This window comes from Melitaea cinxia, chromosome 5 (assembly GCF_905220565.1).
Source record: "Melitaea cinxia chromosome 5, ilMelCinx1.1, whole genome shotgun sequence".
Classification (NCBI taxonomy): Eukaryota; Metazoa; Arthropoda; class Insecta; order Lepidoptera; family Nymphalidae; genus Melitaea; species Melitaea cinxia.
In genome coordinates, this window is record NC_059398.1 from 15,339,224 (window position 1) to 15,390,653 (window position 51,430).

A 51,430-nucleotide genomic window follows, 5' to 3' on the forward strand; every position below is an offset into this window, starting at 1 on the left:
ACAACATAACGTATACCAATTATCAAACTTATTGTAAAGATTCAAAATTATTATTATTGGATATGTTTTTAAATTGTTAAAGAGTAATTTTAATCCATTTTTGCTGCTCTAGTTTTAATAAAATTGATAGACATTTTGATAACATTTACGATTTTTTTATAATTTACTAATTTTTGAGAAACTTGACAAAAGATCAATAAAACAGATCATATAAAAATTATTTATTTACGTCAATGCTTATAATTACAACAATCGTAATAACTTTTCGAACTACCCTCGTATTGTAAGTGTTCATATCAACCTTCATTTTCGGTATAATTTACAGTGAATTTCATATTTTATTACAAATCTGTCAAAATTATTCTAGTAATTCTGTTTCAACGTGGAAGCTTCTAGAGCTCACTTGCCGCGGCGCGCGCGCCATAACAACGCGAAGTAGGCGAGCAAGCGGAATCCGATGAACAGAAGCACCATGTTCACCACGTCCATTGTGAAGTCGTCCTGGAACAATCACACATAATACATTATAAGAATTATCAATACAGATGACTCATACGTTCATTCAACTATATAGTGACTACCAATAGTACCAAACTTTTGAAAATTAAAATGGCCTGAGTCACTGACTCATAGAATACGCTACTGGGTTGCAGCCTCACCTCGGAGAAGCTGAGCGTGGTGAGCACGACCTCGCCGCTGGCGGGGCAGGTGAAGTTCTCGCGCGTGCACGCGATGCTGGCGACGCCGGACCACTGGTTAACCAGCAGCGCCTCGTTGCCGTAGCGGAACCACGAAAGGTACGAGATCCAGCCCAGGTACGGCGGGACCGAGCTGGAGTGGTGATGAAAGATAACATATTTTATTTAATTAAGACTAAGATTTTAGTAGATAGCTATTTAATTTCTAGAACTGCAGATAGATCTTCAGTATAAACATTTTTTCCATGACAGGAACGGGTTTCAATGATCCCAAGTCTCACACCAAGACGCAAAATAACCTCAAATTGATTTGAATGAGGAAAATTACAGTCAAATTGAGAATGAGACTGGTGTATATAGATATATAAAATATTTGAATAATATATAGGAAATACTTAAGAAAGTCTTAAAATTTGAATGTTATTTCTTTTCTTGCAACAAAATGCCGTGAAAAAATTATAGATTTACAGATCTCGATATTTACTGTCGGATATTATTATTCAAATATTAACAATTATTATTATAGGTGCTTTAAACATAACACCACGTTATTCAATTTTTATTTCCTGTGCGAGGAAGCTGAACTAAGTAAAATGTATTTATGTTATTATTTTTTAAATGTTACCCGGAATTAAGGAAGAAACCACCAAACAGCATGAACGGAATAATGATTGGTGGTCCAACAGACGCGGCCATACTGACGCTGCTACTTGCGCAAGATATCAGGTAACCTGGAAAAAATATTTCAATTATAGCATCAGGAAATAACCCAAATACCTATTAAGGGGGTCACTTTGATTTAATAATCAATTTATTTAAAATCAATTCTACCTCAATAAAACAAGAAGGAAGCACATTGGGTAAGGCTTTAAGATTAAGAACCGTCGAATTATCTAACCTTAAAGTTTGACCGTTTATCGGCATAATTTCGTTACAAAAAAAAACAAACAATAATCCTAACCTATCTAACTTCCAATTTAAACCGTTTATCGACATAATTTCGTTACAAAAAAAAAAACAACCTTAACCTCTCTAACTTCAAAATGACGATTCTTAATCTAAAGCCTAGCCGCACATTGAGGTAGGACACAGTACGAAATAACCTGCTCAGCAGCCTGATTGGGGAATTACCTTAAAATGACAAAATATTACAACCAAATAACACTGCTTTCAAGTAGTATTGTGTATCTGTGTTGAGTAAGGTAGCCAGAGCTTCTGAAGTCGTTCGGGGGGAGGGTTGGCAACACGTTTGCAAAGCTCGTGGTGTTGTGGCATTTACAAGCTACCATCAGGCGGGCTTAGATTTATTTGCCGACCTAGCCTTATAAAAAAAGTGTTACCATATATGACACACTGCGTTAATTTGACAAAATCATAAAAAGTATTGCTATTGTAGTTTTTTTGTCTTGTTTAGATATCCCTTACATCTGTAATTTATATTACCAAACACGGTTCATTGCTGTCATTCTAAAAAAATTGTAATACTATTTTAAAAATTTTCAAGGGCTTGGTAAAGTATTACTTTAATTTGTAATCAATATTACCAAACATAAACACCATTCGAATGTTTTGTTTGGAAATCATTTACGAAATTGGATCTCTAAAGAATATATTATAATTACCTTATCGAATTGACCAATGAATACTTTAGTTTAACATATACAATAACACTAGCAAAGAAATTTATAGTGGTCTCCATATAAAGAAATAGTATAGTTTTAGTAGTAGTAATAAGTATATTTCACCCTGTCTCGAGATAAGAATCGAAGTCACAGCTCTACAGCAAAAAGCAGGGTAACTGCCAACTGCTATGAATAATTGGAAAACAATATTGTTTTTATAATTTACATATTTAAATACGCCATAAGAATTAAAATGTTCCAAACATTTCCATTATTTTCCGTATCTCAAGGTCATCTTAGCCATCTTATTAGGAGAACAAGAGCAAGAAAAATATTGAAAAAATATTGTCTATTTTCAATTCAATGCGTTTAAACTTTTTTTTAATCTTTATTAAAATGCGTTTAAACCTGAATTAATTGAATATTCATTACATTTTTTTATTTATTTAAACGATTCATATTAAGGTCGATTGATTTACTTTTTTAAACGACTTCAAAAAAAGAGGAGGTTACTTAATTTGACCGTATATAAATATACATTTTTTTTTTAATGTATGGTCGGGGATAACATCGTCGTTTAATAACCGATTTTGATAATTCTTTTTTTCATGGAAAGGAGATATCTTAAATGTGGTACCATGATAAGGAAACTAGGATCTGATGATGAGATACTAGAGAAATCGAGGGAAATCCTCGAAAATCGTAGTGATTCAGACTATAGTGCGTTTGCTAATTTTTTTCGTCCACTTTTCGATTTAATTGAAGTCGGTTTTTTTCGTTTGCCAGCAAACACAATTATTTCAATAATAACGAGCTATCGCAGATATAACAGATTTTAGAATTGAACTTAATCCAATGCTGTAAACTAAGAAATTCCTTTAATTTATTGTATTACACTATATTTCACAATATCGTTGACTTTTGCCATTAAACTATCATCCGTAAGTCATAACGAGTTTTGTAATTAATAATACTTGTTTGTTTTTCTATTAAAACTGTAAATGAGTTGTAAAATTATTTTTTTTACGAACAATGTCGTTTCTAATAAGTTTTTAATGATTCAGTATAAAAACACGAGCACCTATGCAATAATTTGTACATTTTTTAGAGTGATTTTTGTTTTTTTTTTTTTTTGTTATGCAATATGTGTAACAATGCCTGTTATTTCGAACTATATTTTATTGTAGATGGAACGATACAATACGTGTTGTAGAAAGAACAATAATAAAAATATTAACTTATTAATAGACAACAGATAAACGTACATAGAACAGTATGTAAATAATTATTATGTTATTAATCCTTACATCCCACAGCTGGGCATTGGCCTCTTTCTCCATGTAGAAGAAGCTTTACATGGAGAAGAGAATGGAGGAGAAGAAGATATATTCCCAACAATGAATGATGATCGTTGTCAGATATTTATGATAACAACCGGGACCGACCGCTTAATGTGCTCACGTGATCGAACCCGCAAACTGCCATTGCGTCAGGCGCCTGCCTACACCACTACACTAGAACGGTTGATTATTTAAAAAAAAAAAATAGATTTTGAGCTATTAATAAGTATGTATTAAATAAGTTAAAGTTGTTAAATGTCTCAGGGGTTACTAATTAAAAAATCATTAAGACCTACAGGAATCCAAACAAGCCGGAACTTTTCAACGAATGACAAATCACTGGCTTAATGCAATATGAAAATAATTCTTTTTTTTTATTATTAAATCTTTTTTTTTATTATTAATTAAAATTTCTTATAAAAGGCAAAAAAGGAGACAGATCAACTGATTTTGAATACGACCCACCACACCATTGTTTTTTTACAGCGCAAAAGGAACCACAAATGCTTTACAGGAGGATTTTTAGTAAAATTCTCTCTATTTTATCTCTAACTAGTATTTTTAGTTTTTTATTTGGAAAAATATTATATGTAATTATTATTGCATCATATAAATAATCATATATTTTTTAACTTCTCTATCGTCGATTTTCATTAACAAAATCAACAATATCAAGATATTTATTAATCTATGAATTTTTAAAAAAAGTATAAGACATTCAATCCTATTTTTTGTTTAAAATGTAATCTATAATTGTTTTTTTTTTTTTCTACATCAACTGCCCACGATTCTCTTCGAGACACGCTATATTTGATAGCGTTTTTATAACACTTAAAATAGTTGACGTACAAATTAAATAATATTTCGATGCCCATTAATTTTAAAACCGGTCTTACTTCACTAGAATCTTGAAGGCCGTAGGTTTTGTGTTTCGTAACGCTAGCCGTAAAACTTTCAACATGAGTTAAAAACAAGTAAACAACAATATCTTAACAAAATATTTGTCACAGAAAAATAGCTCGATAATTCTATTTTTATAATTATAAATTCAATGCCATTTTCTTTGTTCATTAAATCTATGTATGACATTTATTCCTTATAAGAGATAACTTCATAAATACTAAGGATATCACGTCAAAAAAAATTTAAGTAATAGTAACTTGCATGCAGTCTATTGACATGTTTTGATTACATGTGTATTTCGGGTTTAAATAATTGCACAAAACTACTTTTTAGCAAAGACCGCCTGTTATTCATATTTCATTCATTGTATAATTTAACTGTATCTTCTTGTTTCTTCTTGTGTTGTCAGTTAAAACCTTATTAAATAAATCTATATAAGTAAAATGAATCACCAACATTAGCATACGGAACGAACGAGCGACTGCATCAAATCGGATATTGGTTTTTTTTTTGTGTTCGTTATTGTCGTGAGAATCTATACTAATATTATAAAGCTGAAGAGTTTGTTTGTTTGTTTGTTTGAACGCGCTAATCTCAGGAACTACTGATTCGAATTGAAAAATTATTTTTGTAGTGAATAGTCTATTATCGACGACTTTAGCCTTATAAAGAGATGATAATTCGACCAATAGGAGCGAATAATCAGTGGAAAATATTGCAAAAACGGGGAAAAATATTCATATTTGAAGGCTTCCGTTGCGTTCGCTGTGTGAACGGTTAAAGTTACCCAAAAAATATGTATGAAAGAATTATTCCTCTTTAAATAATCTAAAAAAATGTCCGCGACAGTATATCTATCTTTTAAGATTGACTCACTATAACCTTTTTATGGTAATCAATTTGGTTGAAATTAATGCATTAATGCAAAATTATTTGCCAAAGAATTTTATCAACATATTATTAATTCTTCCAATCCAAATAAATGTATTGTCAATTAAGAATATGATATTGATAGTAAAAGTAAGGTCTCAGGTAAAACTAGCTTTGGCAGTAGCGTCGTCAGGAATCGCTGCAACTTTATTAGCAGGTGGACGAACAGCTCATTCCTAAAATGGCCCATTGGGAAAAGTTTTGCAAGACGTCACTTTGATAATCTGGGACGAATGTACCATGATCCATGGAACTCATGTAGCGGCTCTAGATAGGACTCTTAGAGATATTAGAAGCTGTGATAAAATCATGGGTGGAATTACTGTTATGTTTGCAGGTGATTTTCGACAAACTTTATCGGTAATAGCAAGGGGAACTAGAGCAGGCATTGCAAAGTCTTGCCTTAAAAGTTCCCCATTATGGAAGTTTGATCATACCTTAAAACTATCAACGAATATGAGAGCACATTTGAGGCAGGTAGTACAAATTTTCCCTCAAAGTTACTTTTAATAGGAGACGGGAAAGTACCTCATTTTGAAAATAAAATTGAAATTGATCGCGATCTAGGAGAAAGAGTGACGTGAGGATTTAATATCGAAAGTTTAGCCTGATGTCGTCGATATAGAAAATAAAGATTATCAATGGATGTGTCAAAGGGCAATATTAGCGGCGAGAAACAGTAGCGTTGACGAAATTAACGACCTCATTTTAACTAAACTTCCAGGAGATATAGTTACCTACACATCTATTGATAATGTAATGGATCAAGAAGATGCGGTCCATAACCCACAGGAGTTTCTTAATTATTTGAACCCGAGTGGCCTCACCCACATTCCCTCAAGTTAAAAATAGGTGCCCCAATAATTTTACTTAGAAATCTTAAACCACCAAATTTATGCAACGGTGCCCGACTTCAAGTCAAATTTCTACGCAACAACATGACCGTAGCAATAGTTTTGACTGATCCAGCAGTTGGTCAAACAGTGCTTGTACCTCGCATCCCAATGATTCCAAATGATTTACCTTTTAATTTTAAAAGAATCCAATTTCCTGTTAAGTTAACTTTTGCTGTAACAATTAATAAATCACAGGGACAAACGTTTAAATATGCGGCGGTCAAGATCGGTTTGCGGGGAAAATCAGTATTTCTTCTGCCACAAGAAAATAAAACAAAAAATATCATTCACGCAGAAGTACTTTAAAATATATTCTTTTAAATACTTCTTAATTGCGATCATAATAACAGAAATTGACGCAGACGAAGTCGCGGGCATGTTTTTATAAAAGAAAATTAAATTCATTACATGTATTATCTCTCGCCGATTTTAATTGCAGTTTTCATATTTAAGAAATACTATAAAACTTTCCTAGACGAACAATATGATTGTTTTATCCAGCCTGTTTGTCCCAAGACTGCGCAAAGGTCTCTTTCTTTATATAAGAAAAAGATCAAAGCTTCACCCTCCAGCAAACAAAATAAGCAGCAGTAACAACTCGACTATTTTTGTTCCATACTGACTAAATTATCATTTTTGATTAAAAGCTGTTCGCCTGGAATTTAACAAAAGAGTTATTGTTCAGTTCGCAGATTTATAAAATAAATAAATTTCTAAAATAAAAGTAGCCTAAGTTACTCCTCACTACATCAGCTCCATCTATCTATCAGTGAATGTCCCGTCAAAATCGATCCAACCGTTTCAGATATTACCCGGGACAAACAGACAGACAAACTAACAAAAATTGTAAAATAAATATTTTCGTATGTGTAAGTTACGTGTATGCTGTTTACACATACATACATGCATATAATCACGCCTCTTTCCCGTAGGGGTAGGCAGAGACCACTTCTTTCCACTTGCTACGATCCTTACATACTTCTTTCGCTTTGTCAACTTTCATTATTCCCTTCATACATGCTCTTCGGTTTAGAGTACTCTTGACTTGACCTTTTTTCAAGACGTCCCTTATTTGGTCACGGAACGTCCGCTTAGGTCTACCCCTTACAACCCTTCCATTCACACTCGCCTTATACACATTTTTCGTTAATCGTTCTTCACTCATTCTCTCGACATGACCAAACCATCTGAGCATACCTTTCTCAATTTTTGTCACTACATCTTCTTTCAGACCACAACGTTTCCTTATCTCACTATTTCTTATCCTGTCACTCAGTTTAACTCCTATCATAGTTCTTAACGCTCTCATCTCAACTGCATTTATTCTGCTTTCATGTTTCTTCTGCCATACCCAACTTTCACTTCCGTACATGAGTGTCGGAACCAATACCCCCTATAAAGGAGTGCAAAGCCCCATTCACCCTGTTTCCTGCATTCACTCTTCTTCCAATATCACTCTCACACTTTCCATCTCTTGTAAACTTTAATCCCAGATACACAAACTCATTCGCCTGTTCAATTTGTTCATCTTCTATCACGATATTGCAGTCTGCCTCATCTCTTTCAAACACCATCACTTTCGTCTTCTTTACATTCATCTTCATTCCCTTTCTTACAAAAGCTCCACTCATAGCAGTTACCATCTCCTGCAACTCCTCGGCCGAAGACGCAAGTAATACTTGGTCATCAGCATAGAGATCAGAGCTTAATCCACCACGCTGCTCCAATGCGGGTTGGCGGATATATTCCCTACTATGAGTAACGATCGCTATCAGGTGTACATGATAACAACCGGGACCGACGGCTTAACGTGCTCTCCAAGGTACGGTCGGGAGACCCACAAGGACTGCACAGACACCCAGACTACGGCAAACACCTGTATGGCCAAAACAAATGTTTGTCGTGTGCGGGGATCGAGCCCGCAACCGCCAGCGCAACAGGTACAATCCATGGCTGTGACCGTTGCGCCAACGCGGCGTCAATTTGACGAGTAAAACTCAACTCTTTAACTCAGTCATTCTCAACCCACTTTCATTGTCTTTTAAATCTGTCAAACAATTGTCCATGAATAGATTAAACAGCCACGGTGACGCTACTCATCCCTGTCTAACACCTTTTTCGATATTAAACCATTCTGTGTATGCCCCGTTTATCCTCACACAAGCACTAGAACCCCTATAAAGAGATTGTAATGCTCGTATGAGGACACTGCTCACACCATTCACGGACAATGCTGACCACAATTCATTCCTATGTTGTTATTGTATGTTGTTTGTTATTTTAATATTACAATGAGTCACTCTAATTTTATTTTTTTGTATAGATTACTTGATTTAATAATTAAGTCTAAAATCTTCTTGACTATGATAATTGTGTTTGCTCGCAAACGAAAAAAAAACCGACTTCAATTACATCGACGAGTAAATACAACGTAGATCGACGCAAAAATAGTCAAGTAACAACGCATTATCAAAGATTACTCAAAAAGTAGTTATCAGATTTCGATGAAATTTAAATGTGACCACATGATAAACATCGGCTTTCGATTAAATTAAAAATCATTAAAATCGGTACACCCAATAAAAAGTTATTGCGGATTTTCAAGAAGTTCCCTCGATTTCTCTGGGATCCCATCATCAGATCCTGGTTTCCTTATCATGGTACTAAACTAGGGATATCTTCTTTCCAACAATAAAAGAATTATCAAAATCGGTACACCTAGTAAAAAGTTATTGCGGATTTTCAAGAGTTTTTCTCGATTTATCTAGGATCCCATCATCAGATCCTGGTTTCCTTATCATGGTACTAAGCTTGGGATATTTCCTTTCCAACAAAAAAAGAATTATCAAAATCGGTACATCCAGTAGAAAGTTATGCGGTATAATACAACGTAGGTCGACGAAAAAAGCGTCAAGTAAAAACGCATTATTAGATATAGCTCGAAAAGTAGTTGTTAGATCTCAAATAAATTTAAATGGGACCAATTGGCACACACCACCTTTCGATCAAAAGAAAATTTGTCGAAATCGGTCCACACGGGCAAAAGTTCTGATGTAACATACATAAAAAAAAAAAAAAAAAAAAAAAAAATACAGTCGAATTGAGAACCTCCTCCTTTTTTGGAAGTCGGTTAAAAAGTAAAGGCAAGAAAGGTCTTAACTTGACTTAACTAACTATACTTACCAAACGAAGTAGCAACGTTGGTGATGAGCGCGGCCAGTCCGGAAGCGATGAAGAATCTTTCCGGTGCAGGATTAAGGCCTATCATATAGTATGCTATAGTAGTGAACACAAGTGGTATTGTGGCGAAGACGGGAGCTTCTGCGAGTGTCTTCGAGAGGAAATAGACGTCCGCCCGATACATGCCTGAATGGTGTTCTCGGATGAATATTGGTAATTCAGAACAGAATACCTGCAAATAAAAATAGTTTTTAAATTGATTGATTGATTGGTATAGTTTATAACCTCCCACTGCTGGGACTGGCTTCTCTCCATGTAGGAGAAGGATCGGAGCTTAATTTCCCACGCTACTGCATTGCGGGTTGGCGAATATATTCTCTACTGTAAGTAACGATTACTATCAGGCGTCTATAATAAGAACCGGAAATGACGCCAGTTTGAATCATTCTCAAGTTATTGTAATGACTCGCATAGTCTCTTTAAAAATTAATAGATTACAAAAGCATAGGCAACAGATTATGCATACTCACATTTATTACAGCGAAAATGTTCTGGAAGGTCATATTGGTAAGGAACATGAAAATCGCTCCGTTGATGTTCATCACACCGTCTTGGTCCAAGTTCTGTCCGAAGTATATTACGCCGATGAGTATTGATACCATCTGAAAATCATACCGTGATAAGTTTCTTAACGCCCAAAATTTTTCGTTTCAGCAAATAAATTAGAGGAGAAATTTTGTAAAATAGTTTATTATTTTATTGAAACACTAAAAGGGTTTAAAAAGCAGCATATATATATTCTTAATCAATAAGAAAACCTAAGCCAGTGTGCGTTTAGCATTAGAAAGAATAGATTTCTTAGTAATTTAGAGTACATGAAGGACAACGTCCTAATATACATCTCGTATGCTATATGCTCTAAATTGGTAAAAGTTAAGTCTACGATAAACTGTGATTTATCAAACTAATCTGATTTATTATTTTCTGAATAATCCAATGTACAAAAATTCAAAGAAATCATCTGCTAAAATCGAATAGCGAGACTTTTTAAACCATCATTATTAACCGACTTCAAAAAAGGAGGAGGTTACTCAATTCGACCAATATATATATATATATATATATATATATATTATGTATGTTCGGGGATAACTTCGTCGTTTATGAACCGATTTTGATAACTCTTTTTTTGTTGGAAAGGAGATATATCCGCATAACTACTGGGTGTACCGATTTTTATAATTTTTAATTTAATAGAAAGCCGATATTTATTATGTGGTCACATTTAAATTTCATCGAGATTTGATTACAACTTTTGGAGTAATCTTTGATAATGCATATTTACTTGACTAATTTTTTGTCTACCTACGTTGTATTACTTGTCGATATAATTGAAGTCGGTTTATTTCGTTTGCCTGCAAACACAATTATAGCAATATAATTTTTAATCGAAAGACAGTTGTCAGTAGTAAACGATGTTTTATACCTCCTCATCCCTGTAATAAGAGTGATTAACTACCGAAAAGTAATATCTAAAGTCTTAATCATACATAAGATGTGAAATAACAGATGGGAACTTCACAAAAGGAACTCCAAGAACTCATAAGCAATGTAAGATTCGAAAGTATCCTCACAATGGTCTGTAGGAAGCGCACTTTGATGAGCATGGGCTCCTTGGTGACGGAGAGCCAGGAGCGCCACAGCACGGCGCGGAACTGCGCGCACCACGACGCCTTGTACGGCGAGCGCTGGGTGCGCTTCGACGCCGCGTTCGACCACGCCGTCTCCGCCCAGCCCGACGATATCTTACGCTGTATATTGTAACACGGTATTCGATATAATATTATATTATTACTAGCTGACCCCGCAAATGTCTCTGTAATTCTTTGCCATATATGTTATTAACCCGCTTAATCCCCCCCCCCCTTATAACTTAGGGGTATGAAAAATAGATGTTGGCCGATTCTCAGACCTACCTGATATGCCCACAAAATTTTATTAAAATCGGTCGAGCCGTTTCGGAGGAGTTCAATGTTTAACACCATGACACGAGAATTTTATATATTAGATATTAATATTTGAGGATGCGTTTTCATACTTCCGTATTGGCCATTCAAATGTTTGCCAGACTCTGGATGTTTGTGTCGTATCGTGTGTTTCTTGATTCCAAACAAGAGCTAATCCTAATGGGGGCCGTTGAATTGCGTTTATTTGCTTATTATTTATTTAATATATGTAAAATTAGGAAGTACCTGCAGAAAAACTTAGCAGAACCAGCCGTATTTTGGAAATCAAGTATAAAAGAAATAATAAATAATATCATGCTCAAAATTTAAAGCAGTTTGCCTGAGGAAGCACCCCTTTTACAGAAGATCACGGCTAAATAATACTTTCAAGCAGAGTTGTGTTCCTGTGGTGAGTAAGGTGACCAGGGCTCCTTTCATAAATAAATAAAAAATACATAAAATAGAACATACATACACAGCTGTCTCTAAAGTGGACAACATTGTTTAGGTAACAGGCAACTCACACATACAAGCATGTATATGAATATGACGCATAGACTAGAAGAGTCGAAAATTGGACCTACTGCCGTACAAAGCAGGTTTACTGCCAACATCGCCTACGGAACATTAAAAGATTTTTATGGAGTCAAACACTTTACTACCTAACCCACCTCCTCAACCCTACGAGTATATAAAATGACTTGCACATATAAAATTTAATAAATTCAATTATATAAGTATAACATAAATGTCTGCACAATATAAAAGTAAATGAATTTTTTTCACCTCAAGGTATAAAGCATTTTCAGCTTCAGCAGCAATTTTGCAGCCCTGTTCCGACTTCGCGAAGGAAGTGCACACGGTGTCAATTGTATGTCGCGTGGTCTCCTCGCGGCCGGGAACCCCGGCGAGCAGTTGGATGTAGTGATCTGCGGGGTTGTAGTTCGCCGGACATGCTGCTCCTAGCCTATGAAACATGTGTGTATGCCAATGATATACGTATCTAAGGAAACTATAGGTTTTTACTAGAGGACCCCTATTATTTAACCTGTTCTGAGTTAAATGATTACTGCCTTGCATATACTCGTATATCGTATCGTATAGTTAGTTACGCTTAATTTAACTGAATCGATGTGCGATGTTTTATGGCCTAAATAATAATAGTTATTCAGTTGTTTTTTTCAAGGTCATGACATTCATACAAATAGATGAAGAGAGAAGTAAACATGCAAACGTACAAAACTTCTACATAACATTCATTCTCATTTTTTTTCTTTTTAGCTGTGTAAGTAGAATACGGAAAAGTTATTGTTTAAAAAAATGTACTACAAAATGACCGCTAATTTTTTTTATTAACATTTTTTAATGAAAAACAAAGTCGTTTTTTCATCTCATTCATTTTTATTTGCAAATTGCTCGTTAATTTTCTAAGACAATATACAAACTTATAATTGTAAAAATTAAAAACAAAAACATATTTATTGTTAAAATAGTTATACTTACTCTCTAAAGAAGTCGCTAGCCTGATCTGGTGATCCAAGGAACGCCACGCGCCCGTCAGCCATGATGAGGAGCTTATCAAACATGGCATACAGTTCTGAAGAAGGCTGGTGGATTGTTACAACTATCGTTTTACCTTTTTTAGCTAAACCACTGAGCACCTGTTGAAATAAAAAAAGTGTTAATTGATTTTAGTCACAAAAATAATTATTGTTTTGAACGACAAATATGTATCAAATTTTTCGTATTTTTTACTTCTCAACATTTAAAATAATCGAAAAATGCATTACAATTTAATTTAATTAAACATACGACTTCCTTCCAAAGCCATCAGTAATTAAGTCAGTAGTTAATTATTAAAATAATAAAATGTGTATTTTATTTACCTGAATAACATTTTGTGCCATAAAAGAGTCCAAGCCAGACGTGGGTTCATCGCAAAACATTAATGGAGGATCCGTGAGAACCTCGCTAGCGAAGGAGAGCCTCTTCATTTCACCACCGGATATGCCCTTCAAACGCCCCGGGATTCCTATGACTGTGTTCTGACACTTTGATAGTGCCAACTATAACAAATGAACATTATTAATATAAAGAATTCCACATTTTTAAACGCACGATATTCGGTTTACTAAATACATCATACTATTTGAGGTGAAAAAATAGTGAATTAGGCCAGTTGCAGACCGACAACTAAGCTTTTTTTTGTTTTTTTTTTTTGATATCGCAGGGTAACCCATTTACGGGTGATATCCAGGATGCCCGGGTAGGCATTCCTAGACCGTATGTCGGCTTCAGCACTTGGGGGTGGCACCAACAACTAAGCTATCGCAAAGCTAAACAAAGACACATTAGCTAAGCTAAGCTAAGATAAACTAAAAAGATGTCCCGTGCACACCAAGAACTAAACGAAAGCTTAATTGAAGTTCAATTCGTCGCTCAACATGAATATAATCAATGAAGGAAGTTCCGATGATGAATGCGTAACACATAGAAAAAGATAAGACTGGCCTATATGTCATATGTCAACACATTCATACATCATCTCGGCACACAAGAATGCGAGGTAGGCGGGAGGGGCTTAGCATAGCTCATGTAGCTGCGCATCGACATACACAACTAACGTAGCTTCGCATATTTTAGTTAGCTCACATGGCTTAGTTTGCATAGTTTGCAGTCTGCACACAAGTAAGAAAAACTGCGTAAGCCTTGCTAGCTAGACTAACTTTTTTTATGTAAGGAAAATCCATCATAAATACACACCGGCGCGGGAGCGCCAGAGGGTTATGTCAGACTCCTACTGACTAAAAAAGCACCACGTGTGAGTAGTCGCCCGCCTGGGTTGGGCGAGATGGGGTCGCGCTAGCATTCGCCACCTCGCCCCGGAGACTAAAGTAACTTAGCTTAGCTCTTGGTCTGCAATCCGCTTTGCCAAGAGCCTTGACCAATTAAATCGAAGTAAATGAGAACGTCTCCCTGATTTTAACTGATCAATATCTATATATATTATTATTAGTAGTGTATCATATTTATATTAGTTAGTAAATCCTACACATAAATATATCTTGAACCTCGTCTGTCACATTTAAAATAAGAAGCAAAACACTACATTCTTAGTTAGATTCTTATTTCGTTTAGATTCTTATTGATTCTTAGAGTAGAGCTTAAAGTAGGTATACAAGATGTGCTAAATTATAGTAATATTTAACTTAGGTAAAAAATAATATTGAATCAAAGAATAATTTTAAATTGTTTATTGATGAAACTAGAAATAAATTGAAGTGATTTTCCAGATAACAATGATGGACCAATTAATGGCAAATACAGTGATCAAAAGTGAAACATTAATAATATTTAGTCCGGACTATTATTTTAAGCACAAATATATTTTAAAGAAAAATAAAAATACATTTTAAACTACCGGTAAAATATAAACTTATTTATGGCTTAAATTGTTATAAAAACGTTTACAATAAATATTTCTCTGCCATGTACGAAGGCGTGCTAGTGGTTCAACGCAATAGGATTATGTCGTCCTCGCTTCTCCGGTTACACGCCTTTAATCCAATTTCATTATACCTATATATTTCAACGATCCTCTTTATCCCTGTTAATTACCTTTTTCGGTGCTCAATTTTAAATTGAGTTCATTCGGTTACTTAAGTTGTTAATTTTGCATCGATAAACAACGTTGCAGAGGAATTTACAAATAATACGATTCGCCACCTGCATGTCAGATATTCATATTTTTATTACTGCTTTGCAGCTTTGTACGTTTTGTTTGTTGCATGACATTCTGTAGCCTATCGCTTTAATATCTCTCAGTAAATAGTTTTATTTTTTTTTTAATAAATAATGCAATCAGTCTGTAAATTCCCTTTTTTTAAAGCACTTTGAGCTTGCAAAAAAATGAGGAAACAAATACAATCGTTGGAATATCGTTGGTTCTATCAAATAAAACCCATGTTCTGTATTAGCTTTACTATATGCTTATTTATTAAGGTTATATTTCTTTTCTTTTTCGCCTCTTTAAATACTTTCTTACAATGTTCTCAAAAGTAGCTGTGAATCTTATAGTTTTACTAGCTGACTCAGCAAACGTTGTCTGCCGCTATTTAAAAATAGGGGTTGGTGGTAGAAGGGTGAAAATTTAGGGTTGTATGTATTTTTCAACGCCAAATCATACTAAAATAAAAAATTAATAATTTATCTTAAAATTAAAAACAATATTAGGGGTGGACTACCCTTAACATTTAGGGGGATGAAAAATAGATGTTGTTCGATTCTCGGACCTACGCAATATGCACACAAAATTTCATGAGAATCGGTCAAGCCGTTTCGGAGGATTTTAACTACAAACACCGCGACACGAGAATTTTGTATATTAGATGTAACATTAATTGTTTAAATACTGACATATTTACAAAATAAATGATGTTATTTTAATTTAATGATTTTGTTATTTGCTGTCACTTATCAATTCTTAACTTCGAACTTCAATTGCTAACAAGAAGTGATTATGCCCAAAACATACATTAATAAGATCAAAGAAAGGCTTAGTTTATAAATATTGTCTTTATTTCAAGCATGAACAGTATCAGCACTGTACGATCTATGTAGCTCCAAATTATGAACGTTAACACAAGAGTCTTTCAAGCGATTGAGTAAGTTATCAGCTTAATAAATAAACGATTATATATTTATATGTATTTATTAAATATTATATTTATAAATAAAATTACACAATACCTATCTTGTACAGTCACAGATAATATAGTGCCCGAAAGTGAATATAATAAATTTGCTAAGAAATATATCTTAAGTTTAGTTGTATCACTAAATGGTATAATTGTATTACTACAGTATAAACTTTACCTTTTTTTTATAAATATTTAATTTATCTTAATTTTATTTTATATTAGCCGGATCTACTTTCACTTTCTCTTATTAAGGACTGTTGACTTAATAACAAATATGAGTATGTATGTATGTATGTATATATGTATGTATGTATGTATGTAATAGTTTCGATATTTCGTTAAATCAAGCGTTCCATGCGGAGAATTTTATTGACATGTCACTGTCTTCTTCATGTAGCTTTTTAATACTTCATCATCATCATCATCATCATCATTTCAGCCTGTTACAGTCCACTGCTGGACATAGGCCTCATAGGAACATTCATAGGAACTTATGTGTTTTGCCCATAGCCACCACGCTGGGCAGGCAAGTTGGTGATCGCAGGGCTGGCTTTGTCGCATCGAAGACAGTGCTGCCCGTCTTCGACCTGCGTATTTCAAAGCCAGCAGTAGAAAAATTACCCCGCCATCGGTGGGCTTTTTAAGTTCCAAGGTAGTGGAACCGTGTTATCCCTTAGCACCTCTTACGACACCCACAGGAAGAGAAGGGGTGGCTATATGATTAATGCCGTAACCACACGGCAACATTTATTACTTACAAGTTACTTATGTTCAATTATAAAAATAAATAAATAAATATCTTTAACGACCACGTGTGTAAACTTATGATCATCAGTCCCCAAAACAGGTACGTTAATTCCGCTGTTATAGATAAATGTCAACTGATATAATAGCGATACAAGTATATCGTGAGCTCAAGCATTTCTTTTTAAGTAGTTTATCTAGCTATCTGGAAATGAATATTTCCTGTCTGTCTAAGACTTGAATAGATTTGAAATATAATCGACATCGACTCATTGCGGTGCTACCAATATTTTAATCACCACATGGATTAATGTGATAATAGTATTGAAGTCGTCAGTGACGGAAATTTTATCTATGTTTTAATTTAAATAATTTATTATTATAAAAGTCGAGATATAACCTCACCTACCTCAATAATATACTATATTTTATGTTCAAATTATGTTACAAGAGTTTAAAATAAAAAATAAATAATATTATATAAATTATTAAACAAGCAATAAGTTGCAAAAAACACACGTGGACATTCTCACGATTCTAGGATGTGATATCTTATACGTTTGTTTTATTAATAAACCATGATGTGGCAGCGTTAACTTAATGAACTAGCTTCTGCCCGCGACTTCGTCCACGTGGAACTTTTAAAGATGAATAATTCTATCATAAATGATTTTTGCGAAACTTTCGCAGCACATGCAGCGGAAACTCTCAAAAGAAAAAAAGTTGATAACCGATTTTGAAACATTCTTCATTGGTGCTCCACTCCCTATTGATTTTAGCATGATGATATGTAGCCTATAGTCTTCCTCGATAAATTGGCTATCTAAAACTGAAATATTTTTTCAAATTGGACCAGTAGTTCCTCAGATTAGCGCGGTCAAACAAACAAATAAATAAACAAACTCTTCAGTTTTAAAATATTAGTATATATATAAGACATAAATATACTACACAACAATTATTATTACAATTACTTTTAAATAAATAATATATCTAATTTATCTTATTAATATATATAATTTGACACTGGTAATAATTAGTACATATACGTATGATATACAATGCTGTGTGGTTGCTGCAGTAAAGAATATAGCCACCCCCTCTCTTCCCGTGGGTATCGTAAGAGGCGACTCAGGGATAACAAAGTTCCACTACCACCTTGGAAGTTATAAAGCCGACCGATGGCGGGATAACCATCTAACTGCTGGCTTTGAAATACACGGGCCGAAGACGAGTAGCCGCATCTTAGGTGGGACAAAGCAAGCCCTGTGGTCACCAACCCGCCTGCCCAGCATGGTGACTATAGACAGCACACATGAGTTCACGCCAATTTTGTCGCGAACTTGTGGAGGCCTATGTCCAGCAGTGGACTGCGATAGGCTAGTGATACAATGCCTATTTCCATAGTAATATTATAAATGCGAAAGTAACTCCGTCTGTCCGCCTGTATGTTACGCTTTCATGTGTAAACCATAAGATCGAAAGGGATTGAAACAAGGGATGGAAGTTTGTGTACGAGTTCGTCATTATCGAAGACAAACCAATAAAACTTTCCATTAAGGTATTGATACCTATCCTAAAAGTGAAACACTCCTCAAAGTAATTATTCCACGCGGACGAAGTAGCGGGCATAAGCTAGGTAATCATAAAATAAAAAAATTATAACGTATTTAATAAAATACGTGACACTTCAATGCCAAAACGCTAACACATTATAAGATATTTAAGCACACACACAAAATGTATTGAGTAAAATTAGTAGTATTTGTAACAAATAAACATAATGAGATATTAAATATAACTGAATACAGAGCTACAAATATGTTTTTTTTTTTTTTTTTTTATTACTGGCAAACATTTGTATTATTTTAGTATAACTGGCTATCAGCCAAGCCGCAGTAGAGCAGTGTGGTCAATTGAGCTCCGACCCTTTAACTCCATGGAGAAAGAAGCCTATGCCTAGCAGTGAAATATTACAGTCTGAATCAATCAAAATAATTGACTTAAATTATAATTTAAAATAATTACTACAGTCATTAAAAAAAAAAAGAAAAACAGTTATTAAATTACTATTAATTGACCAAATTATTTATTAAATACCACGTGGTGTCAACCTAAAAGCACTTTGTAAATAAAAAATTAATAGTTAAATACATTTACTTAACACATCTACACAAATAAATAAATTGGACTATCTGTTGGAATATTAAAATAACCGCTTTTCACTATATGCATATGGATGTATAAATAACATCTTTACAATTTTTGTCTGTCTGTTTGTTTGTTCCAGCTAATCTCTAAAACGGCTAAACGGATTTTGACAGGACTTTCACTGACAGATAGCTGATGTAACGAGGAATAACTTAGGCTACGACGATTAGCTCACACGGACACAGATACTTCTACTCTATTTCTACACAGACTTTTTCTACTCTAGTCTGGCGTCCATAATATTAGGGTAATACTAGGGTATTGACAAATCTTCACGATTGTATTAAACTATATGTGACATACATAACGTATTAAAGATAATAATAACAAAAAACTGTCTTAAAAACACTCAGAAAATATATTGTAATGAGCAGTTGCCCTTATTTTAAATGGATTTACAACTTTCAAAGAGATCAAGAAACAACTTTCAAAAATAAATAATACAAAACATTCAAAAAATATAAAATATACTGCTTTTTGCTATTTTTATTTTATAAAATATTTTACGAAATAATTACGTGTCTCTCATGCAAAAAAAGTATGATATCACTGTTTAATACCTATTTAAATAAATATTAAATACGTACCTACAAATAATTTGAATGCTAAATTTTATTTATATAAGTCTGAATTACAATAAAATAACACTTTAGTAGTTTAGACACGGATAAACGATATAGATTAGTCTAGAGATAAAAATTATGTTAATAAACCCTATGTATTAAATGAAAATTTATATTTTAAATTATCTATCGTTAATACCAAAAAAAACTTGAAACATAGATATAATATTAACATGTCGTTTTATGAATAACCGACTAGGAAAGAATTAGAGACGATAGGTTCCAAATAACAATTTTTTTCATATTACAGTAAAGCTATCAAAAATTCATTTGTAAATTTAATAATGAGTTATTAAAAAGTAAAGATACATACTTCAGAAATTACTTCTTGTACACGACGCATGCGCTGCGCGTATGGTATGTGCCGATCCATCCGAACTAGTGCCTGAGAACAAAAAAATTTAGTACATATTAATTATCACGTATGTAAGGGTATTTTAGTACATGCAGTGATAGATGGTGTAAACAACACGCTTGCAACAGTTCTGGTTTTACAGCTTACGGTAACTGCCTACTATGAAGCATATTGTACCCATGTTACCCTTGCTGTATAAAATAAAAGTACGGAACAGTCAGGTAAAGAAAGTACCAATCTTCCTGACTTGAAATGAGATTCTACCTAAAAAGACACTGGAAAGGAAGGGAATACGAAGAAGCCAAAATGGAAAAAGTATGGAACCTAATTACATATTTGTTAGCTACCATAAAGCCGTCAATCCCGGTTGCTATAATAGATACCTCATAGCCATCGTCACTCGTGGTATATAGATTATTCGTTAACTTACGTCTCTCGTTTTAATCCTTTAAGTCAACTTCTCGAGAAGAAACGTATGATATTTTTACCCAGCCGCAGCAATTTTATGATTTTATACAATAAGACATTTTAATCTTATTAACTCTTTACATTAATTGAGTATTCATTACCATTACGATATAAGCATCGCGTCTATCTTTATAATATAAAAATGGATCGCAAAATGTGTTGGTAAGCGCATAACTCAACAACGCCGGGACCAATTTTACCAATTATTTTTTTCAAATGTTCGTTGAAGTCCAAGGATGGTTTTTAACATGAGGGTGGTTTTTTGAGAATGAGTGAGCATGCTTTCGCAAGCAAGGCCGGAGCCAAGCGTTATTTTATCCTCAAAGGTGGTAGGTTAATTTTTTTTAACGAAAATATAATTAGATCCCGATTGTTTATAGCATTGCCGGGAATTTTTTGCGCCGACTATAAAATAGTTAGGAACAAAAAACTGCCACACTAAACCTTTTTTTAACTGCTAACTAAATCTTTTTGACAGAACAAAGTCTGTCGGGTCCGCTAGTTATAAATATAAATTTATGTCGTTACGAATTCCTGCTACATTTATTACATATTTTTTGTTAAAATTATTAATATACACGTAATAATATAGCAGAATGGCGCTGGGAACGCTACAGAATAATTTATCGTATAAAAAGACAGGTTAATTACAGTCTTATCTTGTCAATTACATCAGTGTTGCGTTCATTTACTCTTTTTAGACGTCGTTTATATTATAAGTAAGTTATACACGAGTCAATTATTTACATATTTGTTTAGATATTCGTATTGCACAACTATTACGTAATTGAGATACATCTACGCAAATAGTAAAGTTCTAAGGTTCATTTAAAAAAAAAAAAAAACTGTAAAGTATAACAATTGCTCTGGAACGTTTTAATCTCAGAGGTTTACTCATTTGCTTTTTTTTCTTTCGAAACTTGTTTATCTTTGAAGCCTATGGGCAAAAAAATCAGCATAGAGTTAAAACGTGTTTGTTAAGTAAAAAATCAAAAAGACATTTTGGTTACATTACGTTTAGCCACGTGCCAGTATCCATACACATCTCGGGTAAAACCGATTCAAATTGAAACGGTTCTGGTAGAACATACCATTCGATATTATTTAACACTATATTTATAAGATTGAATAAATAACATCTTGTTTGTCCTTTTTAAGTTTTATCTTCATATAGACTCAGGTAATTTATATTGTAAAAAGATTTCATAAATAAAGATTATTACATTATACTAGCTGTGCTCGCGTGGAAGAGTAACTTTACATGTTAAACCTGATTCTTTAAATTGGCATAAGTTTTTTTTTTATTTATGAACGGATTGACATGAATCAAAAACTAAATGTTAAGCTAAGCGTTCCATAATATGTTAGTAAAAACCACAGCTAAATTGGATAAGCCGTTTATGAGATTAGCGCGCACAAACACACAAACAAACAGACAAAAATTCTGACAATCATTGTTTTGGGTGCTATTTGCGTTGATAAAGGTCCAAATAATATTTTTTCTCATGTATCTTAAATGTACAGACAGACCCTATTAATAAATTGAACCGTTCTCAGATACATATAAAAATGTTTTGATATTGGAATTCATTGAAATTAATTCAATACATTTGTCAATATGAATGTTTTTATCAAATAATTTACATTTTCACATTAAATAAATTTATTCTAACATATTTGTTTCTTTTATTTTGAATCCAAACATGAAGGAATTCGAAGTACAAGACGTTTTCACGGGACATCTAATACCTAATTAAAATAAAACGAACCAACAGATAATATGCTATTATTATTGATTCCCTGAAAATGGTTATGAAGTAGTGATGTAGATAGATATCACATATATACATATATATATATATATATATATATATATATATATATATATATATATATATATATATATCTATAATAATATATATAAAAGCGAAAGGTCACTCACTCATCACGAAATCTCCGAAACTATAACACCTACAAACTTAAAATTTGGCAGGTAGGTTTCTTATAAGACGTAGGCATCCGCTAAGAACGGATTTTACGAAACTCGACCCCTAAAGGGGTAAAACGGGGGTTGGAAGTTTGTATGAAAGTTCTATGTTTTTGAAGTAAGAGACTTGAAATTTAAAATGTAAGCTCTATAGATGGTGGAGAGGTGTCCAAATAATGTATCTTTAGAAATTAACTCCCTTTTGGGGTTAAAACGGGAGATGGTAGGCTGACGCACTCATCGCGAAATCTCCGAAACTATAATAGCTACAAACTTGAAACTTGGCAGGAAGGCTCCTTATAGGGCGTAGACATCCGCTAAGAACGGATTTTACAAAATTCGACCCTTAAAGGGGTTAAACGGGGGTTGAAAGTTTGTGTGAAAGTCCCATGTTTTTGAAGTAAGAGACTTGAAATTTAAAATGTATGCCTTATAGATGATGAGAAGGTATCCAAATAATGTGTCTTTAGAAATCAACTCCCTTTTGGGGTTCAAACGGGTTTACTCACTCATCACGAAATCTCCGAAACTATATCACCTACAAACTTGAAATTTGGCAGGTAGGCTCCTTTTAGGGAGTAAACATTCGCTAAGAATGGGTTTTACGAAATTCGACCCCTAAGGGGGTAAAAAGGGGGTTGGAAGTTTGTATGAAAGTCCTATGTTTTTGAAGTAAGAGACTTGAAATTTAAAATGTTCGCTCTTTAGATAGTGAGAAGGTGTCCAAATAATGTATCTTTAGAAGTCAACTCCTTTTTGGGGTTAAAACGGGGAATGGTAGGTTGACTCCCTCATTACGAAATCTCCGAAACTATAACAGCTACAAACTTGAAATTTGGCAGGTAGGTTCCTTATAAGGCGTATTTTACGAAACTTGACCCCTAAGGGATAAAACGGGGGTCGGAAGTTTGTATGAAAGTTTTATGTTTTTGAAGTAAAAGACTTGAAATTTAAAATATATGCTTTATAGATGGTGAGGAGGTGTCCAAATAATGCATCGTAATCTATATATATATATATATATATATATATATATATATATATATATATATATATATATATATATATATATATATATATATATATAGCAGACGTCCGCTAAGAACGGATTTTACGATATTCCATCGCTAAGGTGGTTTAATTGGGGTTGATAGTTTGTATGAAACATATACAGCAGCTATAAGTTCGCCTGATAGGTTATTTATCCTGCAGCCTGAAAATAAAACTAAAAATGTGGTGTATAGAGAGGTTTTATAAAAATAACTATTAAATTATACTAAATTGTGCCTTTTAAAAAGTTACTCAGTTGATAAGCATTTCAAGTGACTGAAATAAAAAAATAATTTGCGTTAAACATCTTAATAGTAATACATATCTTCATAACCACGAGGACGTAATCGCGGGCAACAGTTAGTGTATTATAAACAAAGTCCCCAAAAGTGTATGTGATCGATTCGCTCAAAACTTACTGAACGGATTTTCATGCGTTTTCACCATTGTAGAGGGCTCCGCCATTGGCAAGAGGAAGGTTTACGGAACGGCTAAGCCGATTTTGATGAGAATTTCACTAGAAGTTTGCCGGCAAAACTTTGTGACACACTAATGTCAACGCGGGCGAAGCCGCGGGCATAGCTAGTATATATATATATATATATATATATACCTATATGTATTTTGAGTATGGTAAGGGGCATAATATAAGTACATAGGTATATATTTCGTGGCCAGTTTCAAAAACCAAAAATTTCATAGTCATTTATTATTTTAATATTTTAAAACCAAAATGAAATGCTTATCTTTCAAAATATAGAGATAGCTAGCTTGGTTTTTTTAATGAATAAATACAAATTCGTAATTTGCGTATAGTTGACTATAATTAAACATGTGTATATGTACATTTACATGTTATGTACTTGTAATAATAAATAATTACAAGCGTATTAGAAGCTATATAGATACGTGTATATAATTATGTAAGCATATATAATGTATTCAAAGGTTGTATACTCGAACGACTAAATCAAGGATAACTTGAATCGTCTTGATAAGTTTCACGATAGTAAAATGTCAAACAATATATTGTCTTAAGGAGTAACATAGTACTATATATGTGTACTAGCGGCAAACCCTGGCTTCGCACGGCTGCAAAAACTATCAGTGTTTCTCTTCTATATTTTACATGTATTATGTACATATAAACCGTCTTATGGAATCGCTCTATTTAGTAAAGAAACGCGCATCAAAATCCATTGCGTAGTTTTAAAGATCTAAGCATACAAGCAGCGGGAAGCGACTTTGTTTTATGCTATGTAAAATGATAATACGTAACATAGGAGAAAAGTATACGAGATGATCGTATGAATGAAGCAATAATAATAATAATAATAATAAATACTCTTTATTGTACACCACAAAGAAACATTACAAAAAAAGTGCTATCTTATCGCTAAGAGCGATTTCTTCCAGACAACCTTTGGGCATAGGACATAGCGAAGAAAAAGAGAAGCGGTAGGGAAGTGTACAAACAGTTGATGAAGAATTGGCGTTTAGTTAACAGAAGTAAATATACATATACACACAATATACATACACATAGATATATACCAATAAATATATACATATATACTACATAAACAAATACTACATAATATATATATTTATGGAGCTGATAATGATATTTATGAGGTATTTAGTGACAAAAAATGCGCCTTTAGATATTAGATTATCATGATTTAGATTAGCAAGATGATCCTTTTCAATTGTAGCTCTTTCACTTGATGTAAAATTCAAAATTGTGTGGTTTTAAGCTTATTAAGAGTGATTCCAAGGTTATGTATATCTTGTTCCAGAGAGACAAGTGCATGATTGTTTATATTTTTGAAAAAAAACATTTATGCACGCTTGACTTGGGAATTAAGCTGGTGAATGCCTGATGAGAGCGTTACGAAAAGTTTTAACGGCCAAGGCGAACGGAAGTTGAGAGGGAGATATAAGTTAGTGAAGAAGAAAGAGCTCTCTCTAGTTACGTTTTTACAAAGTTTTACTTTAGTCGTGGGGTCTAAATAACACTCGTTTTTTTGAAAAAGAAAAGCTGTTTGTTATAGAAGAACGTATGTAGTTTATGTTATAAAAAAAAAAAAACATTAAAAATTATAGACTGCATCAAGATTATAATGAAGTGAATACAGGTTGATATCATTTTGGAGAAAAGTAACAATAATAAATCTCTAGTAAATTTCATATTTTCATTATTGTAACTGGTAGAAGGATAAATTTACATTCCTTAAACGCTTTGACCTCTACATTAACTTGATAATCGTATAAACTACGAGTATTCTGCCTTAGGGGGATCAACTCGTACACCTTTCCTCTACAAACATTAGGTAGGAATACATAATGAGGTGTATTTAATGTAAAATGCTAATTTTATTAGTTTATTTACTCAATATTACTATTTTTTACTCAGTAATTGATATATAACGTTGAGCTTAAACTGGTTAGTCTAAATTACTCTGACGTTTTTTTTTAAATAAAGTATTTAAAGCTCTGCTCCGCTAGTCAAAACATTTCTAACTAAGTGAACAGATTGACTTTGTCCTAAAGTAAGATCTCGACCTTTCTTATTTTCTGATGGACAAAATATATACAAAATAGAGTAGTATTAGTGTGTACAGTGAACGTATTACAGGCGTATTGGAAGACTAGCTTATATAAAATTAGCTATACTAAATTGATACTACCAGACGCGTTCTGTCGGCAATATATATTACCAGACTTAAAATTAGACTTTAAAATTCTTACAAAATAATTTAGCAATTTCTTATGCTACGGGTGCTAAAATTAATGAACCGATTTAAAATTTAATGTAAGCCTTATATGCTTTTACAAAGTTGTCCATTTAGGGACGAACTCACTCTTAAAATAGTCCCTGAATTAAGACTGATTTAACTTTAAATGTCATAAACACACAGTCTGAGACTAATTTTTTTTCTACAGTAGTGGACTATTTTAAGACTTGCATTAATCGTTAATCGATAACTAACTAGAAGCATAAAGCTTGTATTAAGTTGAAATAAGTTCATTAAAAATGGCTGTTATAATAAATTACCAAATTTACTTGTTAAAAAAGATATTTTACATGCAGTTTTCGCACCTGATATTTGAGAATAGGCTGTCGGTCTTAGCTAGTGGATATGTATACGTTTTCTGTACAACACTAAGGGCCTATTCCATCAGTTGTGGATAACGCTATTTCATGGATGATGATATCTGACAAATAAAATTTTTGACGTGTCATTCCTTTTTCAAAATCGAATTCCTATTTGTAAATTTGAACCTAAAACTTCTAGTTTATTGATTGAGGTGAAACAGGATCTAATACCTTATTCTACCTTTTGCTGTTAAAGTCTAATCGTAACTTATTTGCAGGATAATCTTTATCCTCGACTGAAACAGGGAACTTATAATACTCTATTGTATACATTTTGTCCATCAGTAATGTAAAATTTTGTGAGGCTGACGAATTTTCTTACTTTTCCATTCCATGACAATTTTCTACAATGTATTTCAAAACTTTAAAAGAATATTTAAAAAAAGGTGAAGAAAATTGATAATCATTTACAATTATTTAAGGCGTGACCAAAGGCAATAAAGATTGTAAAAAATCTTTATTTTTAAATTCCTATTTTCCTTGTAAAGATGGCGCGTACAAAACAAACCAACAAACAAACTTATCAGATTTTGTGTACATTAGTATCATAATAAATTACAATTATCATTATTAAGAAGCGAAGCAATGTTACAAAAATAAATAAATTATTTAAAAGGTGAAAAAGATAAATAATTCAAAGAATTCTTTGCAGACATTTTTTTGTGTTACAAATTCCGTCGAATCAATTCTTAAAGTCAAGGCCTCGGTCGTTGTCAGGCGAGTCTAAATATGATTAGATAATCGAAACTTATAAATAAAAAATATCTAATCTTCTAAACATATTATACCCAGTTAAAAAGTTCGAAGTATAGAGAGCTTTAGAAGAGCTAGAATATATATCTTCTACAAAAAAAGTCTCTTCTAAGGATAGCTTACTACCATCCCCGGAAACCCCTGACTCGGACCACTCCCGGCGCAGATCCCCTTGTCGACACTGAGATCCTTACAATATAATCATGTTATTATTATTATTGTGAGATAATAAAATCGAAGTTTTATTTGACCGCAACAAATTGATAATGTATATTGACTTAGCTTTAGTAATTTACTTGGGCAAAACATTTAACAACGATAAAGATGATAAAGGCATTTAAAGCTTGAAGTTCGACTAAAGGGTTTCATCGCGTGTTTGAAATGCCGACGGTATTATTCATAAAGGTAATATTTGAATAATATATTTATTTATCCTTACACAGATTATATTTCTTATTCCTTCACAGATTATATCCAAAACCATTATGTAAAGTAGGAACATTGCACGAAGTATTTAATGAAAAGGACGATTCAAACATCATCATTCAAGTCATTCAGTCATTTTCAATAATTTTTGTAATGAATCGTTAAGTGTGTAATGTCTTGCGTAATTTTCTGAATACTTTTATACCATAAGGCTTAACTTTGTAGCTTAATTTTTTGCAGATAACCTTATAATAAGCCTTAAAATATAAAAAGTGCTGAACAAACATCACCTCTCTTAACTGAAAGAACAATATATTATAAAAACCAAATAATCCATAATTTTGCAAGGATATAAAAAAGCCCTCAATTCGATCCCGTCACTCCTATACTTTATTTAACTAAAATTAAAAACGTTGGCTTTATAAATCTGTCGATTATTTGTTTTATTAATAAATTATTCAAATTAAACACACGTCACTTTTAGTGATTAACAAATTTAAATATAACAAGAATACAATATTATATCGCTCAAATATTATGCTAGACCGTCGACGCCATATAAATAACTAAATTGCCTATAAATCATAAATAATAATATAGAAAAGCCGGTAATAACACCTTACAATAATAATACAGTATTTTAATGACATGATAGGGTATTGGACTCGTTGCAAATAATATATTCACCATACAACTCCGACTATAACCAGATGCTGGAATGCGGTTACAAAAAAACGAAGATTTCATTTGACGACGAGGTTAAAATTGTATGTCGATATTGAACTGGATAATCTGTTAAAATTATTAATTATCGAGGTATCAATTGGTATTGAGTCTAGTTCTAGTTATTAAGCGCTGCAGGACGTACTTGTTTATAGGATTGTTTTCACGTAGTTATTACTACTTCATGTTGTAAGGTGAAGAGGGAGCGAGAAGAAAAGCAAAACAAATCGATGGCTCCTTAGTATACTGAGTCAACTCTACTTCTAATAACTTTATTTTTTTGTTACATAGGTAGATAGGAAATGAAGTAAATGTTATTAATATCTTCAAAAAATGAAATAGTCAAAAGTTGTTAGTTCACTCAGTATACTTAGGAGCCATCGAAATGATATCTGACCCTTTCCCTAAACCTGAGCTTGATCCTATACCACTCCATTCATTTTTGGCCTTTACCTTTACTAACGCGATTACTCAACATCTTTCGACCTACATACTACATACAGCTATACAGAATCGTAAAAGATTCAACCAAGGGCAAAATCGTTACACTTATACGAATATTTTTTTTTGGTATTTGTTTTTTTGTAGCTACTGGCTATGTGTGATGGTAATGTTTGCTTACTAGCTTCCAAATATTTTCACTAATATTTTAACTTCAAAAACTAGATCCATCATACTTTGTGAACAATATTTATATATTTTTATGACTATACCCAGCGAAAACTTTTTCTTCCACAGGGAAGAGAATTAAAGGACAATTTGCCATATTACATAATTTTGTAGAACGTAAAAAGAAGAATAAACATAGTAATCATTAATTTGTAGAGTACAAACTTGTTTTAACGAAGTAAACGTAAAAGAATTCAAGTCCCACGAACAAGGACATTTAAAGGTTCGATGATGAAATGATTAGTCACGTGACTAATCGAATTCTTAAAACAAGAATTTTAATACATTTGAATTTATTTTCAAACGAATACATAACTTTTTCACCACGTATACAATTTGAACCTGACTTTGTAGATAATTGTAACTCTGTTACAAGTCTTTCAAGTCTGTCGCAAGTCAGTCGCGTGAACGCATGAGTTTAATTTCCATAATGGTAGGTAATCTGTATTGCTTTATATATATACTAGATGTGCTCGCGACTTCGTCCACGGGAATAGTGACTTTACATGTTCAACGTGATTCTTTAAATTGGCATAACTTTTTATTTATGAACCGATTCACATGAAACAAACACAACATTTTAAAATAAGCTTGCCACAATATTTTAGTAAAAATCACATTTAAATCGAATAAGCCGTTTCTGAGATTAGCCTGCACAAACGCACTGACAGACAAAAATTCTGTGAACCATTGTTTTAGGTGCTATCTGCGTTGATAAAGGTCCCAACAACATTCTTTCTCATACATCTTAAATGTACAGACGGCGAACCGTTACATTTTTATTGTATGTATTGATTAAAATTAACAATTAATGATCACGTTGCAATATATGTTGTAAATATAAGCTTGAATTTTATAAATGTATCTGTTTTATTTAATTTTATTCGTCATGCTACTTATAATTACTTAGTTTTGTATTGTAGACCTTTATTACGATCAAGAAAAGTAAAAACTATTAAAATTAGTCGTAACACTCGTATCTTTGTATGAATTGTTATAGTTTGATTTTAATTTTAGTGCTAAAACAAAGCCATGATGTTATAACAACTGGGCGTTGTCTGTGTTGCATCATCTTGTGGTTTATTAGCTTGAATACCTCGAATACCAAAACAACACTAAATCTTCGTTCACCTGGAAAATCGAAATCTTCCAACAAGTCTAAATATTCACTCACCTGAAAAACTAAATGCTCACGCACAGTCAAAGTGCCTATGAACAGATCCTGCTGCTGGACGTATGCTGATAAAGCTGCCATTGCCTCAGGGGTAGCTGGCTGTCCATTTAATGCTCTAGTTCCACTTGATACTACGCCGTGTGGAGTTCTGAAGGTCAAAGTGTTGAGTAGCGTAGTTTTGCCAGCACCTGAAGACCCCATAATAGCAAGCAGCTCACCAGGATATGCGGCACCATTTACTAAAAAAAAACACAAGGTTTTTATAACTTTATCTATCATTTTAAATTTATTGCATCATCAAAAAAAGCGAGTGTGCTTTAGACCACACGACTGAAGTAAAACTTCTGCACAATAGGCCTGCACTGTATCTTAGATTTACGAAACGTAACTATCTAAGAGAGAAAGAAAATATGTGCTCGCACCTCTCTCTCTCTCTCTTGCTCCGTTCGCCTAGCGCGATCACACTTTTCGTAACGCTCTCATCACGCATTCACCAGCTTAAGTCAAACCAAGTCAAGCGTGCGTAAAGAAGTAATTCATAAATATGATATTATATGTAATAAAAGTATAAATTGCATCTATTTGTACAAAATGTAATAACCAAATATACTATCACATCACTAATTTATAACTGTCACAAGTAGTTCTCTGATTTAAATTCATTAGATGTTGGAAAGCAAAAAACATTAAATGTAATGAAGATCAAAACAGGCAAAGTTTATATTTCATTGATTCAAAGTTATCATTAAGAAGAAATTTTTGAGCTTTTTAACAAGCATATTTTTGTCACTCTGAATATAAAGTAGTACAATTCGTAACTGGTCCTGTTTTTCAAACCTGTTTGCTCCCGAAATTCTGTATCAACAGCCTAAATGTACCTTTTTAGTGTTCCGTATTAACTAAAATTGTGATCATGTATTTATTTTATCGAATCTATTAAAAGTAAATTAAATTTAATGTGAGTGTAAAAATTCTCGCATTATTATTAAGTCGAAGAAAAAATTCCAAGAAATCATGTTATAAAGGTACTTACTTGCTAATAGTTTAGAATATCTTAACAGTACAAAAAATAATAAATTGTAAATTTCTTAAAAGTTCTTTCCCCGAATAAGTATATAAAAATTCTTGACAACAAAAGCAAAATAATAAAAAAAAAAATCTTATCGTGTTTAAAATTATCGTTATAAGTCACTCACTTTATAACTTAATGACATATCTCATTAAAATACTCTATGAGTAAGCAGAGGGATTTTTCCAATTATTTCAATTATAAAGTGATTATTTACGATGCAGTGTTGACAAGTTTCGATAATTTTCAAAGTAGGGGCAAAAGTTAAGTAGGCTATAAGATTATCACAAAACCATTACTTTTTTTACGGACTTAATTTTAATAATAACACAGTCAAAACAAAGTAATATCACAAGGACATAAACCATTAAGAAAATAAATAAATATAAAGTTACCATTTTTAAGCAGCTGTTTTCTCTGCTGGAACATGCGATCTGAAGAACCTCGCCAAAAGTTCCAGAACTTTCTGTTTCTAGACCGGTCTTCCGTCGCGAACGCGTTGATATCCGCCCATGTGTAGGTAACCTTCTCCACGCCTCCGATAGCGCCATAGCTTCTATTTTGGGGTATTGCCAGCGTCACTTCACCACCGCTAGCTCGAGGGGAGTCGCTTGGTGAACTACCCTGCACAAAAAATGATTATTGATATTTATTAATTGGAGAGATGTAGTACAGATATTATATTATTATCATTGTATATCAACAGAGCTATACGCACGAAAGTTGCTGAGACATTGAAATCACTTATCACGCTAAAATCTTAATCGTGCTAATTGGCGTAAGTAACAAGAGAGTAAATCATTTTTTTTTTTTTGTGATGTAGTCTCTTCAATATAATAATCTTGCACTTGGCTTTACAAACAATATCTTAAGTAATAGTAAATAAATAATAAATAAATAGATAAATTTATTTATCTTAAGTCGCTATCATTTTAGTCATTCTTGCATTAAAGGATACTTAATATCCGGATGTATAGTATATGGCTACAATCGAAACTTTTTTAATACATTTTTTTTTTAATTTATTTATCAAATAAACAATATTGTACATATTTAATATAAATAGCATTAAAAACCACGCAGGTTTATGACAATGCTATTTAGTACCCAATGAACTAAATATATATATAAAATAATTACATAATTATCCACCCTCCTATTAGAAGCAAGCTGGCAAACTCAAATAAAAAGATGCACACCACTAAATATGTCAAGTCACAATAGTATCAAGAAAGTAATTTTTAAGTTTATTTTTTAAGTTAATTGGTGTAATACTTTCAATCAATTTTGATGGTAAGTCATTTATTAGTCTAGGCACTAAATAAGCGGTAGTTCGCTCACCATATGTGTTGTGTATGCGCCTAGTAGTCCATAATCGGTTTTTTGCGATAGCACGGGTGTAAGTAGGGTGTTTAATATGTTGCCAGAATTTTTGATTTGAATAATTTTCCTTTAACATTATATGCTTAAATTGAATATTAATTGGTAAGATATTACAATGTTTAAAAAAATTTAGGTCATCATCACAGTGTTTATGTCTATCCTTAAAATTTAAAATAGCTTTAATTATTTTTATTTGAAGTTTCAAGATTCTTTCAGTGTATGTTTTATAAGTCCGTCCGTAGCTACTTAGACCGTATCTAATGTGAGATCCAGCAATTGCGTTGTACAATAAAATTTTGATCTTAAGCGGTATTCTTTTTTTTAATATTAAAATATTAGCTAAAAACTGGCGGAGTTTGTTGCAGACGTATTCAATGTGCCACTTCCAATTAAAGCTGTTATCTATTATCAATCCGAGGTACTTATAAGTGCTCACCTCTTCAACAGTTGGGCAATTGCAGTAGCTTTGACATGTGGTAGAGCTAGAATTATGTAGGCAGCTATGAGTGTGAGCGATGATATGTTTTATGGGAACTGGACGCAAATATGGAGATTTTATATGCAATAGTTTTGTTTTATTTGGATTTATTATAATACCAGAATCATGACACCACTTTGTTAAACAGTCGAAGTCCGATTGCAGTAAGCTAAGGGCAGTCTGAGGGTTTTTATCAGCAGCAATTAGACAAGTATCATCCGCAAATTGATAACAAATACAATTTTTTATGCTCTTGTGCATATCATTAACGTAGGATAAAAAGTGGAGCGGCCCCAACACAGATCCCTGGGCTGTACCTTCTGTAATATTTACAGTATCACTCAGGTCATTTCCAATTTTCACGTTGAAAGTGCGGTTACTAAGGTAATTTTCACACCATTTAAGAATTGGCCCTCGAATACCGCAGCTGTTAAGCCTGCTTATTAGTTGATTGTGATTTAGGGTGTCAAAAGCGCGAGAAAAATCAATAAATAAAACTAAAACGTGATATTTTTTGTCTAAATAACTATTTACTTCATCAGTAAAATTACTTAAAAGACTTTCTGCGCTTTTACCTTTTTGAAATCCATATTGAAATTCGTATATTACATTATGTTTATTGTAAAAGTCATATATTAGGTTACTAATATATTTCTCCACTATTTTATCCACCGACGATAGTAAAGTTATAGGGCGGTAGTTACAATAATTATTTTTTTTACCTTTTTTGTAAACTGGTCTCACAAATCCATTCTTTAAACTGTCCGGGTATGTTCCAGAAATAATGCTAAAATTAATAAGGTTAGCTAGAGCACCTGCAATTTCTTTGCCTATCATTTTAATATTACATACTTTAATACCGTCAGCTCCAGGAGCTTTCTTTGGATTTAATTTATTTATAATCTCTAGAACTTTTTCGCTAGTTGCTTTTTGAAATCTAATACTACAATTAACACCCATATCAGATGTATCGGTTTCTGTTAATTTAGTATTACAACTTGTTAAAATTGATTTGGATGAGTTTTCAAATTCCTTGGCGAAATTTTGAGCGATTGTTTTTAAATTAATTGATTGAACATCAAATGCCTTCATTATGGCATCATCTATAGATACATTAATACGACCTAGCATTTGGTTTAGGATTTGGTACACTTTTCTAATATTATTGTAATTTTCTCTTATTAATTTAGTAAAAAACATGTTTTTTTTATATTCTAAAACTTTATGTAGTTTGTTCCTTGTTTTATTATATTGGAGTCTTATTTGAGGGTCATTTGAGTTGTTTTTCCATGAACGGAATAAGGAATCACATTTCTTACGCAGATGAATAATATTGTCATCAATCCAAGGTACTTTAATTTTATTAGATTTTCTCTTATAATTTATATTTAATGATGCAGTTTTTTCAGCTTCTTGAAAGGACTTTTTTATAAAGTTGTAAATTTCATTTGCACATTTTATCTGTTTAGTTTTACCCCAGTCAACTTTGGCGAGTTCTTTGTTTAATAATTCTATGTCGACCAAATTTCTTGAAACATTTTTCGTTAATCTCGCTTCAACGTCCATAATGCAAGAAAGAAGTATCGCTCGATGATCTGCTAGTACAGTATCAAGCACTGCAGAGTATAGATGAGATTTGTGGAATCGCGCAAATATGTGGTCAATGCATGTTTTGGTAGTTATATTTTGTTTAGTTTCAATTCTGGTGTAATCGGTGATTCCACACATTAGTCCGCACTCGCTGAGCATATCCAAATATGAACGTGAGTATGTTGTTAAAGATTTAATTTCTATATTAGTATCTCCGATCATTAAAATGTTTTGCTTAATATTAAATTTTGAAGTGCACCCAGCTAGCTCCTTAACAAAAACATTCTTGTAATTTGAGGGTGGTCTATATACAACAATAATTACTAAGTCTTGATTAGAAGATAATTTAAGAGTACCAATTAAACTTTCAAATGAAAAAGTTTTTTTTTCACATAAAGTGAATTTTAAATGATTTTTAACATAAATAATAATACCTCCACCTCTTTGATTATATCTTAATTTTGAAAACATATTATAACCGGGTATGTTAAAAAGCTGGACAATATTATCTGTTACACCAGCTTCTGTAATTATAATTACATCTAAAGGAAATTTACAGTTATGAGTGAGTAGTAACAATTTATCAAAATTTTTAATAAGTGACCTAATATTTAGATGCAGACATGAAACATTTAAGTAGGTTTTTGGAGGAAGTAGCTTAAAGAAGTCGTTTAAAGAACTACAATTAAATAATTCTTTTATCTGACTACCCATTATTAAAAAATATATATAATAAGTAAATAAATAAAATAAAGTTAATAACAATTAATAGCAAAAACTTAATTTAGAATATTTATCTAAACATAATTTTAATTCGATTTTATAAGTTCATTAATATCATCTATTGAGCGTATGTAATAAATTTTACTGTTACCTGACTTTCTAACACAAACCTTACCATTTTTGTACCAAATGTATTGGAAATATTTACTCAATTGGCTTTTAGCATTAAAAAGTAGTGTCTTCGTATGTTTAGTGAGGGCTTCTCGTATGTAAACTCTTTGCATCGCATTTTCTTTAGAGACCTCTGGTAACAGTAATCCTACGGTTGGACATTTTTCTTTTCCACTATTTATCCATTGCTCTTGAGCTTCTTTCGATTTCATTTCTAATAAAATTATCCCAGGTTTGGTTTTTGATCCTGGTAGACGCTGAATGGACTTAATAGCCTGTTTATCCAAGTCCAACTTCGACGCCATTTCTCCTACCACTTTATTAATATCTTTTATAGGAATTTCAGGTAATCCATTGATTTCAATGCTTGATGAAAGATTTTTTGTTCAAATTGGTGCAATCCTTGTTCCAGCGCGGCTACACGTAAATTCAAATTTTATTTCTATTTAGTAAATCTTGGTTTTTGTTTTCTAAATCTTTTATTTTAGAGTCTTGGTTTTGGACAGTTTGTTCCATTGAACTAATTTGCTCGCTTAAAAATTCTAGTGATGTTTCCAAGCTACGTAATTCTTCTTTAAATGTCTTTTTAATTTCGCGACTGATGTCCTGAGCTAATTTATTGGTGTCAATAGTTTGTGGGCTTATGATGAATTCAGTTTCGGATTCATCGTCGTCACCTTCATCTTCAGGTATTAAGAAGGATGATCGCCGAGATGTATTTTTTAAACAGTCGTCACAGCACCATTCGATGCCAGGGGAGCTACGGATTGCAGTAAGTTGTTTGTTTGTAAGCTTTGAACATATATTATCTGCATGAACCACTTTCGAACATCGGCTACACTCCAATACACTTTTAAGTAATTCAGATATTCAATTTTAATTTTATTGAAGTTTTATACATTTTAATTGAAGACATCGTTAGCCGTATCCGATTCTTTATACATACATACAAAAAGAGCCAAACAAGATTTTGAAATCAATTTAATTTTTGAAAGTACATTTAATTTTTTGAAACTTGTACTTGATAATGTGCAATGGGCAGGTTTTTAATTCGGTTCGAAGTAAAAGATATCTGTTCTCGAAATTCAATTATTTTCGATAATTGCATTTATTTAATTATATATGAGTACCGAATGATATCCTTAACATACCATATTTTTTTACAGATCTATACAAAAATATAACTATATCTTTAAATGTATAAAATACTTTTTTTAACCTAATTGTAAGATAAAGTAACAAGCTACTGATAATAATTGTGTTTGCAGGCAAACGAAAAAAAACCGACTTCAATTATACAACGTAGGTAGTCAAAAAATTAGTCAAGTAGAGTTTCCCTCGATTTCTCTGGGATCCCATCATCAGATCCTGGTTTCCTTATCATGGTACTACACTAGGGATATCTCCTTTCCAACAAAAAAAGAAATAACAAAATCGGTTCATAAACGACGGAGGTATCCCCGAACAAACATCAAAAAATATATACACGGTCGAAGTGAGTAACCTCCTCCTTTTTTTGAAGTCGGTTAATAATCTTAGCGTGTACTTATCATATTTTCGCCTACAAAATGTCAGGTTATGACACATATAAACGAACTATTTACTCATTCTACAACTTAGTAAATAACTAACGGACTAATACTAATACCGATTCTTCTCTGTAGAATCAACATTCCTAGTCGGTGGTAGCTTTACTTTTACAAAAAGAATAATATATTTTTAACGTTTTAATTTGTAAAATGACGATTCGAAAGTGCTCTTGAAGCATATTTGAATAAAGCTGTTTTTGATTTTGATTTTGGTTTTGATCATCTATACAAAAAATAAAATTTTTGTGTCTGTTTGTAATATTAAAATAACCGCTTTTTACTTAATGAATATGGATGTATACTGTACATATACCAAAATAACAATTTTTACAATTTTTGTCTATTTATCTGTCTGTCTGTTTGTTCCAGCTAATCTCTGAAGCGGCTGGACTAATTTTGACGGGACTTTTACTGGCAGATATCTGATGTAGTAAGGAGTAACTTAGGCTACTTTTATTTTAGAAATGTATTTATTTTATAATTCTGCGAACTCAACAATATCTTTTTCGTTAAATTCCATGCGGACGAAGATGAGGGTACAGTTAGTTTTATATTTCAGAGACTTATTAGAACTTAAACTGAACGTGAAGCTAAAATGTTTTCCAAATAGTATACCAGCTATCGTACTAAAGATTGTTACGAGTGTTAAAGCGCTTATTCTCGCGTTCCTAACTCATTGGACAAGTCCCATCTTCCTGGAAGGTTTCCTTAGTACGTTGTATTTCCAAGAAATATTATTGTTTAGACTTATTAAATTATCGACCAGCGTACCTTATTTTCTGTAATGATAGAATACGTCAAAAAAAAAACCGTAGTCCTCTTCACCGAAATCTAAAAGAAAACTTTAATTATAACTAATTTTTACTTTTTACGCCACGAAAGCAGCAAACAAGCATAAAGTTCGCCTGGTGGTAAATGAATACCACAGCATAAGAATGCCTGCAACACCAGGAGCATTGAAAGCGCAAACTGATCCAAACTCAAGTCATCCCCAGGAACTCTGGCTACCTACAGAAATATAACGCAACTAAAGAGCAGACGCCGCGTTGGCGCAACGGTCACAGCCATGGATTGTACCTGTTGCGCTGGCGGTTGCGGGTTTCATCCTCGCACATGACAAACATTTGTATTGGCCATATAGGTGTTTGCCATGGTCTGGGTGTGTGTGCAGTCCTTGTGGGTCTCCCCACCGTGCTGCAGAGAGCACGTTAAGCAGTCGGTTCCGGTTGGTATCATGTACACCTGATAGCGATCGTTACTCATAGTAGGGAATATATCCGCCAACCCGCATTGGGGCAGCGTGGTGGATTAAGCTCTGATCCTTCTCCTACGTGAGGAAAGAGGCCTATGCCCAGTAGTGGGATATTACAGACTGAAGCAGGAAGAGCAGTATTGTTTAGCTGTGATTTTCTAAGAAGTTGAGGTACTTCCCCAGTTAGGCTACTCAACATTTTAAGCGAACCTGACCAAGAAAGAACTATTTCTTCTGTAACCTACCTCAAATGAAATAATCGTTGTTAGTAAAATACCTTAATGACAGTTGCACTTTCCTTTTCTTTAATATTTTAAATCCTAAATCCAAGTTCAAATAACCGCGACGTAAAGCCGTACACTATTTGTCAAACATTGTAACCCGAGTCGGAACAAAGAGGGACCGCTAATATCGATCAATAAACAAATACAGCTCATATTTCAGTTGCTAGGTTAGCCGTGTGTTTATGGTGGATGTGATCTTTTTCATTTGACCATAAATGAATTATTATAAATAAAACATAATTATTTTATAATTTACAGTTTAACTACATTGACTTTACTACGTATGTTTTAAGATGAGATCACACACCGGCAGTCAACGGCGACAAACGGCAATCTCTTTAGATAGCAATAGAGAAAATGATTGATGAAATAACAAATCAAACTCAACTCAATTTCACACTCAATCTGCAAACTGTTATTTTTATAACGTTGACATTGACTGAATTATAACGGAACAATTATATCGTAGATCAAAATAACGATGCAATCAACAACTATTGCAATTTCAAGATGTGCATTACTTATTAAATATAAACAATAGTTCTTTTATAGTTAATTATTAAAACACAATGACGTTTTTATATGTTTTTTTTTTTTTTTGATGTATTTAAAGTTGCTCAACGTGCAATGGAACGGGCTATGCTTGGGGTTTCTCTCAAAGATAGGATTAGAAATGAGACTATCCGCAAGAGAATGATAGTAACCGACATAGCCCACAGAATTAGCAAGTTGAAGTGGCAGTGGGCTGGTCATTTGTGTCGCAGGACCGATGGCCGTTGGAGCAGACGGGTCCTGGAGTGGAGACCGCGTCTTGGCAAACGCAGTATGAGACGCCGTCCGGCCCGTTGGACCGACGATCTACGTAAGATTGCCGGTTTAGGCTGAATGAGGATTGCGGAAAACCGGGATGTCTGGTGAGAACTTGGAAGGATGTCCAGCAGTGGACTGCAATAGGCTGAACAAACTGACTGACTGAAGTTTTTTTTACCCATCCCTGTAAGCAGTCATTGAGCGGCATTGAGGCCGAGACAGTTCAGTATAATATTAAGTATGTTTTACAAGGAAGTCAAGAGATGGAATGTGATCTAAATAAACTTAGTTAGAAATTCAGTTTTTTCAATAAGCAGGTAATGTAGTTAGTACCAAACGTTAATGTATACCTAACTACATACCGAATAAAACAAAAAAAAGAAAGAAGAAGGAATTTTTAACTTTTGAACTACCTATTTACCTGGTATTTGATCTTATTCGACACATCTCACTTATCATATTTCTAAAATAAGAATTAATTTAAAGATATATTTAATTCCTCTTGCTGTGGTAGGGTACATACAGAAGGATATACCATGCTCAAATTCTGGGTCAGCTGAACTGGGGAAGTACCACAACCTTACAGAAGATCAAAGCTAAATAATACTCCTCTCCAGCAGTGTTGCTTTTTGTGGTTATGAGGTAGCCAGAGCGTAAGGTCACCAACGCGTTAGCGATGCTTCTGTTGTTGCAGGTGTCTATAAGCGGCGGTAATCGTCCAGGCGCAAATATAGCATTATAAAATGGTCACAGACACTTAATTGTGGTCAATTCAGTTTCGATCAAATTGTAAATCAACTTACGTTACAAGAAACTTACGGTTGTGGGCAGTGGCGAATGTTAAAAATCTGCGCCCCGGGCCCCATTTTATTTTTTATTTGCAATCGATTATTTTCGGTGAAATTCTTCGCCTGCCTTTTTTTAGGCCGGCCATTCAATAATTACATAAAATTATCGAGTCAAGAAAAAATATACCTACCTGTTTCAGCTTTTTTTTAGTTATCCATTGTTGTAAATAGGTTGCGGATATTCCCCCTATACAACGGTGGATCCACCCTTCCACCTACCATCAGGTTACCATCAGCTATATAACTACATACGTAATGAAAAGCCAAGGTTAAATTATTTCATTTATTTATTATTTTTATATTGTATTAGATATTGTTCAACATTACCTTTCTGTAAAATAAGCGTTAAGGTAGAGAGATAATGAAAACAAACTTTTCTATTTTGTATATATTTACAATTTTCCTGCGTATCGTTACTTTCACTTCGTTTCTCCATAAACTTTGTTTAAAATGCTCCATAAGTATTTCTTTTTGTATGTGCTTACGGTTCCCTATTAAATCTGCTCTATATGGCAAATCCACTTGTTTTGGACGTCGGTTTTATTTGAATCAACTGAGTAACCTGCTCTTAAAAAACAAATCAAATATGTGTGCGAGTGTGGTGTCAATATAAAGTATTGAGGAAGTTTAAGAAAAAGAGTAATTTTTATCAGCAAATTCTGTCATCTAGCTTCTACTCCTTTGGCAATTATTAATTTCTATATTTTGTAATTACAATAAGTATCAAATTATAAATCTTGTGGGTTATGAAAATTCAGGAGAAACTTTTACCTTGGGTTTTTTTAAGTATTTTTTTAAAAAAGGTAGCATATATGTAAAGTACACTAAAAAAAATTGACGATAAATAATATTTTTAGAATTTCTAAATAATATGACCTGATGATGATATAATTTTCGAAATATTCTAAATAATTAAACCTGTTTTGTGGACAACAAATATACATATTCATTTCTATTTGTGCCGTTTTCTTATAGGGTTAATGTGTATCTCTCACATTCCTTCAATATAGTATTCTGACTCCTTAATATTTATTTCACATTCATTGATTATTTTTTATTTTATTTACGTAATCTAAAAATACATCTTCATATTATCTAATAGTATTAGATTGCATTCATTAAGTCGTGTTCTAAAGGTCAACTAAATAAAATTTTACAAATCTTAGTCATTTCTGTCTTTGAAAATCGTTAAAGAAATATTTTAGTGTCGATTAATAGCTGTCGCCAATGAATAAAATACTTTTTATATACATAACTAGATCGAAAAACAAGCCTACAGCTCACTTGATAGTAAGCGATTACCGTTGATTATAGAAGTCTGCAACACAAAAAGCATCGCAAGCGCGTTGCGGACCCCATCCCCAACTTCCCCCAGGAGCTGTGGTCACCTTACTGAGCAACAGGAACACAACACTGTATGAAAACAGTGTTATTTAGCTGTGATCTTCTGTAAGATCGAGGTACTACCCCTAGAAGTCGGGATTCTCTATATTTTGAGCAAGTGTGCTGAGGTAGGTCTCAGTTAAATATACCTCACATCGCATATGTTTATACAATTCATTCTGAGTTATAAAAATATTGTGGTTTTTTTTTAGAATTCTATTTTGTATCTTTTATTAAAGTTAATAGAAGAATTAGTTACTTAAAATCCTTATTCTATTTTACCTTCATAGCAATAAATATTAAAAGAAATGTTGTTAAATTAAGGTCAGACATCTTTAACACGCTTACCTTAAGACTTTATTTTATAACTACATATGTTGCGTAAATATAGGAGCTGTAGGTACTCATTTGTACCTAGATTATAAGTCAAGACTTCTAGATTTGTATATAACAGAACAACAGACAAGAAAATTGCCGCTCAGTTGTAAATAAGTGGGTTCATGTTCGTGGAACATTTACAAGATCTCATATCTTTAAGTAAAAGAATAAACATGAACTTTTCACTTAACTTGGTTTGTTTGTTTTTATATATTTACTTTCTGGAACATCACACATACAGGGTTAACATTGATTAAACACAACGACTATCAAGAAAAAGTGAATGATTAGAGTAGGGTGGTGTTATCACTTATTAATGATTTCTTTTAGAAAAACTTAGGTATAGAAAATTAGTGATTTGAAAGGGGTAGGATTGATTATTTTCAATGTTTTTATTAATTACATGTCCAATACAATATGAAACATAATTATTACTTATTTAATAACAGTTATACACTCAATTTGATGCAATAAAATTCTCAAGTTAATTCCGTTTTCGTTTTTCTTATACTTCTCACAAAATTCTTCGTAGTTGTCCCTACTACCAGGATACGGTAATTCGTAAGAATAACTTTGATTGATACGCCTCTTAATTAGCAAAGTACTTCGACCAATTATCGTACTCTTTAAATGGAGTGCGACAGGTTTTAAGTATTTAAGATACAGTTCAATTACTTTTTGCTGTTTTCATTTGTACGGACAGTATATATTTAGATATATACAGAATACAACTTTACCAAAGATCAAAACCGAATAGTAAGGGTTTATTAAAATAATTATGCTAAAAGAACATTTTAATATTATTTTAATTCTGTGTCAATAGATAGTAATGTTATAAAGAGAAAGAAAGATTTGATTTAATATATATTATAACATACACACGGTTATCTGTTCCTATTGTAAGCAACTTAATGCTTGTTATAGTAACAATCGACTGTTAAATATATTTTTTATTAATATACAAAATTAAATATAGTACATTTATAAATAAATACAAATATCACACCCCAGGTTCAGGCGCAATCGAACCCAGAACCCCGGAACAGAAAGCAGAGCCACTACAATCTGCGCCAACGGTTGTAATGCAAATAAAGTATAGTTTTCATCTCGCTCGCATTTCTCCGACTTGATTTACATATACTATTATTTTTCACTGTTTTTTTCTTTTCTTCAATAGCATAAATCACTCCTGAATATTGTAGCTTTCTGTCAGTGAAAGATTTTCTATGATCGGATCAGTATTTGTGGAGATTACCCCCCTACAAACAAACAGCTTAGAAACTTTACCTACTCTTTCTAATATTAGGATAGATATAATTTGTAATGGATAAACTCGAAAACTACAAAACGATTTTGAAAATTCTTTCACCAGTAGGTAGCATAGATTATTACTGAGTGACTAGGCTTTAATTTAAAAGCAAAGATTGAAAAATTGAAATTGTCACCCCAGTCAACAGTCCAGACAATATTAACAAGGAATATTTAAGTAGATTTAGATAATAGATAGAATAGATTTAGATTTATTATTTTTTACTAAAACTTCCACAAGCTAGTATTGAGGTAGTATACAATAGATAGTGAAAGTAAATGAAAAGTTGCAGTAAAAAAAAAAAAACAAAAAACAGAATTCTCCTTCTTATCGATTTTTATATTTATTTTTTGCCCCACCTTTACAAAATTCTGGGTACGCCCATGACTAGAAGGGAGTTTTCAGAAGCCATATCAATCACTAAATATGTTTGATTGTTTGATTAAAACAGTAAATTCATAAACTCGATTATTATTTCAATTTTATATCAAATTTAAGTATAAAATTGATGTTACGACTTACTTAGGTACTTACTGATGTTACTTATTTGGGTGCCAAATGTCTATCGGATGGACTAAGATTTTTCAGTAGTTTCGTAATAGCTAAATTAAATTTCGAATTTTAATTAAAAAAAAAAACTGTTTCGCTTGTTTTCAAATGTAAATGAATCCTTTCATCTCAATTCTTGAGCACACAATCGTCTTTCTGTCTTCTGACTTTGGCAAAATCAATATTGCAGTAACACAACTGTAAGGCATTAAACTCAACAAACAAAAACATTTAATGTGTTTTATGAAATTACATGACAATCAGGAGCAACGCCACGTGTATAAACTAATATACAGTGTATCTTCAATGTAATCTTTTGGCAACAAGCGGGTTGATGTCTCGAAACATCTTAAAGCAGGATATAAGCGATTGTATCGAATTGGACACAATTAAACGAATTGGATCATATAGGCCTAAAGCGTTCGTACTCGAGTTAAACTCGACTAAGAGTCAATAGTTATGGCCCATAGCTTTGTATAAAAAACTATTCTATGAAAACGTTACTTTTTCTTTTGTGCAATTCTTGATTATAACCCATACAAAGTTTCAGTTCAGTCAAAGACTAACTTGCCTCTGTATCAAATTTCGTTCAGATTTGTTCAGCCTTTCTGACGTGATTGAGCTACAAATATCAATCCGTACAATACTTCACATTTACAAGATTTGTAGGATTGCTAGGAGAAACAGGTCCTAAATGCCTATTCTTTCTCCTGCTGTTAGTCTATTCCTAGCTTATGTGCAGGATAACTAGTGGAACCGGCAAACAGTTAAATATTTGGAACTGTGATCGCTAATCCTTATGCATTATCATATTATCAAAATGGCTTAATAATTAATTATTTATTTTAAAATCATAATATATTTGAGCAAACTGTCCTACTTATATAATAAGACACTCAGTACTCACGAGATTAACTTATAGGTAAGCAATATAGTAGTCTGCGTATTTAGGCCGAATTCATTAGTTTCTTTCAATACCACGGATTAAGTTCAAAAAAAAAAAAAAGAAAAAAAATATATTTTCGTAACCTAACTCAAATATAGTAAAATATTTTTATGTAAAAAGTTGCCTCATAATGCAAATAAAACGTACATATTACGTCGGAGAATAAAACTCGATGTTTTTTTGACACATCTAAGCGTTGGTGGCTTTAAAATAGAGACAATGTTTGAAAACCAGCGGAACGAGATCGTCAAATAAACTGGTTTTACTTTTTTTTATGAGACAACAACTACTTAGGCGCTCATCGTCTTGTTTTATAATTCTATCTCGTTTTTTGTCTATCGAAACAGCGTGGGATTTGAATTACTAATTTTAATATCGAGTAGTCAAGTAGGAAGATGCCTAATAAACTATTTTCTTCGTATATATTGAAATATGTGGGATTTCATTATTAAGTTTACTTTTGATACTCGGTAGCTATTTTCTGCTTCTATAAATTTTTAAAGAAGGTATAGCAAAACGATATTCGTAGACAAAAATAAATATGTTTTTTCTTAACAATTTCGTAAACTAAAGTCCGCGCACAAACTTCAACGATCTTCAACGAACTATTAATTATAATCCGAACATAAAAAGCTACATATAATTTATTTCATAGAAATTTAAAAAAAAAAACATATCTTATTACTCTTATACTTGTGTCGATAAATTTATTTATCTATTTGAATAAAAATGAATGTGGCTAAGCGCATAACTCGAGAATGGCTCGACCAATTCGGCTAATTTATTTTTTTGTATGTTTCTTAAGGTCCACGGAAGGTATTAACACAAAAAAAATACTATTAACTTTTGACAGAACGAAGTCTGTCCTGGCAGCTAGTCTTATATATAAAATTCTCGTGTCAAAATGTTAGTAAAAATACTCCTCCGAAACGGCTGGACCGTATTTATCAAATTTTGTATGCATATCGGGTAGGTCTGGAATTAATGGGCTAATAACATAATTATATGGCAAAACAACGTTTGCGGGGTCAGCTTGTAATACATAAAAATCAAAGCGTATTAAACATCCTTGGAATTGAACAGAATACTTGAGAGGAATTTTGTCAGCATGTTTAAAAATATCAAAAATAATTTATTTTTAATGTACTAATATTACTCTTCCGAGAAGGCGTATTGTATAGTAATTATCAAATAATTATACTTATAACTAATGACAGACAGTAGATAGAATATTCCAGTGTAGGCAGCAATTATACATAATTATATTTTTGGTTTAAAAAAATATTATTAACGTAACCCTGAATTAAAATAAAATCACGTTCATTACAAAACCACTACGTACATATTTTCAGGTATGAAGTTTGGATAGCCCAATACGCTTATTACATCATTTAATTTTAATGGTATTTAGTCAGTTATAATTTTCACCACATTCTTAATGTTTCCTTCGTATTTTATGTATGACTTGTATAATATAATATATAGTATAATAAGCTACGCCACGTGGTTTCACCCAAATAATTTCCGATTGAAGAATTCAGATTAAAAATACTCTATGTGTGAAATGAAAAGGTAACACACACATTCACCTGTAATATATGAATAAAAATGAATCTAAATGTGTTGCTTAGCGCACAACTCAAGAAAGGTTGTACAAATTCTAGTTTTTATTTATTTATTAATATTCTATTACGTTGGTAAAGGTTATGGAACGAAAATTTAAGATTTCAAAAATATATTTCAACTACACGCGTTTCACAGTTCCGTTAACGTTAAGCCGGTTTATTTTATGGCTCATATTATGTCGATGGAAAAATCTTTCCGTAGTATTCATTCAAAATGTGACTAATTTTAATGAAGTGGTTTATTTATAATTCACGATAACTGTCTCATTTTTGGTATAAATTATAAATTAATAAAAAAACTAATTTTAAGTTATCAATTAATTTTATTATTTATAATAGAATTTCTAATAGTTTAGATATTGATGATTTCATTTTCAAATGAGATCGTATTCGTTTTTGTAGGTGTTTTTGTACATTTGTATTTTAAGCTGATAGTAAAAAATGACCTTCACTCTATTATTAATTATGGTTTGTCCTTATGCGATACTTTCGCGAATTGTGATCTGATTATAATATTTTTAATGAATATGAAAGGTATATCCAGATTGTGCCCATAAATTTGTAAAGAAATGCTCCCACTGGTAAAAAAAAAACAGAAACATAAATTGAACCCTAATATCCTAAATAGAACAAAAAGACAAGTTTTCACACAATCCAATCTACATATATGAGCAAGAAAATATACCTGAGGAGAATTACTGTATGTCACACGTTGATTGTCGACAGACGAAGAAATCAGGGGTTCGTGTTCCTCTCCACCCGCTGTCATTTTGAATTGCCTTTTTGTTTTACAAATTTAAAAAAAAAAAAATTAAAACTTCACAAACATGATAACACTAATAAAAGTCACACACGTGTTTATGGCAATATTCGGTAAGGCGGGAATGAAAGCGAGCGGTAAGTGATGTGCTACGCTAGACGGTACGCACGGTACTGCGAGCGTACGCTACGAAATACGTAACACTCTTCAACATTTCACGCCATTACTACACAGTTAATTTGATTTCTTACGTTTCATAATTACCTGTTTTATTTGTCAAACTTTAATAAATTATAAGATCTTTAGTAAATAGTAAGTGTTTATTAAGGTGCAACTGTAAGTTACCCTAATTTTCAAAACTTAGGCTCCATTTACATCGGCGTAAAATAGAGGCTGACAGTTGCTTGGCCTTATTTTTGCGTTATGATAATTTAAAATCTGTGTATTATATTTTTATCGTTCTTATTTTGTGACGTTTAGTTAAGTCAAATTTAATATCACCTGACGACGCTAGTATCCTAGCGTCTCAGTGAATCGCTACGAAACACGGATGGTGTCGAGTAGAAATTTTGTACTAATAATAGATAAAGATTAGAAAATAACTTATTTAGAAATATTTATGCATATTTAAAACGTATATAATGTATACGTAACGTAATGTAACGTATATAACAAATTAAATGTATAACGCAGCAATAGAAATTCCAGACTAATTTCCGATTTTTTACTTTTTTTTTTGTAACACATTAGCGCATCCAAAAATGTTACATTCTTTACCTTCTTTACTTAATAAATCACTAAAATCCTTTTTGACAAATAAACTAGTGCCAATGTAAACATAGCCTTAACTTCTCTTTCGTAAACAACGTTACCGATATCTTCAATAAAACCAATTATTTTTTTCATCCATAAATAAAATAACAGATAAGTATGTAAATGTTTATTTAAAAAAATCATATTTGAGATAGCAAATAATTATTCGGTAAATTATTTATAGAATATTTTATGAATATCCTTTATATCTTTCGATACTCGTATGATTACAAATGACACATGATAAAGGAACTATTGTATGTAGACTTGAAATGTTTTATGAGCCTTAATAATAAAATGCCTTATCATATGGCTAACATACTCATTCATAAACCCGATGTTGGATTGTATACATTCACTATAAAGATTCTGGCTATATATATACAGAAAAGAAATATCAGTTTGAAAATGGAATTAATACATTTTTTAATAAGTTGATTATTTCGTATTTTTATTTTTTTTTTTTAAATATAATCTTTATATTAAAATGTATATAATCTAACACCTGTACAGAACATAAATCTTATCAACTACTTCACGAGACATACACATTCAATAATATTTGGTGAATATTTCTTACAAAAGCTGGATTTTTGTTAATTTGAAACATGCTATTCATACAGAGATATTCATAACTTTCATATAATACACTTTCGTATTGAAAATGTACATTTTAATACGTAAAATTAAACGTATAACATAAGTAACTATATAACATTTGTTGAATTACTAAGAATTTGACAACCATATTACTCAAAATTAAAAAAAAATGGATTTCTAGAAAAAAAAAACAAAAACTTAAATCAAAATTCACTTGAATAATAAAATCAACATTACTCATAATACAGTTCATTTTACTGATTTTCAGTAAACTGTATTTCATTAGATGAAATATTATTAAATCATAATACCACATGAAAAAAAAACTCGTGCATTTTTTTCTGTTTAGCCACTTGGTAAAGACCAAAGACATAAAGCCCAGGGTTTAGTGTTCTCACTAAGTTTTCCCTCAGTTAATACGGCTGTCAAATAAATAATTGCTATTCATACATTTTATTTATCATCGACTACGAGCGCTCAAGTGCTGCACATTTTATACATAAATAAAACAGTATTTACATTGCACATACGGTCCGTGTACTTATTCGTAATTTTTATGTAATTTAGCACTGCATAGGAAGAATCGAGTTACGACTATTTACCAAATACAATAATTACTTTAATAGGGAAATAATATAATAAATATTAGGGAGAAAATTAAAAGGATTAGATACCAGATACTGAGCCGCAACTTTATTTCTCATTAAACACCCGGTCAAGTGACTCAAGTGTGACTCTGACCATACACAACGGTACTTCCTTAAATGTTTAACCAATATATTTCTAAAAATCAAGATCACGACGCATTTATTGATCTTCTTAAAACATATTTTTACACGTCGCTTCAATGAAGAAACAATTCTTTATATATAACCTCACTGATGATGGTACTCGAATAGTTTTTACTATTTAAAATTATTATTATTTATTTTACTTGTGTTAATATGTCTTTTTTTGTTAAAGGCCCTACCTATCACGGTTTCAATTCAACAGCCCTGTGACAGTCCTATTTTTCATCGTGACATTCCCTCGGAATCAGAAATAACGCGGGTAAAACCGCAAGGCGTACACTACCAAAGCGCATAGTTCATTAAATTATGACGATTAAATAAGACAGAAGACGAAGTTTGTAAATACAGCGTTAACATGGCCATGGGCAATAGCATGGCATTTTTGGCGCGAACTGGTGGAGGCCTGTGCCCAGCAGTGGACTGCGACAGGTTGAAGTGATTATGATGATGTAATTAAACACTACTATATCCATTCAGAACATAAAATGTTCTGCAAAGTTATTTTAAAATTACGTATATATTACCCGACAAATAAGGATTACATTGTTTAGAATGTGTTGTTCAAAATAACTAAGATGTACAGAGTTTATGATAAAACAATTATATTTACATTACTATTTCCTGTTCTATAGATTGTCATTAATGATCTCACGACTTAACTTAAAATTCATTCATTTTGTTTGATGGCCTTCAATGGCAAAAGAGTACTAACTTTAATATCACGTTGGATAAAAAAAAAACGCAATTATTAAAAAAATTAAGTTAACTACGTTTAAGTTTAATTTTTTCATTACTTAATTAATTTTTATAAGCAAATCAATTTTAGCTTTACTAAAGTTTTACTCGTATAAGAAAAAAATAACTCTTTACTTATGAAACTGTTTTCATAACTTGTTATTAATTATCATTCACGATACAATTAAATTGATATATTATTTACTAGTTACTTTTGTTTTATTGGAATAATCGTTAGACTAGTGTGCAAGTTGTTAAGAAATGTGGGTAAATAACTGTTGCATTCATAAAATGAAGTTAAAGATTTATGGCTAACTTTACAGATAGACATAAGCGAGGACCGTTTAATTAAATCACATATACTACATACAATTTACTAGCTATATACAAAATTTCAGTAAAATAAGAAGCACTACTTTATGTGACAAACATAGCTTGTACTTAACTGGTTAATAAGCTACTTAGATATTGTATGTTCTATATTATGTGATCAAATTTATTACTTTTAGATTGTATTCACCAATAAAAAACATAAAGTCAAAATTTTTGTCTAATCTCTCGAATAATTGAAATTGAAATAAGACAACAAATACACGAGAATACACATATGCTTTAGGCAATTAATGAAAGCCAATTGTCTTGTACTGAAATGTTTGATTACAAACCACTATAATCAATACTTATTGAAATGTTATAGTTAATTGAAATTACAAATTAGTTTGGTTG

The 51,430-nt window shown here is 32.2% G+C and overlaps 1 protein-coding gene across 1 annotated transcript; it reads right to left on the minus strand.

The window, feature by feature from the left end:
• Positions 1–206: 206 nt before the first annotated feature.
• LOC123653695 (protein white) lies at positions 207–47,953 on the minus strand. The gene is made up of 13 exons (XM_045589687.1): positions 47,691–47,953; positions 32,083–32,311; positions 30,619–30,857; positions 20,167–20,238; positions 13,462–13,641; positions 13,079–13,236; positions 12,362–12,542; positions 11,204–11,380; positions 10,100–10,231; positions 9,573–9,801; positions 1,324–1,429; positions 660–831; positions 207–501 (listed from the first exon to the last, which is right to left on the minus strand). Exons 1-13 carry the CDS (start codon positions 47,772–47,774, stop codon positions 400–402), a joined length of 2,061 nt encoding a protein of 686 aa, XP_045445643.1. The 5' UTR covers positions 47,775–47,953; the 3' UTR covers positions 207–399.
• Between the last annotated feature and the right edge of the window lie 3,477 nt (positions 47,954–51,430).

Coding starts and splice junctions, on each gene's coding strand:
- LOC123653695 (XM_045589687.1), bottom strand. CDS start 47,774: ATGACAGCGGGTGGAGAGGAACACGAACCCCTGATTTCTTCGTCTGTC. Junction 13,237..13,461: donor TGGCACAAAATGTTATTCAG/GTAAATAAAATA, acceptor TTATTTCAACAG/GTGCTCAGTGGTTTAGCTAA. Junction 11,381..12,361: donor AAAATGCTTTATACCTTGAG/GTGAAAAAAATT, acceptor TACAATATACAG/CGTAAGATATCGTCGGGCTG.